Source organism: Dreissena polymorpha, chromosome 9 (genome assembly GCF_020536995.1).
Source record: "Dreissena polymorpha isolate Duluth1 chromosome 9, UMN_Dpol_1.0, whole genome shotgun sequence".
Taxonomy (NCBI): domain Eukaryota; kingdom Metazoa; phylum Mollusca; class Bivalvia; order Myida; family Dreissenidae; genus Dreissena; species Dreissena polymorpha.
In genome coordinates, this window is record NC_068363.1 from 18,343,030 (window position 1) to 18,415,118 (window position 72,089).

A 72,089-nucleotide genomic window follows, 5' to 3' on the forward strand; every position below is an offset into this window, starting at 1 on the left:
ATATTCTTTCAGAATTAATTTAATCTAATAAAAAATCACTATTAATGTTGACAACAAACAACATATATATATATATATATATATATATATATATATATATATATATATATATATATATATATATATATATATATATATATCGAATTTATTTACGCAACAAATAGTTCTGATTTGAACATTAATATGTCTTTAAAAACTTACAATGTAACACATTAAATAAATTCTCTCGCTAAAAGCTATTGTTTTTATTTGAAAATATAAGTTTTGCAACGGACAAGCTATAGAAAACGAGTACCACTTTCTTCTTGTTTGCCCCCTATATTGAGAAATTAGAAAGGAACATTTAAAACCATAGATGACGTTAAATACATTTGACATTCTAATGCAGTCGGTAAATACAAAAAAAGACATTATAAACCTTGCTTATATATTTTAACTGCTAATGTAATGCGTATTAATATGGACAATCAGTTATAATTAATAACAAGATTATAGCCATGTTAAATGATATTTGTCATTGAATATGTTTGTATAATTTAATAAAATCTACAATTTCCACGAGTTACAGTTGAAGATATAATTGTATTGATTACTGCTGTTATACTGTTGTTGTTTTTAACATAATTAATTCTCTTATTGAATCAATTTATTGATATAATTATACACACTGCGTAACTTTCTGTTTTGTTGCAAAAAAGCATTGTGTTATCATATATGCAAATAAAGGTTGTTGTTGGTATTTAATTGTTCACACCAATTGTGAGACTGTTTGTTTCATCATGTTTAACCCGGTGTTAAATTGCACATTACAATTCGTTCATCTCAAACCGATTATCATGTTATGATCGTTTATTGTCCAGACAGCTACAAAGTAAACATGGTGTCATAAAATTAGGGACCTATACTTGGGGCGCCTGCATAAACCACATGTGGCAGATGATTATATGGCCATTAAACACAATTTATGATAACCCCTATGTCATCTCTTGGCATATTGAGCAGTCATTTAAGCCAAACTTTAAAGCCAAAATAGAAAACAGTTGTTTAAATAATATACGTCACATATTTAAAAAAAGAACATATTAGTCCGAAATGGATAAGCAGGATTAAGTGTATATATATTAGCCAGTTTTATTATAATATACAATGTCTAAGAATTATTAATAAAAAATGTTGTTGAATTTAACTGCTACACAAGTAATGTATTTAACGATTAGTGGCAAATATATAATCGGCTATTACGTGTAACCATTGTACGTTACAGCAGTGCACAAAACATCATCATGAAAACAAGCAATCCAAAATACTTGCGTAAAACATATTAAATATATAGTTTTATTAATCATAAAATGCTTGATTGTTACAAATATCAATCGATCCTTGTCTCTAGTAAAGAGATTTGAACATACACGCAAAGACAGTTAAATTTGCACGATAAATAAATAAATAAATAAATAAATAAATAAATAAATAAATAAATAAATAAATAAATAAATAAATAAATAAATAAATAAATAAATAAATGAATGAATGAATGAATGAATGAATGAATGAATGAATGAATGAATGAATGAATGAATGAATGAATGAATGAATGAATGAATGAATGAATTAATTAATGAATTAATGAATTCATGAATTAATGAATGAATTAATTAATGAATGAATTAATTAATTAAGAACTAATTAAGGAGGGAGGGAGGGAGGGAGGGAGGGAGGGAGGGAGGGAGGGAGGGAGGGAGGGTACTTTAACCAAGAAAATGTATTTCATATATTGGCACTTAAAATGGAAAGTATGTATTAACGGCTATTTCTGACGAAGTCAACTTGTGTTGGCAATGTCATTAAGTCGCCGAATGATCAAAAGCAGAGGGACATTGCGATTAACTATTAGAAATCTCTACACATTAAGCCTCATTCTTGAATTCTGCGAGTCATTTGACTATGCGCTATTGGCTTATTGTGAAAAGAGTCTATTCACTTATAAATACTTTAAAGAAGTAGATTTCCAAGCACTCTACAGCACTTTCTTAAAGGAAGTTTGGGAGTAAAATACAAAAACTTCCAACATTCAACACTTTCAAGTAGAGAATTTGCCACATTCAGTGCATGATTTAGAAATATGATTAATGTAAATTGCATGTACTAGCTATTGAATAGTTAAGTTATCCAGTTATTCTTGCTGCAATGTGGTTAAGAATAATACAAACCAATAGCTGACAATTCTGATATCAGTGATATGTTGACCTTTGAAGTCGCAATTGAGACCTGAAATCAGTCTGTATTGAGTGGCACAATTTGTTTGGCATATCTTCAACCATTACTAGCAACTAAAATATAAATATATAAAAACATAAATAAATTAATAATTTTATTTATTAACTTATGACGAAATGCTTTAATCTACGTCAGCTATAACGAAACTAAAAACGGATTCGAAATATCTTATTCTAATAAATAGGTTGAAAACAAAAATTGAGATTACAAAAGTCAATAACAGTTATCATTAACAATTTAATATGATTAAGTGATTAACAAAGCCGATGGTCAACATTATGCATATTATCGGATAGTTTTACACAATATTAAAAAAGTACAAATACAAACGTGGCAATACATGTAAATGATCGTATGCAATAAAGCTATTGACCCCAATTTGATCTTTTTCCGAAGTATCTGCGAATCTATCCAGTAAAAACAAGAACAATGTAATTCGCTCCGCCATCTTGAAACGTTACACTTACTGAACTAATTGCTATTGTGTTGCATTTGTTACACAGTTTCTGATTGGTTATTTCTAAGTATCGGATCCAATCAAATTTATCGGGTAACTAGGGATTCTAACACCTAGCAACCCGCCTTTTGTACAGTAATTCAATGCTCAATTTTCGCGGACGATATTTGAGTACCGCGCTTTTTGGATCCGGTATTTACTGGATTTTCTCTCTGAAATAGACATCTTGAAATATCATTCTACAATCTCCGCGCGATTTCATACACTACTTTTTGTAAAGAGTAGGTTCCGCGCGATTAATTGAGCCCGCTTTTTCTATACATGGTTGAAAGATAATTGTTCCGACGGAAAATATATGAAAGTTCCGCGCTTTTTAGATTTCGATTTTTATGTATTTGTTTGGGCCATGTTGACATTGGTTTTTCGCGGAAAGTGAAAGTTCCGCGAAAAATGAAAATCCCGATAGTTGCTATATAATTATATGTATTTAAGCGGGGGTCCCCTTTGGCTTTCTATAGAAAACAATGCTCGTGAATGAGCATTGTCTGCCTCCTTTGGCGCAAAACCTATTTATTTCCAATGCTCAAACCGTAAAACGCACATTTACCTCTCACAAAGTGCACAACAGCGTACAGCAAAATTTTAGCGACTTCATGCTGTAAATGACAATCTTCGTTAAATGAAACTATACATAAATATATGAACAAAACATTGTCAAACTTTGTCAATAATCTAAATATTAATATAAAGACACAGAAATTATACAGGAATATACAGATTATGCGATAATTTTAGATGACTGAACTGTACAAATACTGAAGCATTTGAAAGCTGACGAGAATTGACTTTTAAAAGGTCAAAAGTGTGAATTCTTGTTTACCCAAAAAGGCTCAAATTACCAGACTTTGTTCACTGTGTTAAACTTTTCAAGAAATGAACAATTTAATGATGAATATTCACAGGTTACTATGAATTATCATAATATATACTGACATAATAAAGTTACACCTACACTAATAATAATAGTAACGTAAGCATTAAATCACGAACGTTCTAATAATTAGAATGATCCATGAATACATGTGAACATGGAAAACTGGGCCGTGACATTAATGACGGGTCATCAAAAATTAAAAGATACACAAGTAAAAATTCATGTCGACGAAACTATCATCCCGAATGTACAGCTAGATGGATCCAGTTTAACGTCAGAGAAAAATCATTATATATAAATGGGTATTCATTATCTCTGTTACGCCAAGACCAAACACAACAAACGAAATCCATATGTGCGTAGATATGCTAAAAGAATATAAGACAATCTAGCGCAAAACGCACGTGGCACCAACGATTGAACTTCACGACTCTGCAGTATTCTCGAAAGTTAATCTGAACAGCGGCTTTTATTAATTTGAATTAACTCCCAAATCGCGACAGCCTATGTCGGTTCAAAAGGCTAAATTGTTGTGTGAAAGCAACTTCAGAAATATTCTAGAACAAAATTGGACAAATCATTTCACGACAGATGAATAATAAATGCCGAATCATTACAATTTCTTTTTTTCTGATGATGACAAATTACTGTAGAGATCCATAAATGAATATTTTAACAAATCGGATTAATATGTCAAAATCAAGATATTTTAACAGGTAATCGATCGAGATAATTCACTGTAAACGTTTCGGACAGTGTTATCCGTTGACACAAATTTGGCCTAACACAAGAATCTCCGAAGTTTGGGTGAAAGTAACCCAGTAGGGCTATAAGTAATATTTTCACTGAAAAACAAGTCGTTGCAAAAGGAAGAAGCAAATAAGCCCTATAGAACGGCGATATTGTCATCTATTTTTTAACAAGCAGTTCAATATCTTCAATCTGAGGAAATTGATATTGATATTTTTTATAAAAAGCTGCAAATTGCAGATACAATTTTATTTACGTATGATTTCGATGTTTCCCATTATGTACGATACACTTATTTAATTACCTTTGAATCAAAACTTACGTTCTTCGCATAAACGTAAATTCTTTAAGTATTTTACCTTTAATTTCATCAATATGTTTATCTTGACAATATGAAGTCCCCAGCTTACAAAACTCTCTCAAGCAAAGCAACTGATATACATGTGCATTGGGCCTGTGTTTCGTAAACAATTTTGAAAAAATTCCATTTAAACAATTCAAACTAAATAAATTAATTACAACCAATCACGAGATATAACCATCAACATGTTTATGTATGTTTGAATCAGGTCATCTTATTGTGGACTAGATTCATAAAGTAAGACACTAAGCAGCGTAATTAAAGAAAGTAATACATTTCATGCGAAAATAACGTTTGTCTTGCGTTTATATGCGAGACTTACACGAAAAATGTTTATCATTTGATCTCAAAACGGCATACATTTTCATTTTATTATTTGTGTTTTTAAAAATGCACTCAGCTTCCCTCGATGCACCGTTGATTAAGATATAAGGGTTTACTTTTTTTCTCGAGTTTTACCATTATGACATACAATGGATACAATAGTATTATAAAAAACAAATTATTTAAACTATTGCCAACTGACCCCAACACAACCATTCAAAATTTAAGCAGCAGTTGGGTAAAATAAGTTTGTATCGACAAGCTTGTTGGAAACCAACGTCCATGTTTTTAATTGAAGATTTTAAAGTAATCAATGAGTCTCATTGGCATAATACGGTATGGCACTGTTGAAATAGTATTGAATAGTTCAGCGCCTGTTGGAGAAATCGATGTCTTAAACAAGTTTGCATCGACTAGCTTGTTGGAAACCAACTTTCATATTTTAATTGAAGTATATAAAACAATCTAGTAAGTCTTCGTTACACTATACGATAAGGCACTGTTGAAACGGTATTGAATATTTAATCTTTACAAAGCATGCCGTTGTTTGACTAAATAGTAATTTAATATTGTATGCGTGTTGTTATTAGAATGAAGTATGCAGTGTTGCATAAAAGACATTTGCTTTAAGTTGAAGAAAACGCATAATCTATTAAAGGCCATTTGTTAAACACGAATAAACTTTCATTTCATTATGGTGGGATATATCTGACACCAACAGTATTGTTTTATTGTGAATCGGTTTAAAGGTTATATAGCGACAAAATAAATTGATGCTATTTTCTTAAACACATGCACTTATCAGGCAATTGTAAATCGTTATTTTTTGTTGTTGAAAATTGGAATTGCACTGCGCCATTTTTATTTCGACTTATATATATTCAAGATGGCCACGCTCATGTCAAGACAGGTAATTTTCGCCGTTAATACTTTTAATTACTTTTGTAATATTTTAATTGCACATCACTGTCAAGTCATATCTGCAAGAAAGTGATAGGCGTTGATTACCAATTATAATAGCAATGCTTATAAGTTATTTTATAACAGCACGAACTGAAACTGTAATTAAGATACTAGTATGTTGGATTTATAATGTGTTGTGACGATTATGTATTATATCATATCAGTTGACGAGTGATGTAACGCGCACCTGCAAAGTTTATACTCCGCCCACAGGTTGGCAAAAATAGATGGGATTCGTATAAGCTCCGCCCATATAAAGACGGTGAACATAATCCTCGATCTTAATGATAATCATGCACTATATCAAATATAATTATAAATTATGTCTGAATAAAACATAAGCTTGCAAGTAAATGCATTTTAGTAACGAATATACTGTAGTAATTATTTGTTATTATTACTTTAAACGAACTCGGGAGTAGAATTCAATCTAACGGCTCGGTATATGTGGTAACCACAAAGATCTCCTAACTTAATTAGCACATCATTTGAGATAAAAAAAAATCTCAGAAATGCATATTCTTTCAGAATTAATTTAATCTAATAAAAAATCACTATTAATGTTGACAACAAACAACATATATATATATATATATATATATATATATATATATATATATATATATATATATATATATATATCGAATTTATTTACGCAACAAATAGTTCTGATTTGAACATTAATATGTCTTTAAAAACTTACAATGTAACACATTAAATAAATTCTCTCGCTAAAAGCTATTGTTTTTATTTGAAAATATAAGTTTTGCAACGGACAAGCTATAGAAAACGAGTACCACTTTCTTCTTGTTTGCCCCCTATATTGAGAAATTAGAAAGGAACATTTAAAACCATAGATGACGTTAAATACATTTGACATTCTAATGCAGTCGGTAAATACAAAAAAAGACATTATAAACCTTGCTTATATATTTTAACTGCTAATGTAATGCGTATTAATATGGACAATCAGTTATAATTAATAACAAGATTATAGCCATGTTAAATGATATTTGTCATTGAATATGTTTGTATAATTTAATAAAATCTACAATTTCCACGAGTTACAGTTGAAGATATAATTGTATTGATTACTGCTGTTATACTGTTGTTGTTTTTAACATAATTAATTCTCTTATTGAATCAATTTATTGATATAATTATACACACTGCGTAACTTTCTGTTTTGTTGCAAAAAAGCATTGTGTTATCATATATGCAAATAAAGGTTGTTGTTGGTATTTAATTGTTCACACCAATTGTGAGACTGTTTGTTTCATCATGTTTAACCCGGTGTTAAATTGCACATTACAATTCGTTCATCTCAAACCGATTATCATGTTATGATCGTTTATTGTCCAGACAGCTACAAAGTAAACATGGTGTCATAAAATTAGGGACCTATACTTGGGGCGCCTGCATAAACCACATGTGGCAGATGATTATATGGCCATTAAACACAATTTATGATAACCCCTATGTCATCTCTTGGCATATTGAGCAGTCATTTAAGCCAAACTTTAAAGCCAAAATAGAAAACAGTTGTTTAAATAATATACGTCACATATTTAAAAAAAGAACATATTAGTCCGAAATGGATAAGCAGGATTAAGTGTATATATATTAGCCAGTTTTATTATAATATACAATGTCTAAGAATTATTAATAAAAAATGTTGTTGAATTTAACTGCTACACAAGTAATGTATTTAACGATTAGTGGCAAATATATAATCGGCTATTACGTGTAACCATTGTACGTTACAGCAGTGCACAAAACATCATCATGAAAACAAGCAATCCAAAATACTTGCGTAAAACATATTAAATATATAGTTTTATTAATCATAAAATGCTTGATTGTTACAAATATCAATCGATCCTTGTCTCTAGTAAAGAGATTTGAACATACACGCAAAGACAGTTAAATTTGCACGATAAATAAATAAATAAATAAATAAATAAATAAATAAATAAATAAATAAATAAATAAATAAATAAATAAATAAATAAATGAATGAATGAATGAATGAATGAATGAATGAATGAATGAATGAATGAATGAATGAATGAATGAATGAATGAATGAATGAATGAATTAATTAATGAATTAATGAATTCATGAATTAATGAATGAATTAATTAATGAATGAATTAATTAATTAAGAACTAATTAAGGAGGGAGGGAGGGAGGGAGGGAGGGAGGGAGGGAGGGAGGGAGGGAGGGAGGGAGGGAGGGAGGGAGGGAGGGTACTTTAACCAAGAAAATGTATTTCATATATTGGCACTTAAAATGGAAAGTATGTATTAACGGCTATTTCTGACGAAGTCAACTTGTGTTGGCAATGTCATTAAGTCGCCGAATGATCAAAAGCAGAGGGACATTGCGATTAACTATTAGAAATCTCTACACATTAAGCCTCATTCTTGAATTCTGCGAGTCATTTGACTATGCGCTATTGGCTTATTGTGAAAAGAGTCTATTCACTTATAAATACTTTAAAGAAGTAGATTTCCAAGCACTCTACAGCACTTTCTTAAAGGAAGTTTGGGAGTAAAATACAAAAACTTCCAACATTCAACACTTTCAAGTAGAGAATTTGCCACATTCAGTGCATGATTTAGAAATATGATTAATGTAAATTGCATGTACTAGCTATTGAATAGTTAAGTTATCCAGTTATTCTTGCTGCAATGTGGTTAAGAATAATACAAACCAATAGCTGACAATTCTGATATCAGTGATATGTTGACCTTTGAAGTCGCAATTGAGACCTGAAATCAGTCTGTATTGAGTGGCACAATTTGTTTGGCATATCTTCAACCATTACTAGCAACTAAAATATAAATATATAAAAACATAAATAAATTAATAATTTTATTTATTAACTTATGACGAAATGCTTTAATCTACGTCAGCTATAACGAAACTAAAAACGGATTCGAAATATCTTATTCTAATAAATAGGTTGAAAACAAAAATTGAGATTACAAAAGTCAATAACAGTTATCATTAACAATTTAATATGATTAAGTGATTAACAAAGCCGATGGTCAACATTATGCATATTATCGGATAGTTTTACACAATATTAAAAAAGTACAAATACAAACGTGGCAATACATGTAAATGATCGTATGCAATAAAGCTATTGACCCCAATTTGATCTTTTTCCGAAGTATCTGCGAATCTATCCAGTAAAAACAAGAACAATGTAATTCGCTCCGCCATCTTGAAACGTTACACTTACTGAACTAATTGCTATTGTGTTGCATTTGTTACACAGTTTCTGATTGGTTATTTCTAAGTATCGGATCCAATCAAATTTATCGGGTAACTAGGGATTCTAACACCTAGCAACCCGCCTTTTGTACAGTAATTCAATGCTCAATTTTCGCGGACGATATTTGAGTACCGCGCTTTTTGGATCCGGTATTTACTGGATTTTCTCTCTGAAATAGACATCTTGAAATATCATTCTACAATCTCCGCGCGATTTCATACACTACTTTTTGTAAAGAGTAGGTTCCGCGCGATTAATTGAGCCCGCTTTTTCTATACATGGTTGAAAGATAATTGTTCCGACGGAAAATATATGAAAGTTCCGCGCTTTTTAGATTTCGATTTTTATGTATTTGTTTGGGCCATGTTGACATTGGTTTTTCGCGGAAAGTGAAAGTTCCGCGAAAAATGAAAATCCCGATAGTTGCTATATAATTATATGTATTTAAGCGGGGGTCCCCTTTGGCTTTCTATAGAAAACAATGCTCGTGAATGAGCATTGTCTGCCTCCTTTGGCGCAAAACCTATTTATTTCCAATGCTCAAACCGTAAAACGCACATTTACCTCTCACAAAGTGCACAACAGCGTACAGCAAAATTTTAGCGACTTCATGCTGTAAATGACAATCTTCGTTAAATGAAACTATACATAAATATATGAACAAAACATTGTCAAACTTTGTCAATAATCTAAATATTAATATAAAGACACAGAAATTATACAGGAATATACAGATTATGCGATAATTTTAGATGACTGAACTGTACAAATACTGAAGCATTTGAAAGCTGACGAGAATTGACTTTTAAAAGGTCAAAAGTGTGAATTCTTGTTTACCCAAAAAGGCTCAAATTACCAGACTTTGTTCACTGTGTTAAACTTTTCAAGAAATGAACAATTTAATGATGAATATTCACAGGTTACTATGAATTATCATAATATATACTGACATAATAAAGTTACACCTACACTAATAATAATAGTAACGTAAGCATTAAATCACGAACGTTCTAATAATTAGAATGATCCATGAATACATGTGAACATGGAAAACTGGGCCGTGACATTAATGACGGGTCATCAAAAATTAAAAGATACACAAGTAAAAATTCATGTCGACGAAACTATCATCCCGAATGTACAGCTAGATGGATCCAGTTTAACGTCAGAGAAAAATCATTATATATAAATGGGTATTCATTATCTCTGTTACGCCAAGACCAAACACAACAAACGAAATCCATATGTGCGTAGATATGCTAAAAGAATATAAGACAATCTAGCGCAAAACGCACGTGGCACCAACGATTGAACTTCACGACTCTGCAGTATTCTCGAAAGTTAATCTGAACAGCGGCTTTTATTAATTTGAATTAACTCCCAAATCGCGACAGCCTATGTCGGTTCAAAAGGCTAAATTGTTGTGTGAAAGCAACTTCAGAAATATTCTAGAACAAAATTGGACAAATCATTTCACGACAGATGAATAATAAATGCCGAATCATTACAATTTCTTTTTTTCTGATGATGACAAATTACTGTAGAGATCCATAAATGAATATTTTAACAAATCGGATTAATATGTCAAAATCAAGATATTTTAACAGGTAATCGATCGAGATAATTCACTGTAAACGTTTCGGACAGTGTTATCCGTTGACACAAATTTGGCCTAACACAAGAATCTCCGAAGTTTGGGTGAAAGTAACCCAGTAGGGCTATAAGTAATATTTTCACTGAAAAACAAGTCGTTGCAAAAGGAAGAAGCAAATAAGCCCTATAGAACGGCGATATTGTCATCTATTTTTTAACAAGCAGTTCAATATCTTCAATCTGAGGAAATTGATATTGATATTTTTTATAAAAAGCTGCAAATTGCAGATACAATTTTATTTACGTATGATTTCGATGTTTCCCATTATGTACGATACACTTATTTAATTACCTTTGAATCAAAACTTACGTTCTTCGCATAAACGTAAATTCTTTAAGTATTTTACCTTTAATTTCATCAATATGTTTATCTTGACAATATGAAGTCCCCAGCTTACAAAACTCTCTCAAGCAAAGCAACTGATATACATGTGCATTGGGCCTGTGTTTCGTAAACAATTTTGAAAAAATTCCATTTAAACAATTCAAACTAAATAAATTAATTACAACCAATCACGAGATATAACCATCAACATGTTTATGTATGTTTGAATCAGGTCATCTTATTGTGGACTAGATTCATAAAGTAAGACACTAAGCAGCGTAATTAAAGAAAGTAATACATTTCATGCGAAAATAACGTTTGTCTTGCGTTTATATGCGAGACTTACACGAAAAATGTTTATCATTTGATCTCAAAACGGCATACATTTTCATTTTATTATTTGTGTTTTTAAAAATGCACTCAGCTTCCCTCGATGCACCGTTGATTAAGATATAAGGGTTTACTTTTTTTCTCGAGTTTTACCATTATGACATACAATGGATACAATAGTATTATAAAAAACAAATTATTTAAACTATTGCCAACTGACCCCAACACAACCATTCAAAATTTAAGCAGCAGTTGGGTAAAATAAGTTTGTATCGACAAGCTTGTTGGAAACCAACGTCCATGTTTTTAATTGAAGATTTTAAAGTAATCAATGAGTCTCATTGGCATAATACGGTATGGCACTGTTGAAATAGTATTGAATAGTTCAGCGCCTGTTGGAGAAATCGATGTCTTAAACAAGTTTGCATCGACTAGCTTGTTGGAAACCAACTTTCATATTTTAATTGAAGTATATAAAACAATCTAGTAAGTCTTCGTTACACTATACGATAAGGCACTGTTGAAACGGTATTGAATATTTAATCTTTACAAAGCATGCCGTTGTTTGACTAAATAGTAATTTAATATTGTATGCGTGTTGTTATTAGAATGAAGTATGCAGTGTTGCATAAAAGACATTTGCTTTAAGTTGAAGAAAACGCATAATCTATTAAAGGCCATTTGTTAAACACGAATAAACTTTCATTTCATTATGGTGGGATATATCTGACACCAACAGTATTGTTTTATTGTGAATCGGTTTAAAGGTTATATAGCGACAAAATAAATTGATGCTATTTTCTTAAACACATGCACTTATCAGGCAATTGTAAATCGTTATTTTTTGTTGTTGAAAATTGGAATTGCACTGCGCCATTTTTATTTCGACTTATATATATTCAAGATGGCCACGCTCATGTCAAGACAGGTAATTTTCGCCGTTAATACTTTTAATTACTTTTGTAATATTTTAATTGCACATCACTGTCAAGTCATATCTGCAAGAAAGTGATAGGCGTTGATTTCGTATAAATATTCGCTTTATATTGCGACTTTACTGGCTGTGAAATATCATAGCGGGTCACAATTAATAAGCAATAATTAAAGTATAGTTTTTGAGCGAATATTGATACGAAATACGAAGGACGAATGAGATTATAGTGACCAGCCATGCAGCACTAACCCGTCTATGGATCTTAGCCGGAGTTACACGTGCAATTTGGGGGTCATTGTTGGTCACTTTTAAGTTCATGCGCTCTCAGTGGGGGTCTTGTAGTAAGTATACTAAGTACTATGTTCGACTATACTTAACAAATCCGCTGTCATGATCGTTTATAGCGCTCCATTAAATTTTCTTGTGCTATTGCGCATATCATATATTGTCAAAATCCTTAAACAGTGTTTCACTAAACATTAGTATAAATAGATGCATAAATGTTCCTTTAATAATAGAACATCCCCGCAAGCGTGTTTTAATAGGAAAAAAACATTCATTCTGATATTTCATTTCTTATCACAGTTTTAAAATGGTTCTCGATGGTGTTACTACTGTCATGGTTTTTTATTATACTTCTTCGATCAGGGGGACATACAGCTCATTTTCTTCGCGTAAAATACACGATCTCTGTCTGCAATTCAACTTAACACAAATTATCAATGAACCTACACATTTTACAGAATCGTCGTCTGCAATAATCGACTTGCTATTTGTAAGTAATCAAAGTAATATACTTATGTAAGAAGTAGGAGAACCAATATTGGATCAAAACATCCGTTACCACTGCCCCATAATTGGAATTTTAAATTACATAAAGCCTACTTCAAAAGCTTACTTTCGACACATATATGGCGTTACCACCTTAGGGATTATAATAAATTACGCTGTTTATTATCAATGATTGATTGGGAACTTAAAAAATATAAAAAATAAAATAAAAAATGACGACATAGATATTATGCTGAGAATATAACAAATGCTATCTTACAAACTGCTAATGAATGCATTCCAAATAAAAGTGTATGTATACGCTCTAATGATCTTCCATGGATGAGCTCTAATATCAAGAAAAAGATTCCGCAACGAAAAAGATTGTGTCGGAAAGCCCAAAAAGTTAATACTGAAACGCACTGGTCAAAATTCCGAACCGTTAGAAACGAAGTTGTTTTACTTTTGAGATATTCTAAAAAAACACACTTCAGTAAAACTGCCAATAAACTTAAGTCTAGCGAACTATGTGCTAAAGACTGGTGGAAAACACTTCGAACATTTATCTCACCTGACTCGAATAGATCTATTCCGCCACTTTATGATGAACAAACAAATATGTTCATGGATTATGATATCAATAAAGCTGATATAATTAACCATTATTTTGCTAGTCAATCATTAATTGACGAACCAAATCACGGACTTCCGTCACTACAAAATTAATGTACAAACACCATGCAGCCAATACACATATCCTCTGATGAAGTCATTGACGCAATTAAATGCCTAAAATTAGGAAAAGCGTCGGGCCCTAATGCTTTGGATAATCGTATCCTTAAGGATGCAATGCATTAAATTAGTACGTCTCTATGTGATTTTTTTACTATTGTCTCTCTGTTGGCAAAATGCCCAGCTCTTGGAATATTGCAAATGTTTGCCCGATCTTTACAAAGGATGATCCATCACTAGTATCAAACTATCGACCAATATCATTATTGAATACTTCTGAACAAGGTTTTTGAACGTATAATTCATAAACACGTTGAAAATTTTCTTAATTTTATTTTATTCTTCACTCCGAGTCAATCTGGTTTTCGGCCAGGAGATTCAACAGTAAACCAGTTAACATATATCTATGACACTTTCTGCAAAGAATTGGACAATGGCCTAGAGGTTCCCTATCTATAAAAAACATATATCATTATCCGTTTAATCCTGAGTCTACAGAAACCTTTTAAAGATCGAAGAAGATAGTTACTTAATGTTCTATACAAGGCCTTTCCTGATTAAAGTATCTAGACTAGCTTGTTAATAATTGTTTCTCCGCTATTGCGATTAGAAAGTTGTAAACATACATGATGATAATAAATACCACACACGACATTTAGTTTTACTCACAAAGCTTACTTATGAAAAAGATATTAAATTGTAAGGATCGGTTTTTATCTGTCCATGGGTTTGTTTAAGGAATGACTTAACCGGTTTCGAAATATTAATAACATAGTGATGACGTTCGCAAGAAAAAGATAAAAATGACGTTTGACCTGCATCAGAACCATTTGCAGCATTTATTGAATCAACTTATCACGCAATCGAAAATAAAATTTGACAGTACACATCGCTTGTCTACTTGAAGTTGATTGGATAGTTTTTACTTTTAAAAACTCTGTAAATTATTTTAGTAGTTATTAAAGGAGACAATTTTCAAAAGTACCGACCAAAGTATATGATTTATTATTAACCTGTTTTCTGAATTCTAGTTATTTCGCTTTAAATAACCAGTTTGGTTTGTTGTATGCTTCCATGTATTTTGTTTAAGTGTGAACAAACGTTGTTTTCATTTTAGCATTTAATGTGTTTTAGAAGCATAAGATTTCAAGGATTGGTGATTTATTTGCTTGATTGGTCATCGGGTTAATTCCCGCATAATTCTATATTTGTTACAATTTACATTTCTTACGCGTATTTTCAATTTTGTAAGTGATGTTTTTCGTTTTCGAACCGATTTCTTGCAATCTTTATCGATTTATATTCTTCTGCCAACAAACAGCGAATGTCAATTAATCGTTGACACTTTGATGACATAACTCAATTACCAATTTTGCTTGACACATGTTCGCTGCATTCATCTGTAGGCTGAGTGACCTTCATCACTTGACTCTGTCTGTCCGCCGTCATTTCGTTAAACTGTAGTCACTGTATTCAGCAATTACTATGCCACTCAAATTCACTGTCTATATATTGTTTTGTTCGTTTTGATCAGTAATAGTGTTTGATGTTTATACAGGCATATCGAATGCACTTCGAATAAACGTATATATATCTCACAAATTTAACAATTTATTTGGGTTAATTGTTTGAAGGCTCATAAAAGGTGACAATTCCAATTATTATGCATAGAAACTGGTTTAATTTGTACCAGATTTCAGTTACTCTTGCATACAAAATGATAATACAAAAGCTTAGGTACAACGTTGTGAAAGATTATGGAAGATATACCCGTTTCACAATTGGAAGAAATGTTTACAACTTTGCAAATAACGTGGTGCGTAGACTCAAAGCGGAGACGTATGCTAAAAATAGCCGAAATAAAATTCAATTTAAATTATATTTTAAACAACTTTTTACGAGAAAAAAAGAAACTAATTAGATCAATACAAACGTTTTAACCATTTAGAAGAGAACTTCTTTGTGAGTGATACCGGAAAATGTTGAAAGTCAACGATATATTTTGGTGACCTGAGTCACTGGACAGCGATGTAAATAAACATATTGTTTGTAAACACTATTGACTTGGAGGACACTGTATTTTGAGCTCAAAACTAGTTGAATTGCTTATTTATATGGTAATGTACGAAGCATATATATATATTGTTTGTTGATAATTTTTATAAAATAAAATATGCAAAAAGTACTTAAAAGTCGGTAATAATTACGGATAGCAACCTTTTATGAGCCTTTAACATTTTGATATTCGCAAGATATTCTATATCGTAAATAAAACAACAATATCCCGTCAATTTCACTTTTAAATCATTTTCCAAAGTTCACTCTTATCAAATAATAATTTACCATATTATACACATAATAAGATGTGGGAACGTATGAAACAAATGTTTTGCATGTTAACAATTATATTTTATGAATAACTTACAAGTCATAAATTTGTGTTTTTACCTGTTACAGAAAAAACACATACAATAAAAATACCAAAATGGGAAATCATTTTGACATTACCTCGTCTCAACCGTTCCTGCTAAAGAGTCAAGTCAGCCTTCCTAGCTTTTCAAAAAGCTATACATTATAAAATATAGTAGAACGCAACTGAATTAAAAAAAAAGTTTTTGCCACATAAACATACGTCTAATTTTGTAATACCGCCACATGACTTGTATGTTCACTATTAATGTTAATATCCTATTGGTTGAAATTGTTTAACATATGCAAAATAATTGGTTACCCACAAAGGTTTTTAATGATGAACCTAATGCTGTGCTTAGTGCCCCAAATAAAGACGATAACTGAACAAAAACTGGTAAATTAATGATGCCGTCAAAGATGATATGAATTTATTTTTTTAATGTCGTAATTATCTACCAATATATTTCGTAGACTTTGAAAATAATAAGGATTATAATCAATGTAAAAATAATTACTCATGATTTGGTCAATAACCAACAAAGTGTAAAAACTTTCAAACGGAATCGTCAAGCGTGAATGGAAAATGGTAAATTAACACACGTTGAAAGTTATTTGATTCAATTGTATAGCATAATCTGTCTGTACCACTGTTTATTGAATGAAGTCACAATTTGTAATATTTGAATGCATTGTTGTTTTACAAATTGTCATGTCACTAGAGTAACAAACCATTAATGCGCAGGAAAATGATGAAAAATGCGACGAACGAGTGAATTAAAATTATATATAATTTATGGACTTGCATTACTTGATTTAATCAGTTAAAGCTGCTAAAAATGCAAATAATATATTGACAATTTGTATTTACATTTTAAATCTATTTGAAAGTAATCACTGTTAGGTGCATCGGCAGAAGGTATTTACAGCGATAGTCCGAAGTAACTAGTTGATATGACTGAGAAGGAAGCAAAAACCAACCCACTAGAACTTTGTATGTATTCAGAGGTTAGTTTTCGCGTGTCATTACCCACATTTCGGATTGATGGATTAGCAACTGCAAATAATAAAAACAATGGAGCGAGCTAATAAACGTCGTTTGTCCCAAAGAAGGACTGTATCATAGAACAGCAATTTACGTACACAATGATTAATAGAAAATACATAAAAACTATTCTTAAATGATATGCATGCTTTTAAATAGTTCAACGTCATGAGCTGTTGAAAGCATATAAATTACATTCACATTTAACATGTTATTACATTCGTTATGAAGTCGATAATAACACAGTAAAATGGTTCTTTTTTAATTTTACACGTTATAAATTGACAAAATTAAAAGTGTTTTAACATAAGCATACATAATAACCTCGCCAAAGTATTTTTTAACAATGGAAACTTTTTGTATAATTATTACATAAACCTTGATGCGAAATTCTCAAATCGTTCAATGACGGCGATTCATCTGGCCATTAGTCATAATTCATGAGTCACATATAAAAGGATCCCATGGGCTTTACGTGTCCAAGTTATTTTTTTGCTACAAGCGTATATCTTTTTGAGCGTTGTGCACACAATTGTGTCCGTTAGTTTCAAGTTAAAAGCATATCTTGAATCAATTTTAAATATTACCACTGCATGTGTCAAATGTAAAGATTTCCGCTTGACTTGAATATGAGCTCCTTCTTGAATATTTTTTTGAGAATTGATATGCTAGTCGAGGCACATCCCGTGGGTGCATTGCCGGTTTCGACTTCAGCCTCGTTACGAATACGTAGTTGCTTTACAACGCCTACCAGCAGTTCATCGACGTGTACGTTCAACACCACTGAAGTCTCAATAAATTTACAGTCGTATGTCACGGCAACAGCTTTGGCCTCTAAATATAATAAACAAGCAACTAAGCTTTAAGAATTGTAAAGTGAAACACATCACACTATTTCAATCGACATATATTTCGGTTCAGGCAAGTTAAAATACTGTTTTGGCTTAGGTAATAACACAAACGGTATAGTCTATCAATGGGTATAACGTCTAAGTTTTTTCACACTTTTAATCGCAAAGAAAAATCTCTGTTTAGGTTGACTACTATGTGTTTGCGTTAAATCAATATTAGTAATTAAACTATTTTGGGATAATAGCAGCAATAAATATTTTAACGAACAACATGTAGCTGTCATAACTCATGCACCACTATATAAGGCATGTTTGTCTAATGCATAATTATTTTAACGATATCCGATTCGTTAATTATAACACTTGCTTAACGAACAGTACACGCAATTTTGTGGTATATTGGAAATTCGTTTAATAACAGACTTGCAAACAGTTGCACAAAATACAGATCTTAATATTACGATATTGAATTTTTCGTACTTGTTTATTTTCTAGCTTTATGAATCAGCATTCTTACAAATGTAAGCACTTACACTGTTATTATTATATTTAGGCCCTATATATGTTCTGACTTTACGAACAAATTCTTGTGGCGCTCAAAAGTGCAAGCAAGTTGAATATAAGTTATTTTAAACCCCTGTTTAAAACTTTTCTGAGTTATAGCTCTGCAGAGCAATAAGTGCTCGAGGTCCGACATCCATCAGCGTGCGATGTGCGGTGTGTGGCGTTAAGTGTTTGGTGTGCGTCGCGTCTTCACTCTCGAGGTCGCTTCTTATCAAATATTGATGAAATTTGGAAGAACACATACACTAACCATTATATTTGCAAAACATCGCTACATTTGCTATTCAATCTTGTTGAAGCTTAGCGGAATGTTTATTTTTGTTTAAATATTCTAACCGAATTCAGTTATTGGCTACGTGCGTCTAGAACAAAGTCAACAGTTGAAATCATAGAAAACCTTGTTACCACTCTAGAGGCCGCATTTATGACTTAATCTTGAAACATTTTTGTCAGAATGTTTATCTCAACATTTTCTACCGAATCTGAGCTTCCTGCGTCTCAAACTCAGATTTTTTTTACTGTTCCAGATGCCACATTTATAATTTAATCTTGATGACACTGGTTCAAAATGTTTATTTGACAATATCTAGGTCAGGTTTGAACATGGAAACTATGCTACCAGGCAAAATCTGTGAACACACAAGATTATCAGTATATCATCTATAAACAAAATGTTTGAATACAGCTTGATGAAACCAGTATTTAATGTTTATCTTTACAATGTCAATGCTTAGTCTGGGACACGTGCGTTTACTAAACTAGGTAAACTTGGTTAACTCTCAAACACTCTATAGGCTACATGTATAATATTGTTTTATGAACTCTGATCTAAATATCTATCTTAACAAGATAAAGGCCTTATTTTAATCTAGGTCAAAAGGGGTCAAACTCTAGATCGCCAGGTCGCCGGGTCAAGTAAACTACAATAAACTACTCAAGCGAACGCTAAAAGGTCATCGTCACCAGTTAGTTTTATCGCGTGACACAATTTATGTCACAATATTTGTATTAACACAATATATACCTTCTGTTGTCACACTTCTTGATCGCACGAGGTCGGACTTATTTCCATCAAAAATAATGATTTGATGGCGATGCTGTTTCTGACGTAATGTAAACAGAATGTTGACCGCTCGGTCAAACGACGGTCTGTCATCACAGGCGTAAACAATGATATAGACCATAACGGCGTCGTCCTAAAAATGGTAACACAATAAGTTGATATGAACTAAATATATATGCATTATTTTAAAATAAACGTTCTATGTTGTTTAAGAATGTGACATGAACCAGTTGCCTTGCATTTTACGTTTCGATGCAGTGACTCAAGCGTCTTAGTTTTTTTTATTCTATATATTAAAGGTACATGGACAATTGACTTAAAATTAATAATATCGAATTAAAACAATTTATTTCCTTAAACTGTTTCAGGCGTTTTAATTATTATATGAAAACCATTTTATATATATAATATGAAATGAATTAATGATCGCGAAGCGTGATGTATGTCTTTACACCAAATCCTGTAATTGACAATGCGCAAATCAGTCGTTCTGCCTGTCATAATGTTACACTTAACGTAAATGCTAGTGCTGAAAAGTCGTTTTACTTCAGTATATACTACACGTTCAGCCTTCAATATCAGTAACAAAAGGATCAATATAATATAACGTTATAAATGTCACAGTTCATGCCTATATATATAAAAATGAAAAAACAAATTGATAGCAAAAAATAACTTTTTTTTTTTGTCGTGGAGTACTAAACCATACAAGTTTTACTTCAGTGATTAAAATTTACATTAACATACGCATTAAGTAAATCGTAGCTTGTGGAAAGCAATAAGTTTTACAATTTAAGTATTTTATACAATTGAACAAGTGATTAAAAAAACACCGATGTTTGTTCTTGTGTATGAATGAACATCAAGCAAAAACAGGCGAATAGTTTTAACAGTTTGTGGCTTTTTCAGTATACGTCGGTAAAGGTTCTCCCCAGGATTTACCAATTCTATGCTACGAACACAGCCCGTAGAATTCTTACGCAAGCACTTAATAAACTACGAGCATCTTCACGGAGCTCATGTATCATGAACTTTGGTATGTAAGTGAAGTAATATGGTTGAAGCGATATAAATGTTATTACTACCAATTTATCAATTAAATATCATGAGCATGACCATGTATTCAATTAAAAGCTGTCAGCTCAAACTGACAAAATCCATGGTTGAAGTTATATTAAGTGTTTACCAAATAGTAAATAGTTGATATATTTGGTCGTGGCACACTGGCTTCACACGATAAATAGTTTTGCAAGTAGTTAATCCATTTCTTAAATGAATTACTCGGTAAGTATGCACACACAATGGACCATTGGGAAACGTATAGCAAGTTTACCGCGAATGGGATTCACACATATTTGTGGATATCAACGTTAAAATATAATAACACTTACCAAATAATCTATGTCTGGTCGTTCAAGAAATGACAGCACAGTTTCCTCGCCATTGAGTAATACATTTACCATCTTTTCCGCCTCTCCATCTACAAGAAGATGAATAAAATTGCTGTCTGTCTTGTTATCGTGCTATTTGATCCTATACAAATCCGATTTGTCAAAGGCATGAACTTTTTTGAAGAGCAGACATAACACTTGGAGATCAATCCTATATGTATTAAAAGGAAAAATATTTAGGAACCAGCTGTGGATATACTTTTAGTAACCAACAAAGCTTTTTTATTAGGCTGCTTACCATATTTAAATACAATTCAGGCTCCAAGACAATTACTTTTATAGTTCAAAATGAGTTGAATTAATATATCAGTCTTTGTGGCTACTTACAGAGCTTATTTTTTAAGTATTTCTTTTTCTCTTTCTATAGCCTAACGTATACGTTCACAAATAAACTGTTGCTGCATGAAGAAAACCTATTATTTCAAACGTATCAGTCGTGGAATGATTTCGATGTTCAAGCAAATGTAATATCAAAAAAATAATTGAATGTCAAATTAAGTAATGATAACCATATTTATTTAATGCGCTTGGAGCGATTAGTCGAAATCAAATATTAATGATCAAGTAGGAAACTATAATGGCGTTGAACAATTATTAGTTTATGTTATTATTTAATGAGCTCCGAATATAGTTCAATAACACCCGTGGCGTCATGTCCATATTGTATTTACGCACAATGATCAGCATTAGATATGACAATGTTTGATCACCAAGATAATTGTACTTTGTGTATCGATATTAGACAATGATACAGGTTTCGATTTTATTTGTCTGAAACTAGTGTATTATTCATGTTTTGTAGTCGATAGTCTTGAAAATGTTAAAATTGATATTGTTTGTGTATGTTTCATGACATGCTTTGCACAATTTAGTTGATGCAGTGGCAATTTTTAATGTACAACCCATACGGATACATACCATTTTTTCCTTAAATAACATACACACTTTCGTTTCGTGTCATAATATCGTGCTCCTTAGGAAATACATCCACGCACATTCACTCGTTACAAATATTGTATCAATACACTAAGTTATAGGAAATCAACACACCATTGTCGGAAATCATTACATATGATTATTTCGTTAATCGCCAGGAACTTATATAACTTATACATAGCATTATTAACCATCGAAAATGGGAATGACTGTTCTTTAGTTCTAATGTTTAAATGCATTTAAACCGGTTGAAACCCAAAATGATTTGTATTGACCGTTAACAAGTGGTGACCCTAGCTTCGCTCATCTTAGGTTTATTGTATGACTGTATACATTCTGCAGCATTGTAAACACAATAAGTTACGTGCAACAAATTAAAGACTAGATGATGTAAACACGATTTTTGTTCCTGATAATTTTCCTGTGATTTCATTATTTCTATATTTATTATTTCCGCAGTGAGGCAGCGCAAACCAATTATGGTAATAACAACGTTAATAACAATACGCATTGATTGATGTAAAAAGGGAAAATCACTTATATGCTCGTATTGCAAACATATATAAGAGAACAATTACGTTGGCTTTAGTTACAAACAATAATTACGAATTTATTTAATTGAAAACGCTTTTGAAATGACAAGCACGACCTGTGATTAGCACATATGATTGAAGTATTTATGCAAGCTTTAATAGTTGATTCCCTTCCTCCCTTCTATAACCTATATTACCCATTGACAGTAACAGAACATTTTGTATAATGTTAATGATAGTTTGCGGAGAGGTGGCCTTCTATGTAATTAAAGGGCAATCATTCGGTTATTGATTACAAATTTTTCTGAGAGCCCATGTCATTTTAACGATGATAGTCACCATCTTCGATTGACTTGTACTTTCGTTTATATATATATAGCCGGCATACGAGAGTTCTCAGTCTACTTTTTGTTTTAATCAGAGTACCTCGCGTATAAACATCTTTTCTTGAGATATGATTTTTTCCCTTGCGTGGATATTTCACTTGTATTTACAATGCATGATTGATTACTAAAAGTGGAACGATGCCAAAACACCACGTTACCAACACAATTACAATAATCTAGATTATATAACGCCCCTTATGCAAGCAAAAAGCGCATGCATATATGATCTGCGAAGTAAAGATGGTGTTATAGGATCGGCATACAATTATATATATATATATATATATATATATATATATATATATATATCATCCACATATATATTCGGTGTTTTATGTATCAAATAAATACGTTGAGAAGTTGGTGATAATCTCAATCTTTTACACGAATAGATAAGTAAATAAATACATAAAAAATAAATAAATGCAATTTATCTAATATGCGAATAAGAAACATTATTGCATACCGGCGCCAAACTTAACTTGTTTGACTAGTTCATTTCCATTTCAATATCAACAAGACCTCTCTTTCGCTTGAAATGTGTTCGCTATGCAGTATCTGCTTAATTGGGGAACACGTATTTATGTTTACATACCGGAACTTCTATTGAATCCACCTAAATATTCGGAAGTCATAAACTGCTGGTTAAGCGCAGTTTTACCGTATCCAGGTGCCCCAACTACTACCACGCGATGCACATATGCCACAGGACTCATCCTGGGAATATCACGTGACAAGGAACTCGGCGTACAAGATATGGGTGAAACAGGACCAATGTCTCCCTCAGAAGAACATATGCTGTTGATGCTACGTGAACGAAAAGACTCACTCCTATATATACCTGTTGAGTTTATCCCTCCGCAATATTGAAACCCGAGGTTTTGTTAGCGAATTTCTAGATGGCATGCTGCATGTTCTTGGCCTCATACCGTTTTCGGGTAGAGACATGTCTGAATGTTTATCTTTAGGTTTTTTAAACGAGCAGGCTCGTTTTCTGTACGTGGATTCGATGTTTAAATTGTTTTAGGAGCCATGCAATGGTCTCGGGCATCTGGAATGCTCCGGACTATATTTTGCCTCTTTTGGGAGATGAAGTATTATTTTAACTTAATCCAAGTCCATGTTTCAAAGTTTTGTCCAAACAATAATATTTTATAATGAACAAGTATGCAAATGCCTTGCAAATGACCTGAAATTAATGTATATGCACACCTTTTCGGTATATCATTAACATATCTGCCTTATCCGCATACGCAACTGTCTTATCAGTAAATCCTCAAATCCCTTTTTATAAACCAATCTGCACATGGTTTTTGGTCGCATAACGCCGTCGAACCATGCAACAAGTGTTTGTGAAGACCACTATATATGCATCTATCGGATACTGGATCAAACACGTTCTGTTGTAAAGATCTTGGTATTGGCTCTTATTTGACAACTGGTGCTTCATGTATGTAATGATATTGACTAGGAACTTACAATAATATAACGCGTCGAGTGCATTTTTTGCTGAGTTTTTCGTGCTTGTCTCTTTGCTTTTATTTAATTGTTGTGCATATGAAAGTGACACTGTATTTCATACCGTCTACGAAATGTTTGAAAATATTTCATGCAATTAATTATAAACAACTATTTAAATATATCATTGATGAATGTTTCTGTACTGTAGCCACTATGAACACGGGTATGTTCTATGGTTGTTGTCTCACACTTCAAGATTTGCTTACTAGTTTTTGACTCGCTGCATCAACAGACGTAACACAAGCAACATTTTAGCTCCGGTTAATTGCTTGGTTTAAAACATCAATACTCATGTCATTTAATCAATCAAACTATTTCTAATTGATCAAAATAATAAGTGATCTAGTCGCATATAGTACTACGCCATGTTTACTTGTAACTTGTAATTAAAAATACATTCGCAATTCTTGAATGGAGTCTCATTTTTCAAGATTTCAATTCGACTTTTGAATAATTACGCAATAATATATATTGGTTATTTACAGTTAGGTTAGACGTTTTATCGTTATACGGCTTATAGTTTATATATAAAATGAGAAAAATATTTATAGTTTTAAATACCTTATTCCCATTTGAATTTATAACAATTAGACGCAGGTTCAATTTGCATTATTTCGCATTGAATATTGGCGACACAAATTCCTCAGAGGGCTTAATGATCTGCATACTGCGCATGTTAAACGGAAATCTAGTGTCTGTTTCATTGTTTGATTTTCTTAAGTTACATAGCTAGTATATTAATGCATATGGAAAACATGCCTGCTTTATGTCTAAATGTTCTTACTGACTCGTTCGCATATGTTTATGTAAAATTGCCAATTTTAAATTCCCTTACATTTAACTGAATAATATCTGATTTGATACTATATAATAAATGTTATAGCAAATGTTCATGGTCGTGCGATAAAGGAAATATAATATTACGATTTCAAACTTACAAATGTTGACATCTTATTCATGAAATTACTATAACGGGCGCTATTGAAGCATTCATGTCTTGAATAAAATATTGTATACATATATTATATACAAAATAATATTTTCTTTAACTTAAACTTAATGTTAACTTAAACGTCTTATTTAGCGAACACAATGCATACACTGATTTTATATTGAATGCAAAGCAGATGTTATTAAAATGTGAACAGTATTAGAAGATTTAAACTAATGAATAGTTATTCTCTAAATAAATTGTTATATATACTTATTCGCGTGACATCCGTTAAATACAATGCAAAACTCAATCTTAAATACTCAACTTCCGTTCTTGATGAAAATGACTTATAAGTTAAATTAAACAAACTTCAACCTTCAGATTCATTGCGCTGACATTTCAAGAGTTTATTACACTGAAACAAACATTAACATCCACTTCTCAAAAGGCCCACTCACAAAATATTAGCCTAACACATTCATATTGTTAAGTCTTAGCACTCCTACATACATATTCCACCATAAAATCATTAATCTAATAATGTACGAGCAATTTTAAAAGAAGCCATAATTTTGCTATTGAAAAACATTTTTCAAATTCTAATACACGAACATGTATATGGTTGTGATGATGTTCGTTGCATTTCATTTAACAAGACCTGTCAATATAATGCAATTTAATATAATTACGGAAAAAGGTCACTGAATATAAATTACTTAAACCGCAGATATTCTCATTGAAATATCGAAACACTTTTTCCTCCATGAAATATATGGAACGCAAAATGATTTATTGGAAGACATAATGGAAACAAGAAAACGTTGTTTGACGAAAAAACATTTTGAGACACTAAAAGCTTTAAATCATTTACAGCTATGACCATAACCATTTTTTTTGTGAGCACACATCGCAGAGATCACGTTAATATTGTTTAAGCACCTTAAACATGTCTTTGTAACAAACTAAGCGTCAATAGAATAGAATGTCAGTCAATGTTATTTTCATAAAATATAAGCTGGAACATTTACCTTTTATTATTTTATTTACGTATACGCTACTTAGTCATAGTGTGCTGCGATCATACGATTTTGTAAACAGAAAATGTTTTTAAAATTGATTTTCCACTTCATAATTGATCAAAATGTTTTTTTAAGTTGGTGCATGTTTGATAGAATAAGATGGGAAACTGTAACTTGCATATAATACAGGCTCGTAGGTTAAAAGTTTTTTTACGGTTATAGTATTCGTTGTCATCTGGACGATAAAACTGGGGAAATGTTATGTCTGCTTAACTTTTTTATTAGAAAACTCATGCATGTCAGCAATAGGTCTGTCTTGTCCGGTAGTCTTTTATCTAAGGCAAATTAACAGTTGCCAAAAGCCGCTTTATAAAACAGCAATAGCAGTATGTGTCATTCACCTTTTTCCAAGACAATTATTGTTTATGTGTAACAGTTGTAATGAACAACACGCATGTAACATATTTTTGCGATGTATGCTTTGATTTACCATTTATCACGCATCAGAATCAGAATGTTAATGATAACATAAACATTTAATAACTGTATGGTAATAACTGTTGATAATTTCAATCGAACTTATTGCATACTTTCGTCCAATTAAGCTGTAATATGTGTATGTACAGTTTGTATTTTAAAGTGTCAGTGATTTGAACATCATATTTTAAAATATCAACATAATTGAAATTAATATAAATTAATTTACAGAAAATCAATTTTTAATTGTGTAACCTGGTAATAAAAACATTGGGATAAAATAACAAATGCACACATGCTAAGCATATATAGGCATTTTGAATATATATTGGACTAATATGCCGTATGTGTAATGCCATAAATACCGTGAATAATGCTATCGTTCTGTGCTTAAAGAGTGTAAGTAATCTTAGATTTACAAGAAAACTATATGAGTCATTATGTAAATATATTCATTTTAACGATGTATCTTATGTCATATATATTATTACAGATAAGTGCCGTTTCCAAGTGCTGCAATCTTCCAAGTTATTCCAGGACTGGTCCTCAGTCCGGCAACTTTTAGTACACGACAGTAATTATTACCAGATTGACCTTTAGCAGAGGCGGCTCCTAAATATGTCACATGTTATTATCTCAGCGTAATTGAACTGTGGTATATTTAAGGTTAGAAGACCGATAATCATAACGTTAAATGAAATAGTTACGTATGACCGCGCACTTTTCGATCGCAAATCCTTTGAAAGCACTAATCATAAAGTTCAATAACTCTAAATCTATGGAAACAAGAGTTATTTTTTGTGAACTAGCCACCAATTTACTTTAATTGACATATGTTTAATTTTCCAGGTATTAAAATATACAAATTTAAGTGAGGATGTGTAAGTTAAAAAAGCAGCATAACTTATGTAATAAAGAACATGTAATTGAAGACAAGCCCCTCACATGCTCTGCCAATAATGTTTAGAATTATATTGGTCGGTAATTGTTAACAATTGTAGGGTCACAAATATTGGCATCTTACAGTTTGATGGAAAGGTATCTTAACGTAGAGAACTATTAAACAGAGAGCGCAGTTTGATAAACCATTAGTCAAGTACTTCACTGGGTATTCGACTATTTATTGAAACCAGATACTTTTCCCCAAGGGCAATCCGTTGAGCACACGCTGCACTTCGTGTTGTTGAAATGCGAGATTCTTGAAGTGATGTTTATGGTTTGTGTATCACACATTGGTCAAGGTTTTACTGTGTTATTAAAAAGTATCGTAAATATTTGCTTTCTCGTTCGCATCATCAATTATCTCGTTGTCATCTTGTATTTGGGGTATGGAGGAGTTCACGGATGGTTTAATACCATGTATACGAGTTAAATTACATTGTGCATGATTGTCAATAATAAAAATATGCAGTCCATCAGAGCAAAGGACTTATATGAATCGTACAGTGAATGCGATACGCACTTGCAAATTACATCGCTTTACAATATAAATTGTGATTTTCAGTGAGAGTTCATATTGTTTTAGATTGTGTGACATTAGACTTTACTTGCAAAATGATTATTCTCCTAATCACGGCTCAATAAATTCCATATTTTGACACATTGTTTCTTAAGTAATGATGTGTTGTGCCGTGTGTGTTTGGCATGTATAAACATGCCACAAATAATGCACACTATGCTGTTAATTAAACATTAAATGCTGCTGAAGTTACGTTTTCTTTAATATATACCAACAATATTTAAGGGCTGGGTTACTTTTGATAAAATGACTGTTGCTGTAAAAAATGACAATTTTAACAACAATATTTTCGGTATGCAACGGATGCATAACAGTGCTATATGTTTGCTATAAATAAAACGTTTCAAACCAATAAAGGACTACGTAAAATGGAATTTAGTGTGAAGGACACGAAACCTTGACTGAAATTAATTTTGTACGAATGTACGATTGAAACGCATTAAGTTTTACACATTTAGATGAATGTTATTCTTGAATACTTACAGCTTGTGTCGTAAATATATGCTTTACAATTTGTATTACCTACAAAACAAACGGTAAAGCGTAAAGTATATAAAAATAAGGAACACCGTTCGTATCACACAGTCTCAAAAATTTAATAAATGTTCTCTTAAAATCGAAATTTCATGCAATAACAGTTTAATGATTAGACAATTATAACCATAAACGTTTACCTTTCTTAAAAAATTTTTAATATCTTATTTATAGTTAGATGTATTATATGAGTCATGTAAAAAGAATGCACTTTGCCGTTTTATTTTTTAGAGTTTGTCCATACAAACCTACAATTCATGAAAGTCAATATAGCAATACGCAACATTTACCGTTTTGAATTTCTTAAATCATCATTCAAGAGGTAAGCGACGGGCCGCATTGTTGAATACATAAGTCGAGATAAAACAAGTATTGTCGATTCAGTAAGTAAGGAGCACATAAAATGATTTTAGTATTCAATGTATGTTCTTTTATTGTTTCATTGTCATATCGCTGGTTAGCTCCAGTACACTTCTTATCACTATTAATCTTGAATCATTTATAAAGTAGCAATTGCTTTATTCGGATAAGGTGTATTACAATAAAGGAACGTTTTGATCAGTTTTACCAATTATACACACTAAGCCTTTAATAATGTCTACTTTTTGTCTCAATTTAAACATAAGAAACCTTCCAATTCCCGGGTTCGCATAGATTTTTCCATATTAGTTTCATAAATACAAGTTTGAGCTATCGTGACATTGACAATTACAATACCATATGTATAAAACATAATCCAAACATTAATTATCCAAGGCATCAAATAAAGCCTGATAATAAGATTTTATACCATTAACATCAACCGTAATATTCTATAAATACTAAATACCTTTAATAACTCAGTAATTAGTTGGTAAGCTTCTACTGATAATACACAAATCGTGATGAACTATCTTGATTAAGAACGGGAATATTCATTGGGTTCAGTCGCGGACCGGATATTAAGAGACAGGCGGAAATATTGAAATTGATACTTTCCAATTATTATGTTGATAAATCTCATTTGCATATTCCAATTAATATCCATTCATTAAGACAGTGTTCGTCGTAGTTTTTGATGAATCCTAGTTAAGTAGCATCGATTCGTATCACGAAATGGAAAATTTACCGCCCTTTCCTGAGACTGTTTAACTATTGATTAGCCTATGTTCCATTTATAGCTTTATAATCTAACATGTTATAGTTTGCAACCATTTACAACAGTAAAGCATTAGGATGGTTTCCTTTATATGTCCTTACAAATCGTGGGTCTTCACTAATGACAGCATAACACGTTTGACGCATTGAAAGCTTTATTCAGGCAAAAGGTGCATGTGAAATAATTTGCAATAATCCAAATTGCAACTTCTGAAGGATTTTTCAATGTAAACTCGCCGATGCAATCAAGGTAAAACTTTAGTCGTTAATATGCCCTACATAAAATATTTTCATATATATCAACGCAGCCTTATCTTAATAATATCCGTAATTCACAAATCCAAACAACTTACGTGCGCTGGTGTGCTAGTAAAATATTAATATTAATCAAAGTTTCAAATACGTCAGCGGTTCATGGAAATGAAACTGTTTTCCAAAGCAAAACACCTTGTATTCTGAATTTGAAATATGCGTCAATATATATATTCCTTTATTCTAAAATAAATCGTTATTCCTACGAAATCTTTCGCTGTATAGATCTCGTCATCTTATCAGAATGATACATCTACTATCTTCTCGAATGGCGTTCAAGCGATTGAATCAACAGTTCAAAATTTTAGCTATAAATGTGATAACGCTTTTAATTAAGTGTCTGTTATGGCCATTTATCCATAAAATACTCGCAAATTGTCGATGGAAACATATATTTTGTTTGATACCATGTATTAGGATGATTGAAATCGATTGTATACACTAACATGGAAATAGTTCGTAAATGACATTTGCCTTTACGAAGAAAAACTTTTAGATGTAAGTATGTAATAATTAATAACGTTTGAGAACAATTATATTAACGTAAATTTGTAACAAAATAATGTGTTAGATTTGTGCTTAAATAGAAACCGTTAGTTTATTTTCTAGAATATGTCCAAACTTTCAACCATACCAACACAGAATGTTTCGTACAAAGTTGTAAAAAAAGTTGTATAATGGAAAACACAACAGCAAAGGCCTTTTAATCCCACTGCGATATAAATTTGATTACTTTTCGAATTTTATGTTAATGCAAGTGTATAAAGATGTTAACTCTGGTGTAAGTATAGTTAACGACGTGTCCGCAAAACACTGATATTGAGTATTCACTAGTTTCTGTTCGCGGTTTCTTCGTATTTAACAACTTAAGTTCGTTTGTAGCCGCCACCTTTCCCCGGCATGCTCAGACGATGTAAGCGGTTTATCAGTAGGTGAACTTAATGTCAGTAAATGCCATCACCCTTCTTAAATCAGACGTATTGAAATAATTTCTGAAGAGAGTATTTTATGGCCAAGGCCAACACACGTAACGTTAACTCAATCGTACATAACATAATTGAATTTATCCCAGCAACTTAGCAACTAAACTAATACGGTCTCGTTTCGTTTTGATCTCTGTAGAGAGTATTAGAAGATGTACGAGTAGAATAAAATACGAATGTCCATCATGTGCCCATAATGCAATGTCTGTGCGTACCTTTTTCTATTTATGTGCATACCTATGTATTTCATATATAACATTAGTGGCATTAGTGTTGTTATAAAGCGTTTACGTTCAAATTCGTTTAAATGAAACAATGAATACATAATTTAGAATGTTCTTTGAAATGGAGAACCAGATGGAAAGAAAATGTAATGTAAAGAAAGAACACTTGTGTGTTTATGCAGTTTGTATCGCATATATATTGCACATATAAACAACATTACATTACAACGATTACATGTGCCATATCGTATACATTTAAATTATAGTTATGTATCTTTGTTCTCTTATTTAAGAATGAGTTATTCATCATACCATTATGGTATATACTCATACGGATCAATTTGATATTTACATTGAATAATGCTCGGAGGCTGCCATTGTGGAGATAATTAGGCCGCGGGCTAACAACACTACGGGACTACGTGAACATATCGTAGGTCGCTAAAATCCAACCAGCTGAGATAACGTTAAATTGCATCGACTGTGACATGTTAAACTTGTTGGATGAACCACAGCATCCAGACACACTGAGGTTGCTACCAAAACACGGGCCACAACCACAAACCTTAAATTTGATGAACCACAGCATCCACACAAACATTTATTGTTAAAATTGGATGAACCAAAGCATCCACACATACTTTTAAATTGGATGTACCACAGCATCCACACATATATTTACTTTCAAATTGGATAAACCACAGCATCCATACATACTTTTAAATTGGATGAACCACAGCATCCACAGATACCTTCACAGTTAAATTGGATGAACCACGGCATCCTATACAACGGACATAATCAAAATAAACCTGAACAAAATACCTAGAATATCTGTAGCCACCACTTCACTGTCGAGAATGAGGAATTGTGCCCCATCAATAGATCATTGTCGGCCAAAGATATTACAAAATGAATTTTGGTTTGAACGAAACATAAAATATGTTCATCAATTGTACGACTACAGAATAAACGACTTCTATTCTTTTAATAACTTATGCTACATATTCGGAATACCCACAAGTAATTTCCCTATGTACTACACATTGATCAAAAGTATACCCATATATATTAAAGCTGTTACCAACACAAATAACACACCATTCGTAGAAAACATTGTTGCAAGACAAAACAAAACGAACACAATATTTTACACCCTTCAAATAAAATAACCCTGCTGAAATCTCTATATCTGAAACTAAATGGCAACGCCTTCTTGGAGAAAAATAATTTAATTGGAAACAAATATTCGTCATGACATATAAATCAACCACTGAGAGCACACTGAGAAATTTTCAATATAAATACATCCAGAGAATCATAGCTTCAAATAAATATCCTTTTAAGTGCATCCTATCGAACACAAATCTTATGGGATATGTGTAGTGAACATATTGAAACGATATTACACCTTTCCTAGGAGTGTAGACATATTTAATCTCTATGGAATTAATTGACAACCTTTCTAGAGAAACAACAATTAAATGATAAACTATCTCTCGTAGACATCAGTTCATATTAATGAAATAATTTATATTCAGCATGAAATACAGAAATCAAAAACCTACAATGAACTGTTTTATCAATTATTTTAAACTGAAGATTCAAATAGAAAAAAAATAGTCTTAAACAATGATACATTTTATATATTTGAACAAAAATGGAAACACATTAAACCACAAACTTTCATAAACATGTCCAGCATGTTTTCTACCCATTTTATGTAGCTCATCCTAACTCATAATTATTTTGTCGTTTTTTTTCCTTAAAACATCTATCACAAACAACCAAAGAAAAAATACATATTAACCTTTTTTTAATCAAAAGAAAACCACAAGGTCACAAAAGTAGATATTAGCATATATTGTATATCATTTTTGAACATTACTGCTGTTATATGGTATCACCATGTTTTATGATCATATACATGTAAACATTGTATGTCTTATTTTAAATAAAAATAATAATTAAAAAAAATTATAAAATAATAATAAAATGAATTTTATGTGATAAATTTTCCCTACATAAATTCGTGCCTAGTAAAAATATGTATCCGTTTTCTCAGCCGCTTGAATTTTTTCCTGCGACGAAGAGAAAGTGTGATATTATTAAATTAATACTCACGAACTTAATATTTGTAAATAATGTTTTTTTGCTTTTTGAGTTGCATTATGTGCTTAAAATATATTACATCTTGGTATCAAATTGTGTGTTTTGTTGAATCTGATTCGATTTTACTAAAAATGATTACTTTATAGTTGCTTCCGAAAAATATGACCATTCTCCGCCGCGCGTGACAGCTTTATTTCAGCACTGCCAAATTAGAGGACAATTTATTCCACAGTGGCTTATTTCGACAATGCATGTCTGATGTTGGGATAAAAATATTGCCATATCAATGTTAATATATATTGGAATGTCAATGTGAATATATAGTAGAATGGCAATGTGAGTATATATTGGAATGTGAATGATTATAAAGAACAAATTAATGAATAGGCCAGATCATTATTGAGTGTAGAACTTTCTTAACACGATACAAGTCAACAGGCACCCGTTCGTCACTATTTTTGTCTGCTCAGTCACATAATTATCCGTTGTAAGTGATAACACAATCTATTGTCCGCCACAAGGTTGTCCTCTTGACGAATCCATCTGTAGTAACCGAGGCAGCCTGCTTGTCTTGCTCCCAACCTGTAGGCTCGGTGTATTGGAGACAGAGCCACCCATGGTGCGGCATTTGTTGTGCTCTGGCCACAGTGAACTGGACACCATCGCATACTGCATAAGCCGATCCCGTGCTTCTGAAATGGATCGAGAGGCCGGCAGCAAAGCAGTACCAAATCACTAAAAATGTCCTACATGTAATGAGGCACACATTTTATAAATTAAGTTCAGAGACAATAGGCATTTTCAGCAAGTGCACTTATATTGTGATACTTTGATGCAGTTTCAGGGGTGGGAGGGTGGGGCAAATTTTCAGAAAGTTTTAATGACTGAAAACGTAAAAAGACCGGAAAAGGAAGTCTACCTTTTGGAATGGTTTAAATTGTGTACAAATACTATAACTATTGATGCGAGTAAAAAATAGACACGCAATCTAAAAACTTATGCGACTGGTTCCTCATTGGTTCAAAATGATTAATGTGCGATTTGCAAACATAACTAACCAGTCTCGTATATTGCCCGGATGAAAACAACAACAGAATTTACTTTCGAAATAAGTATAGTTTATGATTATTGTATCATAACGAGTATTATTGTTTAAGTGTTAGCTTGTGGAACAACTTACGAAAAGTTAAAAAATATACTGGACCTAGTTGAACAACGCACAATAATCGTTTTAGAATATTATATCGTTAGTTCAAACATTGTTTCAAAAAAGTCGGGAGTTTTAGATAATGATTTTGAGATACATGTACTTATTTAATAGTTTTCTTATCTACCCATACCTATAATTAATACTTAAAAATTCAGTTACAACGTGAAAATGATTATACAGACAACATGTATATCTATAATTGTACACTATTTACAGTATCAAAGTTCTTTACTGATAAAACTCAACCAACATCATATTGACATGCCTTTTCGAAGTAACATATACGTTAGATATAAATCAACAGTGTATGATTAAATTAGTAAAAAACTAAAATTATGTTTCCGAAGCAATACTTTTGCTTGTCATGAGTTGTTACTCTTACGTCTGATTACTTACGAAACTTTCATACTCGCGTTTTTCTAGATTAAATAATATTATACACCTGAAAATTAGCAATTGCTAGCAGCGGTATGTGGTGAAACAAAACATGTCAGATGCACTCACGAAAATAAATTGAAATATCACAGGGTTGCTTTTTTTCTGAGGAGAAAAGCCAGATTTCTTCATTCATCATCGAATTACTACCCCTATGACAAACACATTGTTGTGATGCAGCACTCTGGTAAATATCAAACAATACTTGTATTAGGGTTTATACATGCAGCAATACAGGCACACAAGGGTCAAACCGTGATATGAAAAAATGGAATTAAAAGGTACTAAACGTTGATTTGTTGATAGCTTATCTCCTTGGATAAATGTAAAATATATGCAATGGTAACTGAGGTTTCCCGTGGGAAAAGAGATATCTGACATGTCCTGTCCACTTAGATTTAACAATTATATTAGAAAAAAATATAAGGTATTGTTATGTATTCAAATAGAAAGTGTAATCTAACGTTAAGAAATGAACTTATTTTTCTCAACCATATCTATTTCGAAAACAACGTTTGGTGATACAGTTATGTTGAATTATATCTACTGTTATGTTGAATTATAGCTATTGTATCACCAAACACTTAAAGGGTTAAGACAGCAACACAGAAAAGATTTGCACATACCTTAAACTCGACACATGTCGTTTATTTAAATAACATTAAACTTGCCAATTTCATACTCAGTGGAACAGAATCTCTTAGATATTCAAAAACGTACAATGCAGGTCAAATAAACTCAACACGATACAGCTTCAAGAACTAGTGAGAAGTACAACAACTTAATCAAGGATGTTAAATTTGGAATATTTAGTTTAAGACCACGAGTCCACAAACACCCAAAGGAATAATTATGCTTTCTTTAAAAGGGTAAATTCAAGTCCATGCTGATTGAGACAAGGATAACGTCTGGATACCATTACCACGAGTCCACAAACCCTCAATGAATAATTATGCTTCCTTTAAAAGGGTTAATACAAGTTCATGATGAAATTTTATATAATGAATTGAATAAACCACTGCTTATATTGCATAAGATTGGAGGAAGAGGTGAGTTTTCAGTGCCTTTTTGAATGAATTCAGTGTTAAAGAACCTCGAATGTTTTATGGAAGTGAGTCCAGGAGTTTGGAAGCAGCGTACATGAAACTTTGCTCCCCTAATGATACGGATGCGATCTTCGATGGAATCACTAATGAAGTCGCTTCGTTCGATGATCTTAAGTTTCGCTTTGGTTCGTAGACCTCAAGTAGGTTTTTCAGATATACAGGCGATTGTCCATTTAAGGCTTTGAACGCATTGGTAAGTATTTTGAGATGGATTTTTTTTTCTACTGGGAGCCGGTGTGATTCTTTTAGGATCGGTGTTATGTGTTATATTACGTACACAAGAACAATATAATATGCAAAAGTGGAAAGTCAATGGTCGATAAACACTACATCATTTGTATTCCTGTCAAACATTAAGCACGAAACGTTGAAAAAACATGGTATGCAAAATTCATGAGTTTGCAGCTTAAATCAATATACAGATTTATGTTGTGTTTTAGTTTCTTGAAATACCAGATGCTATTCTTCTTAAAAAATGCTTTTAACAAATTTTAAATTCAGCATAAATGCACATTATAATTTCTCCTTTCACCTAGGAACTACACAGTACTCGAAGGAAAGTCTATATCGATATTCGGAAAGTGATTGCACTTTGTTTAAAAATATAAAATAATACAATCCATAATAATCTTCACTCTACAACTCGATAGATGCGTGATGCTTGCGTTTCAATTCAAACTGAAGCTGTAGAATTTCGTAGTTTTATTTTCCTTTTTCGACTGCTTACATAATATCATTTTCCTACTTACCATTTTCGTTTCCTCGTTGAGGGACTTGGAAAGCCATTGTTAGACACACATTTTCTCAAAAGCAATACTTAATGCTTTAGCTACTTACGTCAATAGAGCGCGTATGTACTTTTATGTGACAGTGTTTTGAATCAGCAATCGGATCTGGAAAAGAACGCTCCGTGACAAAAACTGAATTCGTCTAAAGATCTTAAATTAACTTCTATATGTTAGTCTCATTAACTTGTACAGAAAGTTTCTCCATTGGAAAGTTTTTATTTTTATCAAGATACCATCAAACTCAAAATAACATCAAAATGGGAATGTTCAACATAAATAAATATTAACAAGAATCTATTCGATCTAACGAAGGATTTAATGTCTCGTTGGCGAATATAAATGCCGTTCTATCGAAACATAAAACCTTTCTGTGTAAAAGTTGTGTACTAGAAATGACATTCAGGTGAAAAGGTCATATGGGATGCTTTATGTTCTAGTTAAAATTTTAATGAATATTTTCTTGAAGAATTTAGTTTATTTACAAGTGTGGTAGTTTTGAGCAATATGGTTCATGGAACTGAAATAAAAACATAAACTATTTAAGTTTTGAGCAATATGGTTTAATAAACTTAAATAAAAACATAAACTTAAAAAAATCATAAAAAGATAAAAAATGCTAACACAAAGGTCGGTGAGTGTTTTAAATATACTTGAAAAATAATACACGTAAAACACTCTTCTTTGAAACGGCGGCATTTGGAAAGCAAACACATTATTTCGCAGAGAAACAGCGGTTATAATATGATCGCTTGAATATACGTTACTCAAGAGAAAATATTTTGTTTCAAATTGCGAACACGGTATATCAATGTTATAGAGAATACTAGGTCGGTGCCGAATAAAGCAAAGTTTATTTTGCGAGGCTTAGAAATTCTGAACCACGAGCCTTGGCGAGTGGCTCAGATTTTTGTTCCGAGCAAAATAAACTTTGCTTTATTCGGCGCCGATATAGTATTCGATTTATCCAATCAATGTTCTTAGTCGTAAATTATTTCTTTAAAAATAGAATAGGAAAATCGAACTACACGGAAATCTCCAAGTTATTTTAAGCAAACATTGTTTCATTATTTTAATCGTGCCGAGCCTAATACATTACAAAAAGATCAGTAACTAACCTGTTTTTCTGTTAATCATACCTCTACGTTCCCGACTTTTAAGAAATAATGAAAAAAAAACACACACTAAACAACTGCAGCTTTAGCGTGAAAGAACATGCATTGTGTCATATGACGTGTTAATAATGACGTCACGAATACGCGCACTTAATATTTGTTAATAATATTTTTTTTACTTTGTGTTGCATTTTGTGTTTAAAATATATTACATCTTGGTATCAAATTGTTTGTTTTGTTGAATCTGAATCAGCTCTGCCAAAAAAGAGGACAATTTATTCCACAGTGGTTTATTTCGACAATGCACGTCTGATGTTGGGATAAAATATATTGGCATATCAATGTTAATATATATTGGAATGTCAATGTGAATATGAAGTAGAATGGCAATGTGAATATATATTGGAAAGAGAATGTTTACAAAAAACAAATTAATGAATAGGCCAGATAATTATTGAGTGTAGAACTTTCTTAACACGATACATGTCAACAGGCACCCGTTCGTCACTATTTTTGTCTGCTCAGTCACATAATTATCCTTTTGTAAGTGATAGCACAATCTTTTGTACGCCACAAGGTTGTCCTCTTGACGAATCCATCTGTAGTAACCGAGGCAGCCTAATTGTCTTGCTCCCAACCTGTAGGCTCGGTGAATTGGAGACCGTGCCACCCATGGTGCGGCATTTGTTGTGCTCTGGCCACAGTGAACTGGACACCATCGCATACTGCATAAGCCGATCCCGTGCTTCTGAAATGGATCGAGAGGCCGGCAGCAAAGGAGTACCAAATCACTAAAAATGTCCTACATGTAATGAGGCACATATATTATAGATTAAGTACAGAGACATTATGCATTTTCAGCAAGTGCACTTATATTGTGATACTTTGATGCAGTTTCAGGGGTGGGAGGGGGGGGGGCAAATTTTCAGAAATTTTTTATGACGGAAAACAACGTAATATGACCGGAAAAGGAAGTCAACCTTTTGGAATGGTTTAAATTGTGTACAAATACTATAACTATTGATGCGAGTAAAACATAGACACGCACTCTAAAAACTTATGCGACTGGTTCCTCATTGGTTCAAAATGATTAATGTGCGATTTGCAAACATTACTAACCAGTCTTGTATATTGCCCCGATGAAAACAACAACATAATTTACTTCCGAAATAAGTATCGTTTATGATAATTGTATCATAACGAGTATTATTGTTGAAGTGTTAGCCTTGTGGAGCAACTTACGAAAAGTTAAAAAATATACTGGACCTTGTTTAACAACGCACAGTAATCGTTTTAGAATATTATATCGTTAGTTCAAACATCGTTTCCAAAAAGTAGGGAGTTTTAGATAATGATTTTGATATACATGTACTTATTTAATAGTTTTCTTATCTACCCATACCTATAAATATGACTTAAAAAATCAGTTACAACGTGAAAATGATTATACAGACAAAATGTATATCTATAATTGTACACTATTTACAGTATCAAAGATCTTTACTGATAAAACTCAACCAACATCATATTGACATGACTTGTCGAAGTAACTTATACGTTAGATATAATACTATGATCGTTATTTTTGTATGAAATAAATCAACAGTGTATGATTAAATGAGTAAAAAACTAAACTTAAAGGTGTTACTCTTACGTCTGATTACTTACGAAACTTTCATACTCGCGTTTTTCTAGATCAAATAATATGATACAACTGAAAATTAGCAATTGCTAGCAGCGGTATGTGGTGAAACACAACATGTCAGATGCACTCACGAAAATAAATTGAAATATCACAGGGTTGCTGTTTTTTTTTTGAAGAGAAAAGCCAGATTTCTTCATTTATCATCGAATTACTACCCCTATGACAAACACATTGTTGTGATGCAGCGCTCTGGTAAATATCAAACAATACTTGTATTAGGGTTTATACATGCAGCAATACAGGCACACAAGGGTCAAACCGTGATATGAAATAATGGAATAAAAAGGTACTTAACGTTGATGTGTTGATAGCTTATCTCCCTGGATAAATGTAAAATATATTAACTGAGGTTTCCCGTGAGAAAAGAGATATCTGACATGTCATGTCCACTTAGATTTAACAATTATATTAGATAAAGATATTAGGTATTGTAATGTATTCAAATAGAAAGTGTAATCTAACGTTAAGAAATGAACGTATTTTTCTCAACCATATCTATTTCGAAAACACTGTTTAGTGATACATTTATATTGAATTCTATCTACAGTTATGTTGAATTATATCTATTCTATCACCAAACACTAAAAGGGTTAAGACAGCAACACAGAGAAGATTTGCACATACCTTAAACTCGACACATGTCGTTTATTTAAATAACATTAAACTTGCCAATTTCGTACTCAGTGGAACAGAATCTCTTAGATATTCAAAAAATTACAATGAAGGTCAAATAAACTCAACACGATACAGCTTCAAGACCTATTGAGAAGCATAACACCTTAATCAACGATGTTAAATTTTGAACATATAGTTTAAGTGTTGTCTTTATGGTATTGAAGTTTCATTTGAAGACCATTTGTTTCTATGTTTAAAGTATAGTATATACTATATTGACAATTAAAGCACCTGTCTTTCAATTGGACCGGCAAGAACAGACAGAGTTCTCCATGTATTTTAATACCATTAAAAAACCTAACAATGTATAGCTGAAATAACTATATTATTATTATTAATATTATTGTTATTATTATTATAATTATTATTATTATTATTAATATTATTATAATAATAATAATAATAATAATAATAATAATAATAATAATAATTATTATTATTATTATTATTATTATTATTATTATTATTATTATTATTATTATTATTATTATTATACCGTATTTATATAGCGCCTTTTTCATGCAAGAGTGCACGTTCAAAGGCGCTTTACATTAGAACATTTGACGTGTCGCAGATACGAATACATTTTGCAACACTGTTTCAAAATAAATCGATCAAAACCTCTCAATTATACTATAAAACTACTCTATTATACTATAAGTTCTACGTAAAAACATGCACAGTAACCCTAGATAAGAAAGATCAACAAGACACTAAAAAACTTTCCTATGTGAATAGCTTTTAGATAATTAATGAAACAATTAAATCTAAAACATTAACAATAAGTACTACGTTAAACAACAAAAAACATGCACAGTAACCATAGATTTGAAAGATCGGCAAGACAAACCAGAGACAAAACAGAGACAGAGACAAGGGTAACGTCAGGGTACCATTACCACGAGTCCACAAACCCCCAAAGGCATAATTATGCTTCCTTTAAAAGGGTAAATTCAAGTTCATGCTGATTGAGACAAGGGTAACGTCTAGATACCATTACCACGAGTCCACAAACCCTCAAAGGAATAACTATGCTTCCTTTAAAAGGGTTAATTGAAATTCATGATGATTGCGATTTTATATAATGAATTGAATAAACCACTGCTTATATTGCATAAGATTGGAGGACAGGTGAGTTTTCAGTGCCTTTTTGAGTGAATTCAGTGTTAAAGAACCTCGAATGTTTGGTGGAAGTGAGTTCAGGAGTTTGGAAGCAGCGTACATGAAACTTTGCTCCCCTAATGATACGGATGCGATCTTCGATGGAATCACTAATGAAGTCGCTTCGTTCGTTGATCTTAAGTTTCGCCTTGGTTCGTAGAGTTCAAGTAGGTTTTTCAGAAATACAGGCGATTGTCGAGTTAAGGCTTTGAACGCATTGGTAAGTATTTTGAAGTGGATTTTTTTTTAACTGGGAGCCAGTGTAATTCTTTTAGGATCGGTGTTATGTGTTATATTACGTACACAAGCACAATATAATATGCAAAAGTGGAAAGTCGATGGTCGATAAACACTACATTATTTGTATTCCTGTCAAACATTGAGCAAGAAATGTTGGAAAAACATGGTATGCAAAATTCATGAGTTTGCAGCTTAAATCAATATACAGATTTTTGTTGTGTTTTAGTTTCTTGAAATACCAGATGCTAATCTTCTAAAAAAATGCTTTTAACAAATTTAAAATTCAGCATTAATGCACATTATAATTTCTCCTTTCACCTAGGAACTACACAGTACTCGAAGGAAAGTCTATATCGATATTCGGAAAGTGATTGCACTTTGTTTACAAATATAAAATAATACAATCCATAATAATCTTTACTCTACAACTCGATTGATGCGTGATGCTTGCGTTTCAATTCAAACTGAAGCTGTAGAATTTCGTAATTTTATTTTCCTTTTTCGATTGCTTACATGATATCATTTTCCTACTTACCATTTTCGTGTCCTCGTTGAGGGACTTGGAAAGCCATTGTTAGACACACATTTTCTCAAAAGCAATACTTAATGCTTTGGCTACTCACGTCAATAGAGCGCGTATGTACTTTTATGTGACAGTGTTTTGAATCAGCAATCGGATCCGGAAAAGAACGCTCCGTGACAAAAACTGAATTGGGCGAAAGATCTAAAATTAACTTCTATGTGTTAGTCTCATTAAGTTGTACAGAAAGTTATTCCATTGGAAAGTTTTTATTTTTATCAAGATACCATCAAACTCAAAATAACATCAAAATGGGAATGATCAACATAAATAAATATTAACAAGAAACTATTCGATCTAACGAAGGATTTAATGTCGCGTTGGCGAATATAAATGCCGTTCTATTGAAACATAAAATCTTTCTGTGTAAAAGTTGTGTACAAGAAATGACATTCAGGTGAAAAGGTCATATGGGATGCTTTATGTTCAAGTTAAAATTATAATGAATATTTTCTTGAAGAATTTAGTTTATTTACAAGTATGGTAGTTTTGAGCAGTATGGTTCATGGAACTGAAATAAACACATAAACTATTTAAGTTTTGAGCAATATGGTTCCATAAACTTAAATAAAAACATAAACTTAAAAAAAAAAAAATAAAAAAAAAATGCTAACACAAAGGTCGGTGAGTGTATTAAATATACTTGAAAAATAATACACGTAAAACACTCTTCTTTGAAAAGGCGGCATTTGGAAAGCAAACACATTATTTCGCAGAGAAACAGCGGTTACAATATGATCGCTTGAATATGCATTATTGAAGAGAAAATATTTTGTTTCAAATTGCGAACACGGAAGTTCTGATTAACTCAAATGTGGCAATTACTTAAAGGGTGTTTTATTGGTAAAACACATTCTTTACACTTAAAACAAATAACTATCATATTAAATTGATCACAAGATGCATGCAAAAAAGAAAACCTAAATATTTACCAACATTACAATAATAAAACAAACAAGGCCATACAACTTGTTAACAGTGACCCAGTAACGGACGTTGCTGATACATTATTAAGTTAATAAAACAGAATTATATAATTCGTGTTCTAACGGTGGTTACGTAAAAGAGACTTACAAGGTTCTTTATTTATGTATGTTACAGTGCACCAACTAAGCGTTCTTACTGCGTTGTCGGCATGTTTTGCTTGTTGTTTGCTAACTGCTATTCCTTCTTTGATATTATCTTGACTATATTCGTTTCAGACAAAATGTAAACATTTTTTAACATGGCTTTACGTTGGAAAATGTGTTCATTACATTACTAACATTAACTTGCAGAGATGTTGCGTATGAACATAATTTAATATTTCAAGCTCAGCTATTCGTGCAGACTTCGACGGTCGTGATAGAATTAACAATACGGTTAACTCAGTTTATATAATTTAATCTGAAATGTGTATCTCAAGTTTTTTTTTATACCTTCACTTTTGCAGCAACTTGCATTATTCTTACTGATATTGATTGAAATAAACCTATAATATATTGGTCTGCACATTAAAGGCGAGGTAACGGCCTCATCCTTACCCTCGTTTCATCCTCGCTGCTTTATGACTTGTTATATATTTTCGCTAGTTGTCAACAGACTGAAAACTGAAAGTACAAGCTCTTCACAGTCCGCACAGGCTAATCAGGGACGACACTTTCCGCCTAAACTTGATTTTCGGTAAGGAGGGACTTCATTGAAATTAAAAATACCATTAAAACGGAAAGTGTCGCCCTCGACGGACTGCACAGGCTAATCTGGGACAACACTTTACGCAAATGAATTAAGCCCAGTTTACATTTTAATTATGTTCCATTCTGCCATAAGCTTGCTCCTTACAAAACAGGGCGTTCCAGTATCACGAACAGAAAGTTGACAGCAAAATATATATTGAACAGTGAAATTCAAATAAAATCTCTGTTAAAAGTCAATGTAAACTTTACTACTGCTCGACTCGTCATTGTCCACTCGGGTACTACTTGAATGTTCCACGCGTACTCTTAAGTTTACTTAAATGTACCCCAGGTACGAACGCTTAATTGGTTGTTTTCGGCTATTTGTTTCACATTCATTATGTTCATATTAATTCTGTGAAATTGCCTATATATTATCGAAACATGTTAAGGCAGGTTGTGTTAAAAAAAGAATTTTGTTTCGTATCCCGTAGCGAGTTTTTCAACAGCGGATTTTTTGATAAGAATAATACCCGAAGAACATTTAAGAATACTTACAAGCACCCGTGGTACATTTAATAAAATATGAGAAGTATGGGACTTGAAAAGTGTTTCGGCAATGTCATTTAGCTCGAACATTGACATTTTACTGCCAGAGAGCTTGCTATATGTCAGAAAATATTAATTGTTTTTATATTTTGCAAATAAATCGCATTTAGTGACAGGTATATTGTTTAAAATAATGGTTTGTGTTTATTTAAAAAATAATCAAGGCATAATTCTGGTATTTCTGGTTCATTTTCGATGTTTGAACACTTTTAGACGAATGAGTATTAAGTACTTTTCTTCCAGGGCAAGCGTAAAGGATTGAAATGTTATTATTAAGGTTTGTTTCAATTGTGTGCTCTTTTCCTCCAATGAGAGAGAATAATTATCTGCTCAAGTAGACGTCAACGCGAATACACATTAATTGTAATACATTTTAACATGTTGCATTGACTTTTTTAAGGAAGCTACATATATATATTAGATATTTATTAATTTGAACAGAAGCTGTTGACCTCACATAATCTAATTTTAAACAACTCTTTACAACTATGTTTTCCTGTGGTGTTTAAACTTATTAAAATAATGATGTCTTTCTGCATGTGCCTTTGTGTAAAAACAAACTGAATTTGGACTTAGTTTTTACAATGAGTTATCCGGATATTATTAATAAATGAGCCGTGGTCTGTTAACACCGTTTTGAATGCATGTGCGTAAAGTATCGTCCACAATTAGACTGTTCTTTCTAGGTAATTAAGACAATATGGTCTAGGATATGTGAGACGCTGAAATCTTGTTTAATTATCAAGGGGCGATAATTTAAGCAGCCTTGTGATTTTCCAGAAGAACCATGCATATGCGTAAAGTGACGTCCCTGATTAGCATGTGCAATCCGCTCATGCTCATTAGGGATGGCATTTTCTGCTTTAGTGAATTTTTCTTTAAAGGAAGACTCTTCTGAGTACAAATCCAATTAAGTCGGAAAGTTTTCTACCTGATTAGCCTGTGTGGACTTCACTGGCTAATCAGGGACGACACTTTACACACACTATTTGTACATGCATTTAACCTTCTTATCACAAAGCGCGGCTCATAAGGTTTACAGACGTTGCAAAGAATTAAATGATGATGATTTTCTTATCTGATACAATATAATATGTGTAACTTAATTATTAATGACAACGCTTGTTGTTTAAGCACAACATCAATAATTGCAAGACTAAATATCAATAAACCCAACTAATATTACCATATCAATTTCCGAGCTTAACGACCGATTTTCATGAATAATAAATGCGGTCCTATTATCTTCCAAATAACATAGACACTTGTTTTACCCTATGAGCAAAGGAAAATGAACAAGCATTGACACGGTCAATGATTATTGGCTTTTATTTGAATGAACATAATAACATGTAGCTGACCTATCATTTTGATATAAATCAAAAGAACGGCGCGGTTCGCCGAACCTTTTTTCGTGCCGATCCTTATTTATAACAGAACGGTAGGGAATTGGCCTGTTTCTTTTCTGTTAATAATTTCTTTATGCGCTTATTAAAAAATGCAATCGCCAAAACATACCGGTACAACGGTATTAATGGCGTAATCACCACTTGAAATTAATATTTTTAAAATACGCTTATGGCTGTTTTTGTTGTTGTTTGTGCGTCTAATATGTACTACATCTCAGCATCACATTGTTCGTTTGGTGTAATTTGATAAATTTCTACCGGAAATGAATACTTATCGTTGATTCCGTATCATATGTCGTACCTCCACACATTGCCTGGTATAAGCGCATATGAAACTGGGGGATAAAACATTATTTAATGCACGTGTGTCAACTTTATATGATCTTTGAGTTAAAATAAAATTAGCATGATTTTACTGATGTTATTGAGATCTATTTGAATCTATTGACATTATTATAGCATATCGTGCCTCATGTAATGTATTTCGATTCATCAGAGTGATATTGAGGACTAAGGATCACACCACTCGCTTAATGAAAGGTTCAAGTTGATAAAGCTACAAATCACCTCAAATAATCTGAATATGATGTTATATTGTTTTCAAATATTTATTTGGCTAGCGATCGTGTCGATTTCTATTTTTGTGTGTACAATTAGGCGACCGCAAATATAACCTGGATTTTATTGAACTACAAGGATTAAAGTGAGCGTTCTATATGCATTACCTGGTGCCACGTAAAATAATACCACATGCAATTGAAGGTTACATTTGTTGTAAGCAATTGACTGTTTTATAACACATGATTTTAGCGTTCAAATTGTCAACTTTTAAGCTAATGTTAGAAGAAAAATATTGCTCAATGGCTAATTGGCTAATTTACTAACTAAATGTACGTTCTTTGTCACGAAGTTCAATGCGGATGCTGCATGTTGCGCAGGGTACGCAGCAAAGACAACGTTCTACATGAATGGCATGCAATGCCTTTCATCCATTAGATACTGTTATGTAAACGTAAACTGAACGTGAGAATGCTGTACTGGCCTAAATGGAAGAGTTAGATATTAATCATTTATGCGGAAAGTCACCTTGTGAATTCAGTAGATAACATCACTTATTTTATGCTTTCCGATGGTTTATAGAGAAATATCATTGAAACTGATAATTTCACTGTTTCAAACAGTGAAAATTAACAGTGAAAATAATCGATAATTTTCACTGTTTACTGTTTAATGAACTGTCATTATCCCAGCGAATTTCTTTAGTTAAACTCTTAAACAATGAATATAAACTGTGAAAAAAAAACATAAAATAAAAAGAAAATTTATTGAATTCAGTGGAATATCGATTTTAATTCACCCGTGATCGTAGAAAATATATATTTTAACTCGTGGCTGCGCCACTCGTGATAATATTATTTTCAATGATCACTCGTGATTGAAAATCGATAATGCACCGAATCCAACAAATATCCTCTATTTAATCGTTATATATTATATAATTTTGGTAGTCTTTTGTTGTTCAGCTTTCTTATTGCTGAAGGTTTCTGAGTGTTCTTTAACAAAAAAACAATATTTAAAATTATATTCCTATATTCCTGTTACGGTTTTGACATGAACATAAACTTGTATATGATTTTCTTTTATTCCGTATTTATTATTAGGTATGGGACAATAGTTAGACCAAAACCGTAACGACATTGAAATCTAATGGAAACGTAAAAGAGAATAATTCCTTGCATATGTCTGTGACTTCCTAATATAATTTTTGTTAAGGCACGAATATAGAGAATACTAGGTCGGTGCCGAATAAAGCAAAGTTTATTTTGCGAGGCTTAGAAAATCTGATCCACGAGCCTTGGCGAGTGGTTCAGATTTTCGTGCCGAGCAAGATAAACTTTGCTTTATTCGGCACCGACCTAGTATTCGATTTATCCCATAAATGTTCTTAGTCGTTAATTATTTCTTTAAAAATAGAATAGGAAAATCGAACTACCGGGTGGACGGAAAATTCCAAAGATATTTTAAGCAAACATTGTTTCATTATTTTAATCGTGTCGAGCCTAATACATTACAAAAAGATCAGTAACTAACCTGTTTTTCTGTTTATCATACCTCTACGTCCCCGATTTTTAAAGAAATAATGAAAAAAAGACACTAAACAACTGCATCTTTAGCGTGAAACAACATGCATTGTGTCGTATGACGTGTTAATAATGACGTCACGAGTACGCACACTTAATATGTTTATTTGCTTTTTGAGTTGCATTATGTGTTAAAAATATATTACATCTTGGTATCAAATAGTTTGTTTTGTTGAATCTGATTCGATTATACTAAAAATGATTACTTTATAGTTGATTCCGAGTAAAATGAACATTCCTCGCCGCGCGAGACAGCTATATTTCAGCACTGCTGAAATAGAGGAAAATTTATTCCACAGTGGTTTATTTCGACAATGCACGTCTGATTATGGGATAAAATACAAAATACCATATGCTGACTCGAAATAAGATGGTTATTGCCGGAAAGCATCTCGCTAGTTTCACTGCTGGTTAAAGTATTGATTAGCCTAAAACAATAACATTGTTATTATTTTACAATCTGGTAAATATCAAAACAACAGCATTATGTTTATTTTATTTCATACTGCAACCCTGCAATGCCTTTGTAGGAGTGATTTAATTCGGAATTGACAATATTATTTGTTCATTGGGATGTAACAGTACTCTCCGTGGTTTAATTTGGTCTACAGTATTTGTTTTTTTTTGTGGAAAGAAGATATATGACATGTCCAACCTATTGTTAACAAGGAAACATTGTAGCTGAACATCTGTTTATTTTAGCTGTTTTGTGCTTAACCCAATATATAACTTGAACTACACTCTAGTGCATCTGGATATAACAAATTGACTTATTTATCCGATGTTTTAATCAGATAAAATAAGCAAAGAAATGTTTTAATTAGTTCTTTCTGCTTTCTACTATTAAATTGTTAGGAAAAAGAAAGTTTTAACTACGCCAAAAGATGAAAAACTGATAAATTCCTTCAAATGATCTCAAACATATGACGTGCATGCATGCACTTCTTCACTTTTACTAAATATAAAACATGTAAATACAACTTAAAAGTACTAACTACCTCGTTTTTTTTCGTACCTCAATTTGGCAGTAGAATAAAGTAGTTTTTAACAGTGACATTGTAATGTTATATTTATTGCAAATTCAAAACTCATGTTTATCTTGTTTGGGCATGTTTAAATATGTGGAATGTTGGGGATGCTTTTGCCGTCAAATTGCATTTTTCTATCGTACCTGAAAGCACTGAAAAGTTGGTGTCAGTTGTTTTCACGACGGCAGTAAATGCTTACAAAGTTGAACAAATATATATGTTTAATTAATTGGCTTCTGTTTTTAAAATAACACAGAAAGAGAGACATGTGTTTCTTTTGCGAGATAACTGATGATTTTGTGTGACACTGCATAATGAAAATGAGTACCGTAATTTCAATTACAATCCAAGCACATTTTTAGAAATTTGTTAGCCAAAGTGAACGTGATTTAGCGCTATATAAACTCAATATAATTATGCTTACACGTTTTACCTTATTATGCTAAAAATAACTATATTACAAAAATATAATCAATGTAAAAATCTTTTCGGCTTTAGCCAAACGGTCAACTTCCAGTGATTGAATCATAGCTAAATGATTAAAAGATTCATATTTATATTCATATTCATGTTTATAAAACAAAGCGTACAGCTTAATTTAACACACTTTTCAGTGGTGTTAATGTCAATCAATAATTATTATTTTCTGACATTTGTTTCTTTTCAATACGCACTATTTAGCTGTTTAAGGATAGTTTGTTAAGGACATTTTTCTCACTATCATTACTTCAATGTTTAAGAACAGAAAGTAATATGTAAATATTTGTTAAATGCATAATATTTTGTAAATCTATACGTGCACCTTTATTGTTATTAATAATAAGATAACATATTACAAGTTATCAATGAATATTTTCCTGTGTATTACTATTTGATAAAATTCCTTAATGCATTTGATTGACTGTTTTAATACTAAGCAATTGCTATTATCTCTTAAGTTATTTTCATTGGTTGTTCCAAAGAGTCCTAAATCCTTAGCTACGGATGTAATAGGCTCTTATAAGGCATCTCTAATGATCATATAAATCATTTAATCTGTTTTACCCTTATATTTATCATCGTTAAATCTTTATAATTTAATTTAACTATACAAAGCAATTACTTCCTTCTCAATTCCAGAGATGGTAATAATTGAGTTATTATTTATGAACATAACAGTAACGCAGAAGAAAGTAATGGTCGTCATTAAGTTCTTTCTTCCCATAACGCTCTTAATTTTGAAAATATTTAAAGTTTTCTACCACGCAATATCGTTTTTATATATTTTAAATGATAACATATTGTTTTGAAATGTCTAAAATGTGTTTTCGAAATTATTCGAGCGCCATACTGACAAGGGCCCGAATAACAATACATAAATCTACATTACTTTGCATACATAGTTGTACGTACGTTTGATAATGATTACATGGAAAACATGTTTAAGAATGGAAATACATTTAAATATACAAATTATCACGTAGGTATACTTGATGAAACTACTAAGTGGTTATGTAAAGTTAGTCGCCATGCGTTTAAAGATGAAAAACTGTAATTCTACGATGATGTAAGATACTTATTCTAACACCATTCCATTAGGCACTCGTTGCTATTACGACGAATTTTAAAAGCATCGTCTGTAAACAGAACAGAACAGACCATACATTTTATCTAAACTTATACATAAATACATCGTCTAAATACATACAGTATAAAAGAAAATATGTAACGTTTCCATTATAGTATAAGTTCAAAACCAATGAAAACAAAATACACACAAAATAAAATAAAAACAAATGAAGAAAATGCATATAGTAAATTTTCTAAACATATAAGAAAGATTTGTATTTGATACCGGTTACATGGTATTATTGATAAATGAAATGCGAATTACAAAAGCTTCTTTTATATATACACAACTCGACAAGTTAGTTTTTATCGGATGAAGTCCGTAATTGGTGATACTTAAACACAGATGGATTAACATATACATACCTTTTTAGGTATTTTGTCGTAAAACACTATAACATGGACAAATACAAACGAAGTGAAACTCATTTTCAATATCTCTACTATTGCAACATACGCAGTATGTTTCGTTGCGAGAAATAATGTTTACGGCCATAGCCGCCATACCTCCCAATTTGAATAATCAATGGATGAACAGAAATTCTTAACTTAACAAATTGAATACGCAATCTCATTGTTAACAAATCCAAATAAGATTCGTATACTAGTGTAGGTTTTAAAACTCTATACATGTCTAATACAGGACTGTTACTTAATGTAACATACCATTCTTGCTTAAATGTATCTATAAATCTATTTCTAAACTGGCATATAAAAGAAATAACACGCACAGAGCTAGGGTTATTAAAAGCATATCCATAACCGTAATCGCTTAACAACTGTTTAATATGTGAGAACCAATTGATGTGTCCTTTATGACACTCTTCAGCATTCATATCATACACAGTATGGGGAATAATATTATCACTCATTATTGTAAACCACTATTTTAACATTCTTATAAAACGATTAATTTAAAGTTGGTATCTACCCAACACTCCATAAACCCATGCGTTACAACTGTTGAGTCTTACTCGTAGCATTTGTTTACATAACTTCAAATGGATACTTTCTATTTCTTTAGACTTTGTAAAACCCAATATTTCGGAGGCATAGTTAAGAATAGAACTAACAAATGCATCAAATAACTGGCAAAGTATTTTAGGTTTTAGATCATACATTTTACACTTGTATAGCAAAGCATCCATTGCCTTAAGGGTTTTACCTACTAAATGTTCTTGGTTCAATATATAACTACCTGTATAATGTATAACAGTACCTAAATAATTTAAATTATTAACTGTTTCGATGTGATGGCCATCGTATGTCCATGCCCCATTTTTGCGTACACGGCCCCTCTTACGGAAAACGGTAATTTGAGTTTTTGATGTGTTTCCTTTAATGCCCCAAGTATTACAATACACAAGAGCCGTTTTATCCCATACCATAATGATTGTGTAAATTTGTTAACGCTTTTTTTTCAGAATCTGCATAACAAAAAATGTATCGAGTAATATAAACTAGGCTGTTTTAAATTTTCAATTTTTATGTAATGGTTTGTTTCGTCGCAGAAATTACGTCATAATATTATGTAATGCTTCATCAGTTGCGTATTATATTGAACAAAAAATCAAGTACGCAAAGCTGATTCAGTAATACATTTTCGCAAAGAACAAACAATCGTAATATGTTATATAAACGATAACACACGAACGTATATACTCGGCTCTAGCCGCATAATTTTCCTCGAGCCGTTATATAGGCAGCGGGCGGATGATACAAGTCTGGCCCAGTACTGCTGTGTTATTGTCTAATACAATTGTTTTTACCGATGCAATTTACAATTACAATTTACAATTTTGCAAATCTTTTTTTCTATATGTATGTGATTCGAAATAGAGTTTTATAAGTGGTATTTTTATAAAGATAAATGCGCTAACGTAAAGGGTACCGAAATCCGCTACGTAATTAAATGTAAAAGTGAAATGAATATTATTAAACGTTTCCAATTAGACATGTATTAATGATTGCAATACAAAGTGCAAATCTTTTTTATCTTTTTCTGATATAAATTTACCCTCTATACGGGGATTACGGGCAGGCTACATATTGAAGCTACCAATTTCATACACTCGGCGTCCCCTAAGTTACCGTGTGTAAAAAAGAAATACTTCTACGATGGCATTAATCGATATATTTTATGAAAATAATAACATAACATTGTTTACACTTGTTTTTTACACAAAATAGCGATTGATAATTGAGTTTTCATTAATTTTTAGAAAGCGGGCATCGCAATTCCCTATTATTATAGATATAAACATAATATAATTTATCAATCTTTAAAATGCAATTGCTACACACACAATAACATGTGTCATTTTTCGAACAAAATTAAGGCTCTTTGACGAGGATTTCGGCAATTATACGCAAACGTCCACTCGCACTTGTCAACACTATGTTTCGAATTCGGATATGCAATACACTCAATGCCTCAAACTGATTTTCATTGACACCAACTGTCCGAGTAATACTTTTACCCCACTGACACCGTTTTACAATATTCCACTAACGTTTTTTCGAAGCAAACAAAATAAAATCGTGGCAAAAATGAGAATCTAATCATTCGGCTTTTCTGGGAAACGGCGGACAGGTCGTTTACAACCAGCACATAATTTATCGAACGATGTTAAAATAAGGATTTCATTGACATGCTGCGTGATGTCGATGCAGAAAGTTTCTTTTACATATATAATAAGACATAGCTAAAAAAAATTGTTATCTCATAACTATTCAACGATTTTTAAATTCGCATTTTAACCGAGTAAAAACACAACACTAGATTTTAATTTTGTAAAATACCGCTCGTAAAGATTTTGAACAATGTCAACAGTACTTCATGTTTTAAAGTCGAAGAACTTATTTCATAACTTAATAAATAGATTTCGTACTGATATAAACAATAAAACATTGTAGATATATAGCCCTGTTTTTTTTAATTATCTTAGCTCCCAACAAGTCATTACGATGGTTATTATGCAAACACAAATGTTCACAAATTAGTCATTTTTCCACGATAGGCATTTTTGGCTTACCAAACAGTTTAGGCCGGATATTTTGATAAAATAGAGCACTGTTTCATCGCCATTGAGCAACACATTTTCCGTCTTTGCTGCTTTCTCATCGAAGCGTCGTGTAAGGACATTGTATGCCGTGAACATATTACATCGTCTTGTATGCAGTGAACATATTACATCGCCGTGTTTGACGCCTCCTCATCACACTTGTCGGCAAAAGACATTGAACATATGGCCTCGCCGTGTTTGCGTTCCCTCTCTGCATGCAGCATTCGGTCTAAGCCACATGATAAACGAGCAAAAAATAAATCTGATTTAGTTTAAGATACAGAAATATCAAAGAGCGAAACAAACGTTGCGGGTTAATATGTTTTTGTTCAAAAGGATAATGCATCACCAGCAGTATAAAGACGCTCGGAACGACTGGTGTCGTTGTTTTCATTTCTAAAAACCAGCATGCATATACCATTCACGCAACCCAAATGTTATTTTCTATGGAAACACGAGTAATTCAGAATGTTCCATTTGAGTTTATTATGCATCAATAAAATTAATGCTCAACCATACTGTGCGATTAATAGCTTTTAAAATGTAACGCGATAACCGTACAGATTACAGGGAAACGTATCATTCACTTACAATTATTTAAAACAAAAAATGTCTGTAAGGCATATAAAATACATACAAATATATGCTTTTAAAACCACACCGTACATATGATTATATTGAAAATTATATTGAAAATTATATACTTTGAGTTCAATAAGACACTGGTTATATAATTGTTGATAATAGCTCAAGTATGTGCATAGCATTGCTATGTTATCATAAAACTAAAGCACAATAGTATCTATTAACGTTTAACGTTATTAAAGGGGCCTTTTCACAGATTTTGGCTTTTTTTAACTTATTCATTAAATGCTTTATATTGATAAATGTAAACATTGGATCGTAAAAGCTCCAGTAAAAAATCAAGAAAAAAAAATTAAAAAAGGAAAAGAACATTGCCCGGAGCAGGTTTCGAACCAGTGACCCCTGGAGTCCTGCCAGAGTCCTGAAGTAAAAACGCTCTAGCCTTCTGAGCTATTCCGCCGAGTACACATTTGTGTCGTATTTTATACCTTATATAAGCAATCTTTGTAGTTTCACAAAATTTAACGACAAAAACAGAACTCTCCAAATTATTCAATCGTTTCGCGTTGCAACGCTTTATAATTTTTAGGTTTTAAAATCATCAAAAGATGCATATAATGGCTATATTAGAGCATGGTTAATGTTCAGTATTACTGTTTCCTCACAAATATCATAACTAAAACGAAAACTTACAAATCTGAAACAACTTTTTTCAATTTTGTCAATTTACCAAAGCGTGAAAAGATCCCTTTAACGTTTTATGAAAATGGATCACTTAGTGAACGTAGATTAATTTGAAAGTGAAAATGTTTACATTTGCATGAATTGTGCATACAAACGTGTAAACTAATTTACACATTTCCTAATTTCACGTATATTTACAATGTACATTCCACCCAAGATGTTTCACTTCTAAATAGTAAATCAATCCATTTAAGTTTGCTCATCTTCAAAGGGAACTTATACATAATAAATACTACTTATATATTACGTGTTGTAAAATACAATGACTTCGCATGTTGTTTTTAATATACATATGATCTAAAACATAATCTTATAATGTTAAGCAGAAATTCAGAAAAAATATTAATTATATAAGATGTTTTAAAACAGAATATGCTAAATAAAAAAATATGCTTAACATCATGGACGTTTGTCCCGTGCAATAATTAGAGTCTTTATTTGCAAACGCGTATTGCATGAGCAAATCTATTCAAAATAAAATTATGTATTTAAAGTAAGATCAATTAAGCATGATTAACACATCATATTGCAAGCTGCAATGTGCATGTTAATCCCTAATGCATCTTATATTATCCATCAACTACGAGAGGTCGAATCGATGTCATGTAAACAATTGTTTGCGGATGGAGGCATGATAGGCAAATTTAAGTTACTATTGATTGTGTTTTTTGCTGAGCCGACACGCAAAATTAACGATGCTTTCAAGCTTTCTGATTTCCTCGCAAATACTATGTCACTGTGGCTTACTATATATGTTTCTGACATGACAAAATAAATAACCAATGCGCATGTGTTATGTATATCATATATTATTATTATTACCTGTGTATAATTTATAAGTCAAACCTGACTTATCGCTATCTTGTAGATTCATCTTTGTTGTGTTAATGTTTTCTTGATACTATTGTAAAAGTGATCTTAAACGCTGAACTCAAATTTAAGTCCTAGACAATTCATGTACATGTATGATACTTTATTCAACAACTAATGCTATTCAACACATTGATCACAATTGTGTGCCTTGATATATGTTATTATATTTTGAACATGTACACTCATGGACTGTATGTCTATTGTATATTGAATTAACCTTATTCTAAGAATAATGTTATAATGTCATTATATAATGATTTAATGTTAAACATCGCATACCTACCATGAACATGCTTAATAATTTATAAATTGATAACGTTTAGTTGCAGCTTCTTTGAGATGACATTTCAAACGTTTATGACAATAGTAAAACCACAACAAATCTCCTCTTAATGTACATACACACACAATACAAAGGATTCAAACAATCATCTTGTAAACTGTTAGTACTCCTTCATTAATATTCCACAATATATGTAATGAACGATTCATGTAAGAGTAATTAGAACATATTGAGCCACAATTGCGTTTTCGACTTTTCGACGAACATTCCTCAAGTTTCAAAATACTTTAACGGCTTTCGTATTACTGGTTTCATTACATTTAATTAGACCAATATGTAGGATCCTTATATTATAGTTACTGAGATGGGTACGAAAAGGTCTTAACATATAATATATAATTAAACCACTATTATAGGCTTATTAAAAGACAAACCATCATTTCATTTCCATTTGTTTTGAGGAAAAACAACACAGCACATAGATCATTTACACACTGTTTTAGCACGTTGAACCTGCACTATTATCAATATGAGTGTAAAAAAGTTATTCCATTCTAGAAGCCGTTATTGTCAGTAAATTCGGTCAGGCAAATGATATATTGCCAATTGCTTATTTATTAAACAAGGAGAGCTTTATATGTCATTCACTTCTGAATGAGACAATTTATTACAATCGTAACATATCTAAGGAAAAACGAACATTGTACACGTTTAAGGGAGACATTATTAAATATAAAGCAATATTCAGCAAACGACGATACAACATAATAAATATGATTAATCATACTTTAGATATTTTAAATCGAATTGATCACATAATGTTCATGTCCAATTAATTTTATATATTTAAAAATTTAGTTTGCATAACTGTTTTATCAACTTAAACTAATTGTTTATATAATCAAGTTAATTGTTATGAATATAAATAATTATCCAGCAGTTCCATTTTGCATTTCACAACATTGTGATAAAATAAAAATGAATATATTATACGAAATGCAAACATGCTATTAAACATGTATCGGTATTTTCTAAGATATTATTGGCTTATGCAATATGTTAATGGCATGAATCACTTAATTAATAGCATTGCTATTACCTTTAGTAGTTTACGTGTACACCATTCTTGGTTGAGTGATTTTGTACATATATTCAGTTAACGCTGCGCTGAATGTCGTATCTATAATAACAGATCATTGCAGATCCAGGTGGTTTAATCTTCTCAGTAATTCCAGGACAGGTTAGCCGTCTGTGGACCCTAAGTCAACAATAGTAATTATTACCAGATTGATCCTATGCAAAGACGGCTCCTCATTATGTCGCATGATATTATCTCAGCCTAACGGCGGTATAATTTGGTGAGAACAGCCATAGATATAACGTCCAACTGAATAGTAAACAATAATAGCATCATTTCCGAAGGCAAAAAAGAGATAATCACTGTGTGAAACCTTATATGTTACCGTAAACAGCACTTATGCAGAGTACATTCGACAGCAGTTAGAAAGCACGACGGACTATTCGATGCCTGTCGATTACATATGATGTAATAATTCATTGAAATTTCGCATTCATCTTCACATTCATGTTCTTTTTATGATATGTTTAACCGATATTAACTTTCAACTTTTGCCGTTTAAAGCAGAAAATCATAAACTTTGAAATACGCAGAACATGCAACAAATAACAAATTTATTGTATTGTCAGTTTTTTCATACTTAACATTACAGTCTAAATATACAAATACTTGCTGAAATAACACGTAAAACCTGTAGAACAAAGAAATAGACTACCTCGGTAATGCATTTTCCATTTTATTTGAGTAACGTTTATTTTACTACTTATTGGTATGTTCACCCTATATGTTTACAAAATACTGCTAACAACCCCTACACAAACCGAGTGGTTAAACACATAAATAGGTATAAGCTGTAACCCGTGCACGAGGCTGAAGCACCTAGTAAACAGTGTTGTTTATAAAAACAAGTGCATGTTCAATTTGTTATTGTATGCTTTACAATAATATTAACAGTATTTTAATATTAGGAAACGCATTAACTGAAGAAATAAACAATTTCCACGTTTTAGCTCGTCACGCAATTTATTTTTTACATTGAGTGTTATCGCCCATAGTCAAAATAAAATATAAGTTTTTATCAGTTCTATATAACTAGGATGCGAATTCGAGATATTTTTCGATTCTACGATGCGTAATTTCGATTAGGCATTGTGTTTTTAATTGTCAGCTTGAAATCCATATGTGGTTATCTGAAACAATTGCTTACAGAGTTTAATTGAAAATAATATTGTAATAAAATAATAAATCAAGCCCTTAAAATGCTTTGCCAATCGAGTTTAGTAAAGATTCCTGAAGTGGTTTTCATATTGTGGGTATCGCACATTTTACAAGATTAGTCTGGTTTGTTTAGAAAATAGTGATACTATTTGATTTCGCGTTTGTAGCATCAACTATTTGATTGTCATCTTGTACTGGTGATAGGGAGGAATTCACTGATGGTTTATTACAATGTTCCAAATGCGGACTTCCAGTATTTATGATTGTCAATTACATTTATATCCGTGCGATCAGAGGAATAAGTTAATTAACGTGATACTGTGAATTCAGGACCTGATTCACACTTTCAAATGTTATGCTCGATAAATCAGTATTTATCAAATCGTGAATCAATTCACAATTATTTTATCTTATATGTTAAACCATTCAAATTTTGACGACATCGGTTGATAAATAATTTTGACGACATCGATTGATAAGAAATATTAACAATGTAGGTCTGGGGTTAGATGTGCGATTTGGTGCATAAGTAATATGGTATAAAAGCTAAAGTTGACATTTCAAATAATCTTTTCACTGTTTGTGTTGATTAAAAATACAAACAGAACTCACACGCAAATATTCGAAGATTGCTCTGGCTAAGTACGATTCTTAGCAGTGTGTATTCGCATTCGATTTTGTTAAATGATAAATATAGGATGAACTAATACATAAATATATTCGTACAGATGGTTCGTGAAAAGTAAATCAAAGGGAACGAAGCATGACATAATGTAACATATTTTACAATCATTAGCAACAGTGAAAATCGAACATAGTGAATAAATGCGCATGCGTTACTATAGTTACATGCATGGTGATACTATAACATATTCAAGCCTGGCTTTGTTTGTAGTGTATTGAAAACAACAGTTTCAGTTGAGACATTGACCACTTTGATTACCGATTAACCGCAGGCTTTAAATATGTATACGCTTGATAAAAATAATTGTTTAATTAAGAATTGCATAGCATTTTTCTGCATTTCATCGTTGTATGAACTGTCTAGAAAATTACGCCTAGATTATGAGTATTTTTCCCGACAGTTCATACACCGATGAAATGCAGAAAAATGATATTCAATTATTATAATTACAACACAAAATAATCTTAAAGCTGAAATTCTATCGTGGTAAGGGTAATAAAAGTCATTTTTTTAAATTTAGCGTATGAATCTATTTTCAGTTTCGGTTTCATCTCCGTCAAATGGGTATATCGTTGAAGTTCGCGCAAAAAATATAACGTCATTTCGCTGTTGACCAATAAAGAAACAACGCCATTAAGTTTCGCGCAAAACATAACGTCATTTTGGCTTCTTGTTTATGACCAGAAAGTAGCGCCATGAATATTCATGTTCAAATTTGCATACGAAGTGGGTTCATCGGAAAATAAAAACCCGTCACGTGATTATCCAATCAGAATGCAGCATTCATATGAAAGTGACAGAAAATGTATTTATTAAAACATAATCTTTAAGTTAATGATACAATACTGTACATATAAATTCATTCTTACATACATCAGGCATGCGTTTCAAGAAGTGTCAATAACATGTTTCTCCTTCCAATTGACACTCACCATGCAATAAGGCCGCGTTCTAACATGGTCCATTCTATGTTTACCCATGGCGTGCTATTATGTTCTGGAATGCAGCGTCTTTGTTCTAACAAGTTATAAAAAATCAATGTTGATACAGAACAGAATTTGCTCACTAATTAACATGTTGATAAAGGCATATGTAATTTTTTGAAACATATAGTGAAAGTTTAAATAAGATCTCTGGGATAGAGTGAGTGTTCTATTAGGCGCACGGGACCTGGTTTGTTAATAGCGTTTTATAAAACCACCTGGTTTGAATTTCCTGACTCATATGTCATGATTTACCAACCAACAAATGCATGTCTCGCTTCGTTGTCCATGATCAGGCATATCTATAATCTATTCAGCAAGTCTTTAAAAAACATTTTTACAGTAATGTGTGGAATGTATTTAAACACGTTTACGATTATGTGACAAGGGCGTTTATATTATTGCTAAATAAATTTGTAAAGATGGCTTTCAATATTCCAAATTCATTTTGTGTTATCACGAAAGCATGTTACTTTCCACTGAAAGGAATGATTGCTGATTATATTTAAACACATTCTCCAATGGATCCCCTCCATTACAGCACAGTTGAGCGGACGAACATAATATTCTACAGCGATAAAGCTCAGCAAATACATTTTATAAGCAACACATAGGTAGTTACGTTTGTGCAATGCTTTTCTTAGACGTTCTTAATTCCTTAAAAACATGTTTAATGCCATTATTAATCAAACAATGCAAGAAATACATAGTAAATCCGCATTTGAATGTTGCTATTGAAAAATATATACTTACTGTTTTGTGTTACTCACAGTCAGAAACCTGTTTAAGCATTCAGTGTATCTTCTAAATCCTAATTCCTTAAATAGAACGTTATGTTTCAATATGCACATAAAAATTGAGTCTGACTGACAGTGCTCTTAGTAACTTTCCGGATCGACAATCGGGTTTCATTTCACTTTTCTAAACAGCTTATAAACGAATTTAGATATCAACTAATGTTGATTTAAATTCACGTGCGTTGATAAATTAAGAAAGCATTTCCCGATCCTAACCTAAATGAAGGAATGCTCATGAACTGATTAAAACATAAAAAAATATAACGTTAACGTTTTCTTAAAACGTTTGAATGTGCGTATGAAGTGGTATATATTTAAGAACTGAATATATATTAAACTTACTCTAGTAATAAGACTGTAATCGATTGTCAAGTCGAGTTGTATTATTTAAACAGATGGGCTTTGCATCACAGTTGGAACAGTTTATATCAAGTTATTGTGTATTAAATACAAACAATAAAAACAAATTGTGTAAACTATACATAGCGACAGAACAAACACATATGTATATGATCTGGCACGAGTTGTCATGTCATACCATATTTTATTAAACGAGTTCAGGCATTTGGTTAGTAAGCGAGCCTTTGGCGAGCTTATTAACGAATTACTTAGTATAACAAGCTGTTTTCATATTTAATTAAACATATTTAATTAAAAAAGAGTGTATGTATGAACGCGATACGTATGCTATATTTTGAAGCATTCTTTTGTAGTTAATCACTTTTTGCGACAGTTAAAAATATATTTTGTACCAATGATTAAAACGTAAGCAGAAAGAAGTAACCAAAGTATTACTTTGTAATTCGATATGTTCATGATATCGGATAATTAAGTCAATTGTTTGTTTATACAGGGATCCTTAACCATAGTTAAAGCTCTATAGTGGGTTAACCATAGTTAAAGCTCTATAGTGGGTGATTTATGATTAAAGAAAGAACACTAAACACGAAGATGAACAGCGAAGCGAAAGTTTCCATGTTAACAATAAATTTGACATGTTTTTCCCCACCGGAAAAATATCTAAGACTTTAGAAAGGACACAACAAAATACACTAGGAGAATTATTTTGTATTCGAATTCAACAATTAATATCGACTATTCCAAAATCACTATTTCTGGCAAAGACTGCATTTTTACAGTTACGAACAAAATAAAAGTTAATACTATAGTGTTTCGATATTTCTTAGAGTGTTGTTGGCTAAATGAGCAGTGGACCATATATCCTAAGCAAGACTTCTTCCATTAAAATATAATTATGTGTGTGCATGCGGCATGCTATCTTTGTGTCTTAAATAATACCAAAGAAGGAAGTCACTGACTTGTTCTAATAATGATATACTGTTAAGTTTAAATGATATTATGATTCGAATATTGGTTTGGTTTTAACTGTTGGTACACTCTATTAAAACAACTCATAAGAAAATAATCAGATACAAGTTAATGTTTCTGTAAATACCATAGCAACTACTATTTTATTGGTTGATTGATCACGGTATGTACTGACGAATACGTTATTAAAACGTTGATTGTCTCGAACAAACATACCTATTTAAAAGCAAAAATATGCAAGGCAAAACAATATGATAAAAAATATATGGACATTTAATGAGGCTCTTTAGTGAATGCGAAGTGGCGTTCCAACGCAATTATAAATGGTTGATTCTTATAATAAGGACAAAACCATATTTTAGTTCAGTTTAACGTTTAAATAAACAAATGCCCACATTTTTGTTTTACGTTGCTTTAGTATAAGTGATTTTAAACAGTAAATTGTTTAGTACTTTTCTCACATTTAATGGCCTGTAGTAATGTTGCCCATGGCACAAGTAAATGCACAAACGAAGCTCACTTTAAGCTGTGTAGTTCAATAAAAACAACTCGATTGCTTAGCATCCGCTTTAATAAATTTAAATTAGAAAACACTCAATAGAAAACAACCTAAACGATTGCCAACTTAAATAAGTTCAAACATCCATATTATATCAGGGTCAAATTATTTGTCGCTGTATTTAGTTGCACTTTAACTTATTCTGGTGAGAAAGAGTATTCTGAAATATCACTATGATGAATCGAACGACATTCAAGCAGGAAATATATGTAACTAACATTTGATGAGCTCCAAAAAGAACATTTTTGGTTCCTGATAAGCATCCTCATTGTAATTTAATGTAACGCTGATTTCAATTTGACACAACACATGCCTTAAATAACTTGTCATACCAATTCAGTCGGCGTTTATATCAGTAAATGCTTGGAGATAAGCAATCTAACTCGGAATCGACAATTAAATTTTCATTGTGGTAAAAATAATTCGAATTAAACAAAACACAAAATTAATACTTACATGTATAACGTTTTAAAAACACGTGCGTTTATTCTAATCCGAACCTGATATATAAAAAAACGAACGGACGGAAATCTTTAATTTTCTAAACATTTAATAATAAATATAAACCTCGATAATGCTGCTCTTTGGTCGTCAAATTACTGTTCATTTTTCTATAATCAACTGCTCAAACACGTTTTCATACCATGTATAAAATTATCAATGCACGCATTTATATTTCATGTGTGGATGTGGATCAATTCACGAACATTGATATGGTTATATTTATTTGGTAAATTATTTTACATGAAGTCTAGCAATTACTGGAATGTTGTGTTTAAATACCAAGCGGATATATGAAATTATCTTTAAGTAACACACATTCTCTGTTGTCACTTAACAATATTTGTATCAGAAGATTTAACATACTTTACACAACCAGTATAGCCCATATACATTCATGGTTCATGGACAATCACACAGTATGTGTCATAGCCACGTGTCAAGGAAAGAGGATGTATATAGTACCAGCGTTAACCATAACAACACAATCATGCCCATTTGTTTGAAACGGATTAACACATCGTTTAAGTCAGGGCTTTCCACAGGCCATTTAACGATCCCTCGCCGGGGCGCTTGAATTTCGAAATCAGAGTCCCCGGGGCGCTTGAAATTTTCCGATCAGTGTATTTTTCAGTAAAAGAAAGTGGATATTGTCAAACAAAATCAAGGTTTCTCTATCGGTGTATCAATATTCCCTGTTTTAAAAGAGCACTCGGTACCTACTTTCACAAGTAATCGCCATAAACACCACATGGGGTAATGAATAATCCACTGATAAGACGCGCGTATCGATTATTCTAGCCACATTACACAGTCATTTAAATGCTGACAAGGATTTATCAGGTAACTTTCCAGTCGTCAAACTATGTTGTTCATCGTCCAATCGGTTACGCGAATTCTTATGAGGGCGGGGTTAACTATCGACCATTATTTTTGATTAACGTCGGGCACGCAGTAAGAGTTTATCACATCTTGATTAGAAAGAAGTTAAACCATTTACGTAATATAAAACTGGTAAATAGTACAGTACAGTACATTAAAGACGTTTTCGAGCATCATCATCACACCTTTTTACTGTAAACAAGTGTTACCTATGACTCATAATTAATACGAGAAATTAATTGCAAGTGTTAAACAATCAATTTCTTATAGCGAGTAAGTTGTGCAAATAACACCCGGTTACAATTATGCGATAACAATTTTATTCCAGTACATGAATAGTTCGTCATGTCCATTTAGAACTGATTCACCTGTTTTATCTGACATTTATTCGACACGTAATGCGCTTAAAAAAATTCGTTGAATTAATTACGGACACTTGTAAATGTTTCGTCCGATAATCGATACTTAGAAGACTGATGATCGCAACCGGCCGTAATCCTCGTGGACAACGTGAATTTCATGCATAATTCTGTCAAAACATGTATTCGACTCGTAAGTGTTTAAACAAATTATCGTTGAATTCATTACGCAACTGTTAATATTTGTTGAAATCTCAAATGGGAATAATTAAATTTGTACTCCGAAACCCATTCCCGTAAGTCGATGTTAACGCGATTTTAATCCGAAACACACTTCCGAATGTAAATGTTAGCGCAACGTTAAAATATTCTTGCTTCAAATTTGCAGTGCAAATTTATTTTGTGTCGAATATTTTTCTCAATCAAAAAGAGCGCGAAAATTATGCAGCAAGTACAACGTCGCGTCATGTGTATTGTGCGTATATTGAACGTTTTAACAAGCCCAAATCACGACAAGGGATTGACACATGTTCAAGGGCAATATTTCATCAAATCTATAAATATTAACTTAAAACAAATAGTAACTTGAAAAGTATACTGTAATAGAGTCGGGTTGAAACGGATGTATTGGGGAGTCGTTCGAGTCGGGATTTTATTATAATTACCTATGTGCGGGAAGGTTTTAAAACAATTAAACAATATAACAAAAGAAATATATATTTTAAAATGACGGGGGGATTTTCTTGAAGAGTCATAGCGCACCAAATGACGTCTTTTGACGCTGTTTTTCTTTGAGTTAAAACGCACTGGTTGAAGTAAATATCTGATGACGGAGAATTATACATAATACCAGTATTACCTAAATTGAATGTATACCTTATTCCTTATATGTCGCCATGTTTATTTTTTCACATATTGGGACGTATATTCAAAGTATTGCATGGTTAACCAATATCAAGATAAGATCTTAGAATCTCGCAAACATATTGCCAGAAAATTTGCAAATAAATAACCAAACATTGTATTGATTAGCATAAATTGAGCGAATATTAAACATCTCAGCCGCGCATGTGCTTAAGTATCATCACTGATTATCAGCTAGCTTGCAGTGACTCCATTTAAACAGCATATACTGGATGTTCTGGATTACCCAGAGTGAACAGTCTTGTCCCTCACGAAACTAAACGCACATTAATTAAGTCCGGTGTTCATATAGCGCGTTAACTTTATTAAAAACACTAACAACCTTAAGACCTTTGTTCTAGAAGTTGTATATGTTTAAGTTGAGTCGTGGGTTTCTTTAATTGTATTCATATGTATTGCTTAAATACAACCCGCTGAAACACATCAACGTCCTTGCTAGAACATAAAATATATCGCACTTTCATGTCACCGTTTCACCTAAGTGTTCTTCTGAGATGACATTTATTAAACACGGGAAGATTTTATGATTCATTAGAGTGACATTTATAGTTACCAATGCGACATTAAATCCTTCGGTAGTTACTTGTTAATCTTGATGTTGAGCATTCCCATCATGATGGTATGCATGGGCTTTATGTAATCTAGATTAAAAATAACATCTTTTAAGTTGAGGAAATTTCTGCTTATCTTAATGTGGCCAACTGTGAAAATAAGTAATTTTAGGTTGTTCAGATTTAGCCACGGAACGTTGTTTTTTGCGGAGTTCAAACACACTTGGTTCAGCAAAGTACTGACGCGCTTCATTGACATTAGAAGCTAAGTAATGATTACTTTCTTTTGAGCAATTAAATGGTTGTGTTTTTGAGACCTTTCGCATTTCTCATTTAAATTTCTCATTTTTTATGGCCTTTTCTGTCCGTCAATGTATGTTTTTGGTACCATTAACGGTAGCTAGAAAAGAAAGTTCGTTAGCTGTCAACTTTTAAAAATACTTCTACTAAATGCTTTGATTTCAATTTAAATCAAAACTTAAGTATCACGCATCAATCAAGTAGTTACACAACAATACTTTCATAGAAAATATTATTTGAATTATTTTATTGAAGCATTACCATTCTCCGAAGATCAATATAGACTTTCCCTCGAGAATTTCGTACGTTTAAAATTGGAAGATAAATTATGCTGTTTATGTTGAATATGATATTTGTAAAGAAGCATACTCGCAGAAGAATATTTGGGACTTTTTCAAGAAACAAGCAAGCAAGAACAATTCTGCATTGATTTCAGCACACAGACTTATAAACATTTTATTTACATATATTTGTTGTTGTGTCATCCGTCTTTTTTCAATATTAGACAGCAATAACAGGGCAAACTAATCTAGTGTTTTTTTTACAATTACACTTCCACGTTTTATTCTACTGTTTTGGATTACACAATAGTTTGATTTAAACAATTTGATTGTAAGATATTTGCATGTTTCTTGATTGTCGAAAAACGCATATAATATATCATTTATAATTTCATTAAAACGACCAATAAAATATCATTTCTACAAAGAAATTTAGATACTTTACGGCAAAATAAGATCTACATGTGAAAAAAACGTATATTAGTACCTCGAACGGTATCAAAACAAAAACTTTAGTGTGTTCCCCTTTTGAGCGGCCGGTGACGCATATGTTGTAAATAGTCGGGGACAAAACCATTCAGTTAAGGCTAAGCTTGAAGAAACAACAAACACCTTAGCATTTGAAAGAATACACAGTAGTTATCCTTGACACATTTTAAATGATCTTTACATTTTGAAGAAAATGTGCAAACAGTAAAAATATAAGAAGGCACAAGTAAATAAGGTTACATATTATTATATTTACATTTGCTATTTTTTGCTGTTTCAGAAGTTATATATGTCGTGCATTGTGACAGCCATTTTAGATTGTAATATCTAACTCTAAATTAGTGTAAATTGCATTGTTTCACATGTTTTTTTTATAAAATGAAACATTATGTATATATTCGTCAACTGCCGTTTGCATTTTTTTGCTACTGACGTTTACCATTCTTATACATACTACTGACGTTTGCCATATTTGTTTTTACTCACTAAGCGTATGTTTAAAGTCCCCGTTCGCGGATATATATATATATATATATATATATCGGGGGGGGGGGGCAGAATCGTAAGAAAACGTGTTTTAATTGAGTATATCCCGGTTTAAATCGGTTGAAAACAAACAATATATCGATTTTTATTTTGGAGTCGAGTACGGTAAAGTACGAAAACGACCTTATTATTATTGTAACGGTTTTGTGCCGTCTGTTAAACTGTTTCCTTTCTATCAACCAGGTAGTTATTAGTTTATTCAAATGTTATTAGTCTGTGAAAATATGTCCTCAGGAATAAAGAAATTAAAACAATGAGACTTATTTAATCTTTTGAAAATATACTAACATGAAACAACAAATGTATAAGAATATAATATAGTTACCTTTTATCTGACATCCCTGCTTTTTCTTGACTATATTATTAAATTCGTTATACGTTTAAATAATTTTAGAGGTTGTGTGTCCGAAAAGTTCAATCTGCCCCAAGTCGTCTGCGGTGCCTCTTTTATATGGATGCTCCATGATACAATTCCTCAGACTCCAAAACGGTAATGCAACAGCTTCAACCAATCCGAATGCTCGAATCGCCGATGTGAACCTCTGTCATTCAATCAAATACGCGCGGAAAATGAACTCTTCAAAACGCTTCCGCACATCAGGAAATAGTTCCACAGGTTATATATCTATGCTTTTCAACCAAATGACAATAACTTGAAATAAAACAGAAGCAAATCAGTAACATTCATACAATTAGACATATTTTACTGTAACCTTTAACTATATGGCGCAGTCTTTTGCTAAAATCACAAAGATAAAGTTATGACGTCACAAGCATGGTCGAACTAGTTATGAATGACAAATGACAAAGAAGTGATATTCTATGTGGAATTACAATCATAGGAACGAGGATTAATAACTAAAGTTGTGAGTAATATTTAAGAATTATAAGGATTAAGATGTAGGAAATGATATTTGCATGAAACCTCAGTTAACTGTTCAATATGCATATGTCGTATAATTCAGCGTACGCTCAGAATCTTTAAACATTCAGTGAGTAGGTCTTTGCCCATATATTCATCATATGTTTGATGATGTTACATGTTATGAAACCTTAGTTTTGCTTAAGGTAGTACAACTGTAATCATTTCCCGCTTTTTTTGTAAGATCGGCTGACATCGGCTAATGTTGGTAAATATCGTAACTGAAGTCTGAGATATCCGTTTTGTTCGGTTTATTATTTACAAAGTATAAATCTTTAATAAAATCATGTTTTATATAATTTCATAATAGATTGTATCGCTGATATGCATAGTACAATATATTACGACGTGAACATAGAATTTTCTTTAAAAATTGTGTAAAAAATGAACCGAAGGTAATATATTTTCGCGACAACATAAAAACAATAATCGTGAATCGTAACCAAAAAGAGGGTGAACGAATAAAAAAGAAGAAGCAAAAAAGAAAAAAATCTGTACGTTGAGTGTAGTAACATTGACTGCCAGATGGTAAACACTGCAGCGCATGGTATAACTCAGGCAGTCAAAGACAAAGGGAAAATGGATCTGGAAAAGTGGCGGTGCTGGAGGAAAAGTGGAATACCATGCGTTGTTTTCAACACAAAACTTGAAACAGTTAAAGGTCACAGATATGTGATCAGAACGTTTATATAAAATGCACATAAGGTAATCATTTATATAGACATCGAGTTCAGAGATATAAATTACGGGCAGTATTATCATAATATTATGGTTTTTGTCGATGCTCTCTTTACTGTAAACATCGAGATACAGTAAACAGGCAGAACAGCAGAAGTAAATGTGTATTGTTTTTTATATCTTGTACTTACTTGTATCTTTGCTATAGTTATGTTTGTTTCTGCATTTAGCAAGCGTGGACAGCCTGGGTGGACCATCCGGTGTAAACACTATGCTGTCCACAATAAACCTCAAAACAATATCGGACACCAACTTAAAAAAATGGGACAGCCAGCTGGTGAGGTGATATAGCAAGTTGTGACTCAATCAGCTAGGATTGCAGCTACCGATGCTTTCTTAAATGAAATGACGTAAGAATATATTATTTGGATTATCAGCGGTAACAATAAATGTTTACATCATTACATGGAAAACATCAAAATATATAAAATGTGTTGTAAAAGAAATTATCTATGTTGACAGCCAATCTCACAAGTGTAAGTTAGGCAACGTTTGGTAGGTCTTTTTATACAAATCATTCGGGTCAGAATTTATGTCCCATTCCAAATTCAAAATACAAGTATTTTCGCCCAATTAGCTGAAATTTTTCCCAATCCTAGAATAATAGCCAAAATATTATGTCAAAAATAACACTAATCTTCTTAAAACATTATGGTTTTGTTCTAACAATTTTTGTTTCAATCTTGGTAAATGTAAGTGCTATTGATATTTTGTATAACTGAGCTTTTATCGATTCTCTATCAATATTTAGAAAATTACATCCAAAGCAGTCCTTGAAGCAAGTTGATATAGTTTTACAATTGCTTGGTGAAACATACAATGCACACGATGCTATGGCAGATGTGGCAGCTCTTAGAAAGTTGCTCCAATATGTGAATTTGTCTTCACAAGAACTTATGACCCACAGGTTTTCCCCATTGGCTGTGCCAAAAAAATGCCTTCAACAGTGCTTAAGCCCAGACCTGTCCATCATTGAGTCCACTCATTTCATGAAGTGTAATGCAAAGACCTACAGTTGAAAATATTGCTGGATCAGGGATAAAACTTTTGTATTTGGCAATGCTTAATAATAGGGTTGAAGAGGGTGCATAACGTGATGTTTTATTTTTTTAAATGCTGAAGGCTTGCCTATAGTCACTTATTCTAAGAAAGTAATACATGAAGTTGTTCTAAACATATATAAGTACTTTAAGTATGATTTGAACGAAAATTTCAAATACATATTTTATTTCAATACCTTCAGTAGTTTTTTACTAAAAACAGGAGTCAGATTGTGTGCATTAGTTTATTTATTTATAAGTAACAGTGATTTTAACTAAGGTAAGAAATATGATACTGCATAATCTCCATAATGCCCTTTATAAGTGCACAAAATTTCGCACCCTTAGTACTTTTTGAGTTATCGTAGGATCCGTTTTGTGTGATTTTTTGTTTTTATTTTTAGTAACAGTTACCTGATCAATCCCATAAGGTGAAACATAAAGGGTTGTACGTAATCCCTACATTGCCTTTTATATCCATGCCAAGTTTCACCAAATCTGCTTGAGCATGTGTAACTAACTTCATGATATAGTGTAGAAAGCTCTGTCCATGTCAAAGGAACTTATAAGTATACCCTTATTTAGTTTCGTTATGAAATTTTGCTTTAATATTTTTGTTTGTACATTGTTATTAAATGAATACAAACTTGTTAGGTAGGTGGTCATTTGAATTTAAATATAACAATGTTATAGATCTTGGTTAAGAGAGAAAAATACTTAGTATACAAGTTTGTTTTTCTTTAATTTTTCAGACCTACTTATGCTTCCACCCCCAGCCCCACCTCACCAGC

At 31.9% G+C, this 72,089-nt stretch overlaps 1 protein-coding gene and 1 long non-coding RNA gene across 2 annotated transcripts in view; one reads left to right on the forward strand and one right to left on the reverse strand.

Annotated features, from left to right (window-relative positions):
- LOC127844517 (uncharacterized) overlaps nucleotides 1-56 on the forward strand; it is a 2,872-nt gene extending 2,816 nt beyond the window's left edge. Inside the window, exon 3 of the long non-coding RNA XR_008032781.1 lies at nucleotides 1-56. This exon is cut by the window's left edge and continues 613 nt beyond it. This is a non-coding gene — a long non-coding RNA (uncharacterized LOC127844517).
- An 18,090-nt stretch (nucleotides 57-18,146) lies between these two features.
- Nucleotides 18,147-37,641, reverse strand: LOC127845892 (GTP-binding protein REM 1-like). Its single transcript, XM_052377068.1, has 6 exons — nucleotides 37,605-37,641; nucleotides 34,658-34,796; nucleotides 23,928-24,139; nucleotides 21,412-21,506; nucleotides 19,988-20,159; nucleotides 18,147-18,382 (listed from the first exon to the last, which is right to left on the reverse strand). Exons 1-6 carry the CDS (start codon nucleotides 37,639-37,641, stop codon nucleotides 18,147-18,149), a joined length of 891 nt encoding a protein of 296 aa, XP_052233028.1.
- Nucleotides 37,642-72,089: the final 34,448 nt, after the last annotated feature.

Bases quoted from the DNA above. Each gene is read 5' to 3' on its own strand.
- LOC127845892 (XM_052377068.1), bottom strand. From the start codon at position 37,641: ATGGCTTTCCAAGTCCCTCAACGAGGAAACGAAAATG. The intron at 24,140-34,657 runs GTTACTACAGAT...TCGTTCACGTAG, and splicing joins AAGACAAGCAGGCTGCCTCG to CATCAACAGCATATGTTCTT. The intron at 20,160-21,411 runs GTTATTATATTT...TACCATTTTTAG, and splicing joins ACATAGATTATTTGGTAAGT to GACGACGCCGTTATGGTCTA.